The 67,630-nt window shown below is 34.7% G+C and overlaps 2 protein-coding genes and 7 long non-coding RNA genes across 10 annotated transcripts; 7 read left to right on the top strand and 2 right to left on the bottom strand.

Moving 5' to 3' along the window:
• Nucleotides 1-5,468: 5,468 nt before the first annotated feature.
• LOC126876236 (uncharacterized) lies at nucleotides 5,469-11,905 on the bottom strand. The gene is made up of 5 exons (XR_007694024.1): nucleotides 11,567-11,905; nucleotides 6,724-6,908; nucleotides 6,154-6,322; nucleotides 5,646-5,879; nucleotides 5,469-5,494 (listed from the first exon to the last, which is right to left on the bottom strand). It is a non-coding gene; the product is annotated as an uncharacterized LOC126876236 (long non-coding RNA).
• LOC126876206 (venom serine protease Bi-VSP-like) lies at nucleotides 9,590-11,187 on the top strand. Its single transcript, XM_050639076.1, has 5 exons — nucleotides 9,590-9,729; nucleotides 9,801-9,998; nucleotides 10,167-10,262; nucleotides 10,334-10,488; nucleotides 10,817-11,187. Exons 1-5 carry the CDS (start codon nucleotides 9,711-9,713, stop codon nucleotides 10,970-10,972), a joined length of 624 nt encoding a protein of 207 aa, XP_050495033.1. The 5' UTR covers nucleotides 9,590-9,710; the 3' UTR covers nucleotides 10,973-11,187.
• Nucleotides 11,906-12,085: 180 nt separating the features above from the next.
• On the top strand, nucleotides 12,086-13,291 carry LOC126876245 (uncharacterized). 2 transcript variants are annotated; one of them, XR_007694036.1, is made up of 4 exons: nucleotides 12,086-12,313; nucleotides 12,526-12,621; nucleotides 12,698-12,976; nucleotides 13,052-13,291. It is a non-coding gene; the product is annotated as an uncharacterized LOC126876245 (long non-coding RNA). The 2 variants fall into 2 exon arrangements; XR_007694035.1 differs by having other exon boundaries at nucleotides 12,086-12,621.
• An 83-nt stretch (nucleotides 13,292-13,374) lies between these two features.
• On the top strand, nucleotides 13,375-14,145 carry LOC126876251 (uncharacterized). The gene is made up of 2 exons (XR_007694043.1): nucleotides 13,375-13,504; nucleotides 13,667-14,145. It is a non-coding gene; the product is annotated as an uncharacterized LOC126876251 (long non-coding RNA).
• A 15,592-nt stretch (nucleotides 14,146-29,737) lies between these two features.
• LOC126876229 (uncharacterized) lies at nucleotides 29,738-37,112 on the bottom strand. Its single transcript, XR_007694017.1, has 5 exons — nucleotides 37,028-37,112; nucleotides 32,093-32,277; nucleotides 31,523-31,691; nucleotides 31,015-31,248; nucleotides 29,738-30,863 (listed from the first exon to the last, which is right to left on the bottom strand). It is a non-coding gene; the product is annotated as an uncharacterized LOC126876229 (long non-coding RNA).
• Nucleotides 34,959-36,648, top strand: LOC126876207 (venom serine protease Bi-VSP-like). Its single transcript, XM_050639077.1, has 5 exons — nucleotides 34,959-35,098; nucleotides 35,170-35,367; nucleotides 35,628-35,723; nucleotides 35,795-35,949; nucleotides 36,278-36,648. The coding sequence occupies exons 1-5, from the start codon at nucleotides 35,080-35,082 to the stop codon at nucleotides 36,431-36,433; spliced, it is 624 nt and encodes a 207-aa protein (XP_050495034.1). The 5' UTR covers nucleotides 34,959-35,079; the 3' UTR covers nucleotides 36,434-36,648.
• A 560-nt stretch (nucleotides 37,113-37,672) lies between the features above and the next one.
• LOC126876253 (uncharacterized) lies at nucleotides 37,673-38,752 on the top strand. The gene is made up of 4 exons (XR_007694045.1): nucleotides 37,673-37,774; nucleotides 37,987-38,082; nucleotides 38,159-38,437; nucleotides 38,513-38,752. It is a non-coding gene; the product is annotated as an uncharacterized LOC126876253 (long non-coding RNA).
• Nucleotides 38,753-38,835: 83 nt separating this feature from the next.
• On the top strand, nucleotides 38,836-39,606 carry LOC126876252 (uncharacterized). Its single transcript, XR_007694044.1, has 2 exons — nucleotides 38,836-38,965; nucleotides 39,128-39,606. It is a non-coding gene; the product is annotated as an uncharacterized LOC126876252 (long non-coding RNA).
• A 13,193-nt stretch (nucleotides 39,607-52,799) lies between these two features.
• Nucleotides 52,800-67,159, top strand: LOC126876237 (uncharacterized). The gene is made up of 3 exons (XR_007694025.1): nucleotides 52,800-54,065; nucleotides 66,304-66,435; nucleotides 67,031-67,159. It is a non-coding gene; the product is annotated as an uncharacterized LOC126876237 (long non-coding RNA).
• Nucleotides 67,160-67,630: the final 471 nt, after the last annotated feature.

The raw sequence follows: 67,630 nt of genomic DNA, 5'->3' as shown, positions 1-67,630 counted from the left end.
TGCTTCGACGTCTCGATCAACTCTGATTCTCGCAACACGCACACTTTTCGATTCGCCTTGGATAGCGAAACCGTCCTTCTTCTAACGCGTTTTTAATACGCGATGGCGCTATCACTTTCTAAAAGCGTCGTCTTTACATTTCCGATGGCCACGGGCACATCCGACTGCCAGATATACAATGTGTTATAAGAGTATCATTACCATACTTTTCATGAAAAGAGCAATTTTTCTTGATAACTATACTCTGTAACATAGATTGAAGTCGCTGATTTGATCCCTCTGATATCGTTGTCTTATGAGAGTCTCGTCTGGTCTTGATTGGTTCTGTTGACTCTTATCGTTGTGAAAAATCGATTCGTTGTGTACCTTTTTTGTATAGAGAATTATTTTGTGGTAGAATATAATGTTGTAATATTTGTGGTCTTTACTTTACTAATTTTGTCACTGAGCCGCTCTTTGGTTCGTTGAGCGATTCATATTCCGCATATATTCCGTACTTGCTTCGCTTGGTACTTTTATAATTTTCGCAGTTACAATAAAAAATTTAATTCTTAACAGATTAAAGATTTAACCTCTTGCTTTATAGTGTACAATAATTTTTTTTTTTTTTTTTTTTTTTGTATAGGTTATGTGATCCATAGTTTGAGTAAGTAGTACATATATATATATATATATATATATATATATATATATATATATATATATATATATATATTTAAGATTAATATTTTATCAGTTTCTGTTCGTAACAACATCGAAGTAGTCAATAAGTTTGAAGAGTATAATTAAGGAAGTTATGAAGCAAGAGGTTAAGAACAAATTCTGAAAGAGGTTATGTACAACTCAGTAGTACTGCTTTACATTACTTTGCGAATTACTTTTCAAGCATAAAAATAGTTTAACAGCCACTTATAGTTACTTCCTTACCATTACATTCATTAAATTCGTTTGATTTTGTAAACAAAATAACCACGCTGACCAGTCTCTTATTTAAAATAGAATTATTTTGTCATATATCCAACAGTTTACTTTCTCTTCGCTTTGTCTCGTATTACGACTTTATAACGGTGTTTCTTTAAACTTTAAACGATCGTAATAAATGTATTTACGGACGATGACTGATATCTGGTCTGTCTTAAAGTTGCAACTAATTAGTGCCCCGTTACTTTGGACGTTATGAAATGTTGTATAACCAAAGACTTATCTTCTCTTTTGGTAGTTGCATAAGAGAAGACTGAGCCGTTGAAACGCTCGAATAGATTAGCTGATTCGCTTAACGTATTTTTACTTCCGACGAGCTAAACACAAGAGCAGAAAGCACATAAGGAATAATACAGAAACGTCAAACGTATACAGAAATATATTTCGTAAAAGCATTAGTACGTAACATGTCTTTATAATTCTATTTATGTATAGTAAAATGGCTTGTATCCATTTTCATGAATTATAACTGACATTTCAAAGCATTCATGTAGATATGTAACTCTCGTTAATTAATAATTTAACAATGCGTCATGAAACGTATCATTTTCGTTTCTTCCTTTGTTTCGTTATACACAGGAACGAATTTGTAAATAAAGATGTATAATCAACGATAACATATGACAGCGAGTATAATAACTGTCAGCAAAGGAAGAGGTCGGTAAAATGATTGTGGTTGATTTCAGTGTATCGGTAAATAAGCTTTGACAGACGTTGCCGGGGGACTCGGTGTCGGTGAAACCGCGTCGATGAAATGATTGTCAGTAATTTAAAGATAACCCAATTTATTGATCTGTCTCCCCTTCATGGCGTTGTACGTCTCTCTATAAAACATATTCTACCTCGGAGGGCTGAAAAATTTAACTTGGTCTCACTGGACTGGACTGTAAGTAAGAAAATTGAAATGCAAAATCCACGTGTGAGCGCAACGGTTTAGATGGAAAGTTCGATAGGACAATTATGTATATTAGCCTGAAAGAAAGCTCGTGGCTTCGCACGCAACACGTAATTTCCCTCGCTGAAATAATCCTATTACAACGATACGATTTAAAATTTTCCTTAACAGACCTCGCAATGTAATTCTTCATCTACAATTTTTTATTCGGCCTGAAACAAGAGACTTTCGAAGCCTTATAGAGTCTCGCGAATCTAAAAGTCAGGTTTCAACGTATTTTCGCGTCTTATTCTATAATACTGAAGACATTAAAGGTGTTAACGATTATTGTCTCACTATGTACGTACATCAAACGAGTACTTACGTAAGAGACGAATGGAAATGGAAACAGCCGAGAATAATTGAAGATAATTTGAATACGTTCCAGGCTATAATACAATTTCTCGTGAACCGTAATTGATTCGCAGAAGGGAATTGCTGCTTCTCACGACTAGCAAAGTGTTTCGCAAAAAAAGAAAAAAAAGAAAAATGGTATCGGAAGGATAGAAAAAAAGCGGTGGCCTACATCAAGCAATCTTCATGCCGATAATGCATTTATTATTCAGTTCGTTCATTTTCTATCGCGTAACAGACACTGGGATAACTGACAGAACGAGCGTATAAATCTTGCATCTCTCAACCTGACTTCTCCCAATTCGCATACTTCCATCCTTCGTATAAGTGACAATGAATCAGAAGAGTTTCATAGCAATATTGAACAACATACAGTCAACTACAACACCATTAGATACATCCACCATACAGTCAACTACAACACCATTAGATAACAGCAATACAATAGATTATAATTTTCTACGTGTCATTGATTCATCATCATCATTTTCCATTTTTTTAGCATATGTAAAAACGTATCTGACGTAATCTTACCTCGCTCTTTGAGTAAAAAAATCCATTCAAATGAAACAAAGGGAAAAGAAATAAGAAAACAAACACTCACATATGAATCTTCATTACATAACTGTATGTACTCCTCGAGGTATAATTACTCAGACACGTTACAGCGTACCTTCTTCGTTCCCTGATGGCTGATGTTGATCGTTGACGTTTATAGTGAAAGAATTTCGTCAACGGCGCCATCTGGATCCTTGTTGAAAAATTAAAATAGCCGCAACAGCACCATTAAGCTCATCACCCAGAGTAGCTCTTGTTGCTGAGTCGTGGAGGAATTCTTATCATCAACGACATAAACTATACCAGTTCTGGTAACGTTCTTCAGATGGTCCAGGCACTCGAACTCGCAATATCGCTCTCCAACACGGAATTTCTTGCATGTCTGTAGTAAAAAGAAATCGATCAATTGTACAGATCAATCGTCACTCGACTGCTCGAGAATTCAGATCATCCAGAGGATAGAATAGAGACGTGGAAAAATGTAGTGCGATCATCGCAGTGGGAGGAAATAGGGGGATAGGGACCAAATGAATGAACGAGATGTTAAGGACAACTGACGATAAGTTCTTCTTTTGTCGGGAATTGCATGTTTGTGAATGGTTTGTGGGTGGTTAGGTGGAGAGAATTGAAGAGTTTGGAGGTGACTGGAAGAGTGTTTTGGGCAAGGTAGATTGCAGAATGGTTGCGGTAGCATTGTGTTAATTATGGGTTTGTACATGTAATCTTTGTATGTATCACTACATACAACCTAACGTATATTTTTAATAATACATCAGAGTTTTAGTTATTTCATAGCTATGAATTTTATACTCTATAATCTTGACGTTTTATTTCACAGAAGCGTTTGAATATCCATAAAAATTAAATGAACCAATGTATTCATTATCTTATAGAGAAGATATATTATTTTTAATTATGTTCCAATTATTTATCATGATCCTGATTTCCTTATTCTGAAAATTTGAAAGGAAGTTTTGTAGTTTGATACTTTCAGCGACAAAGGGTCAATATTGCTTTAGTATATTTCGTCACATATACATGTATATCTATATGTCGGAGATGAAAGGACACCGGAACCTTTGGATAGCCCCGCAACATTGCAATCTAAAGTCTACTATAACTGTAACTAAACTATTGTAGTTATTCAATCCGATTGTAATTGTTCGAGATTAGTGACGGTGAGCTTTGGCTCGAGGTGACAGTCTGTCGCCCAACGTAGCCGCGGTCAAGGGATGAACGCTTTGCCTAACAAAGGTATGGAGTAATTCTATAGCTCTCCTTAAAAGAAATATTCGTGGCGACACGCGACAGTAAACATTCCCACGGTTTCTGTCCCGTGGCTCGCCACACGCAGACCCTATTCTTCGAGTAAGATGATTGCCAGATGTCGATGCGTCTCCGCAGTACATGTTCGGCTAGCCCGAGGGCCCGTTATAAATCTTAAGGTTTAGTTAACTAAAGTCCTTCAAACAGACAAACAGTCTTTGTCCCAACTACGGGAAGATAGGGGAGACATATTTTTCAACGAGCGGCGTCTCCCACTAGCAACTTTCCCTCGAGGGCGGCTACCATCTTTTTCTAACCACCGATATGGAGATTGACCAATTAGCAGCAACGTCAATTTCCCTTACTTCCTAAACGAAGGCTTTCCTCGACGAATCCGATGATCTCGTGTCCTTAGACACACCCCATTATAGTTTTCCTCTGTGGCATCATCGGGACGGGACGGGCATTCTTTTACGCGCTCCCGTCGACCAAAGAGTAACGTCTTTACGCTCAGCAATTATTTTTACGAATCAGACTTAGATTCAGCGAGAACGCCCATCTGTCATCCCGTTGGCCGCGGATTCGTTATCGAACCGGAGACCATTGTCACTAGTGTCGCGGACGTCTCACCGCCGTGGTAGATTGTCAAACCTGTGTTATTCATACCTGTGTCAATAAATCGTATCTTCGTTACACCGCAACGATGGCTACCTTCAATGAAGACTCCTCAAACACCGACAACCCTATCCCCAATGTCATTCCGACATATATATCCACCGAAAATGCGCTCTTGTAGACAAACGCTCGATTCGCGTCATAGCTTTTAAAGCTTGTCGCATCTCAATCCGTTGGAAAAAGTTTTTCCTGTAGCATATTTTATTTTTACGAACCAACAAGGTCTTTGTTTATTTCCTTCTGCTTTTGCTCCAATTTCCCCATTGTTTTTTCAAGGATAGTATTTCAGAGCCACTAGTCAAGTTTATTGTAACAATAAACGTACGTTTCGGAAACATTTTGTGCTGTGAAACAGAATACACTAAAGTTTGAAGGTCACATCGATTTTCGAAAGTTTATAAATGGAGGTGTATGACAGTATCACCAGCTGTTGCTGTCCAAGTAACTCCAACATCGAAATACTACAACGATTCCAATCGAAAACGCTAAGAGCCTTAATAGACGCACCTTGGTATGTTACCAACGAAACCATCCATCGCGACCTCAAGATACCTACAGTCAAAGAGGAAATAGCAAAATATAGCGACAGATATAGCAAAAGAGTCAACAAACACCGAAACCCCCTAATCACTGGACTACTCGATACGACGGACCAGATTCGATTTCTTTTTACTACAGACATGCAAAAAATTTCGTCTTGTCTTACTTCCTCAACAACTTTTAGATCTGATAGAAAAAAGAAACATACGAAGTAATAAGTAATGCTTACTAATAAATTCAACAAATACAGAGGAAGATGGCTAAATCGATAAATTAACGAGACTAAAAATTAATTACATCATGGATCTCTCGCTTTTAATTTTAAGCTGTAAATTACCGATATCGGTGACTGCCATATTCTCTTGAGTTTCCAAATCGTAAAGAATCTTTCCCCAGGGATTGGTCAACTGTGTATGTCCCCATGCGACGTAACTTGCTTAAGGAACACGAGCCGGTGATATGCAGGCAACGTATAATTGATTATCATTCGCTCTGAAACGCTGAAGTAATGACCAGTGCAGTGGTCCAGTGGTCATATTGAATGCCGCTGGATATATCAGCATTTGGCAACCTAACCCAGAGAAGCAGGAAATATGAAGCCACCGAATACCAATTAACTTCGTAGTTGCACGGTTCACATTCCATCATTTCTGAATATGCGAGGACAGTCCTCTTATTGTGCTTTTAATTCTTTTATTTGTTTCATTTTCAGCAAATATACTGGTTTTTTAAATTAAGCTTCTTTTTATACAGAGTTACAGATTATATTAATTTTATATAGAATATATTTAAGAAAGATATTTAATTTTTTGCTAGTTAAGTATTGATCGATTAAGTTACTGTACCTTTGTTCCGATAAATGCGTGCCATTTCCTCGAATCTAATATCATAGCAAATGCCAATACCTATTTTGCAGCCCTTCACATCGAACGTCGTTAGGGAGTTACCAGGACTGAGTGAATCACTCTCTCGAAAAGTAATCTTATTAGGAATGTCGATGTCGAATAGATGTACCTAATAACATAAAAATGTGGTCGCTAATTCTATTGCTGCAACTTTTGTAATTTAATATCAAAGTTACCAACTCCTAAACTTTAATTATTTTTTATTTAATAACTGACAGCGTTTTTATCACTTTCTTTTATTAAAAAATCTTATCATTTAATAATGTTTAAAAAGGAGAAAAAATAAGTATAATAATATTTTAAGTATGTGAAAAATTTATACAACAACAAACACATTACAACAAAAATGGGCGTTTCCCGTATCATAACGTATTTTATAAACCGTAAATTATAGAATTGGTTATAGTATACGTATGTACATATGTATATTCCTAAATTATTCCTAGATAGAGTCACTTTCTTCACCCCAATATTTTCAAATTCAAAGCCATAAAGGAATATATTACTTACCTTTCGGTGTTTTGCTATCAAAGTTCCATCGGGACCCCAAATAGTACAGGTATTGTACAATTTAGCGCCCTCTATTTCAGGCATCGTACCACCAACTACATAGATGTTGTTTTCTTTAGCTGCGTTCGATGAAGCAACGCTCGTTTCACCATCAGGAATACTCTCGGCGTATTTTGGAAAGTACTCTGCATTGCAATATTTCAATTAATGAAGAATAACTGTCTTTTGTTCCAACCATAAATTAAATTGAAATGTTTGTCAGTTTTTTATTTTTTAAATTATTAAAATAACTAAGTTTTATATTTCGACTTAATTAAATATGCAATTACTTAGCTAATAGTATATATAATAAATTGTTTCTACAGGTTCAAAATGAAAAATGAATATTTAGAAATATTTAATTACGACAATGCTATTTGTGTTAGCATCAGTGGCTTGTTACTCAACGACTTTGCTAGTACTTTTTGAAACATAAAGTTAGTTTTCAATTAACACTTATACTAGAGGCGGAATTATAAATGCAAAATAATTGATAATACTAATTTATAAGTACCTAATTATTAGTATCTTAAAAAATATATTTATACAAAAATCACGATAATCATGAAAATGGGGAAATCCTATATTCTCGAATCAATTCACAATTTATTTTGTATATTAATTAGATTCCGCGCTCATCAGTACGTACTCACTGGCGACATCGAGAAAATGTATCGGCAATTCCTCGTACGACCAGAGGATCGGAAATATCAAAGGATATTATGGCGCAGCGCGAGTGGAGAAACAGAAACATATGAGCTTAACACCGTAATACTCTTATCATAGAAATAGAAGCAGTCCTCAATTCCCGCCCGCTAACTCCTATCTCCACCGATCCAAATGATCTCCTAGCCCTCACTCCCGGACATTTCCTCATTGGCGATTCATTAATGTGCTTACGTGATCGAGATTTCAGAGACATTCCATCGAACCGACTCTCCAAATGGCAGCATATCCAACAGCTTAAACAACATTTTTGGAACCGCTGGCATAAGGAGTATTTGAACGAGCTAACCAACCGCAATAAATGGAGCAAGGGTGGACACAGCATCCAAAAGGGCACAATCGTCATCCTCAGAGAGGACAACGTTCCCTCCATGCATTGGCCTCTGGGCCGAGTTATCAAGATTCATCCAGGCGCCGATGGTGTCATCCGGACAGCTACAGTTCAGACGGCAAAGAGCATTTTGGATCGGGGCGTCAAAAGGCTTGTCCCACTGCCAATTCAACCCGATCTCGAGAAACCCGAACAACTAGCCACCGAGACGAAATAAGATGGGAACTTCAACCACACCTCGCTAGTTTGATCGGTACCCTCTCAACGGGGGGAGAATGTTACGCCATGCGGCTTACAATAGGTCATATTCTTAACTATCGATCGCGGCACTATAATGTCGCAGACGGATCGTCGCGTCTGCCCGGCAAACAAACATTGTAGTGGCAAGCGCATGGTTCATTAAGCAGGGCGACTTCCAGAAACGTCGACTCGTGGCCCGTATTTTACCTCGCAGTAAAAGAATGTGGCGTGATCCGAACGTAGTGGGGGTCGCCTTCCAGAAAAAAGGAAAAAAATCGAAAGGCGTTCAGAACTTTTCGAGAAGTCGAACCGTCAACACATGTGGTATGTCGCGCATTACTTATCAACCAAAACGCAGTTACATTTTTTTTGTTCCATTTATATCTTTCTAGTTAATAAGTTGTTGAAATAAACATTAATTTATTTGTGTTAATTCTGTGGAATTTCGTTGAACTACCCTTATTATCATAATCGAAATAAGGGGATCGATCAGTTCGTGGCGTCGATTATTTAATCGTAACGGGAACTTACAACTCTCGTTGACGTGCTATCTCGCGATCGCGTCTCTCCGCGAACGGTCGAAACAAAATGATTCACTAAAAACTGTCCTGAATTCCTAAGAATTTATTTACCGCAAAACTGACAAAGTGTTTATTTAAAACATGAGGTTGAAGGTAGTCCTTTTCTTTCATTTCATTCATTTTCATTTTCTTTCTTAAGTATGGCTAACACAATATCTAATCAATTAAAATTTTATATTTTCACGTGAAAAGTTTCTTTAGATAATTATTATCAACATGATGACTAACTCTTACGGATTAATACGTGTCTGTAGGGCAATCCGGTGGACTTGATCGGCCTTTTACTTCGAAAGTTGAGTAATCGGTGTCGCTTTCTTACGCATCTTTGAACTGTATAAATGTTTTAAAATTGTTTGATCCAGAATGTACCACACCGGACAATCAAGAAGGCAGGTGCCTTGACTACAGAAAATGTAAACCTCTGCAAGAAATATGGCAGATACAGTACCGTACAGCCACCGATTTTTATAGACGATCAGTGTGCAGATACCAGGGCAATGTTACGATCGTTTGCTGTCCGAACGATCCAAACAAAGAGAAGAGAGAAATTTTAATAAAAACTGTGTATAAGTATAAGGCTTTGCGACCACCATACTGTGGTTTTAGCAACGTCTCTCATACCAGGGTGGTCGATGGTAAACCAGCTGAACTTGGTACGTTTTATGTCTTTCTTTCCGATTAATAATAAGCCATTTACTGCAAAGAATGAACTTTAAAGGCATTAAACAGCACATCAATGTACATTTCAATTAGACTAAATAATAATGCTATGATTTTATCGGTAGTAACTTTACTTATTAACTTGAATTATTTCTTTCTTTTACTTCATGTTAGGAAGAGTATCTTTTTGCTTGAAATAAAAAATTGATATAGGAGTAATAATATGGATAGAGATCAAAAACTGTTAGGGCAGAAATTACACGTTTGAACTTTATAGTTCAGTATAGTTCAAATAGAAATTATATAGAATTATTTAATAATTTGTATTCCACTGGAATAAAAATTTAATTTCTGTCTTTATCAAATCTCTATTTCAGAGTATTTGTACGTATGTACTTATCGTCTGCTGTATGATCGAATATCGAATAGGTAATAATCGTTGTTACCCGTTATGTGAGAAAAAATTATGTATATTCACAACTATGACTATTGCATTTTAGGCGCTTGGCCATGGATCGCTGCATTAGGTTTTCGTAATCCCCGAAACCCAGACAAACCACTATGGAAGTGCGGAGGTTCCCTGATATCGGCTAGGCATGTTTTGACCGCAGCACATTGTGCACATATGGATGGAATAGAAAACATACACAATCATAATATTGTCATTCTTAGATTGGTGGAGGAGGTGCCATTTTCGAGTAAGTCCTCAAATATATATATATATATATGCTATTGAGTATTACTGAAGTATCATATCCTGAAATTTCTTACTGTACACATATATTGTGTCATAAAGCGTGTATAATTCTTTCTCATACTTTTGGTCATTCGTTTCCTGCATTTTCATTTATTTTTTTATTTTTCAGGGTACGTATATCCCATTTGTACGAAAGAGCCCCTACGAAAGAGCAACTTCGTCGGCTATAACCCCCTTGTTGCTGGATGGGGAGCATTAAGATATAGTAAGTGATATCAATTTTATAATAAAATTAAATAGTTCCAGTCTTAAATATCTTTCTTATTTTCTTCGTAGGACGACCACGACGTAATGCATTAATGGAAGTACAAATGCCAGTGATTAAGAACGCCGAATGCAAAATAGCTTATTCCAAATTTCCTAATGCACCTGATATCACTGATGGTATAATATGCGCCGAACATGCTCAGGGTGGAGAGGATTCTTGTACGGTAATTAAGTTACAGAGTTACTACAAACTATACGGTATCTGAAGACACGTCGATTCGAATTAACATCAAATCGACGTCTTAAACATTAAAAATAATAGATAAACACAATTTAATAGTTTTGCCCACTTCTCACACCTCGTTATGGTATTTAATCTAATTTCCTTCTAATCTTAGTTTTGCTCAAAATACATATAACATGTACGTTATAAATTGGAGTATTTCAATACACAAATCAATAGAAGATTATTACTGTATATAAGTATAATTTCAATACAATTCGATCGATATATTTCAGTATCTTTGATTAAAAATTTAACGATCCTTTCAGGCTGACCGCGGCGGACCACTGCTGATACAACATGAATTAACCTCGTATTTAATAGGTATTGTGTCTTATGCTTATAAGTGCGGCACAGCTGGGTATCCCAGCGTTTACACTAGGGTCACATCGTACCTTGACTTCATTCTCCAAGCGATGCAATAATATGATATTACTGTTCCATAAATATCATTGTGTAAAAAACGTAAAGTTGGATTTTCTTATTGTGGAGATAAGAAACAGCTCAAATTTACATTGTTTTGTACGTTACAAATTATAGGCTTAAAATGTACGAAATGTAACTTTGAAACGACACTAATTTTTTACGCACGATAAACCTCCACGACTTAGGTATGTAAAGATGATAAACGTATATTAATTCTATAAATTTGGTAATAATAAACCAACTTTCTGAGAAGTTCTGTAAATTTCGTTTCTGTTGTATCAAGAGAATAATGGAATATTCCACTTAGATCGTATACTTCTTGTACGTACGTACAAAATTTTCCGGCTAATCTAAAACACTTCATAAGATAGAGAGCTTCTGGAAATTCGGACACAGAGAGTGCATAAAATACAAGATAAGTCTCGTGTCTTTCAAAATTATTTTTTATTCGCTAAAAACGTCCTGTGTACTCATGCAATCACATGCAACCTCGAAACTTCACTTATTTTTTATCACTTTCCAATTCAATACACAGTTTCAGCATTTTTGACTATATGTAAGAGAAATTTCCATTCAGCCAAAGGTGTACTTACAGATTATAGATTCCTATACGACTCTCAGTAAAAATTTATCCGCACTCCAGATAGTTAAAACTTCTGTCGACCGTATTGATCCATCTGCACTCTTCGTATGACGTCAATATCTGTTCAGTGCTGCTGCGCAGGTTTCTTTGTGTTACGTCAATTCGTTTGTGACCGTTGCGCGAGTAATGGCGCTTTGCAATGGTGATTTGCAGGAAAACAGTGCAGGATGCTGTGATTCGTTTCTTGTGGTCGGAGGTTATGTTTGATGCCTATATTTATCAAAGATTTAATGCACATTATGGAGAAAGTGTTTTGTCACGAAGTGTGTTTGAATGGGCACAAAAGTTCAAAGAAGATCGCACGAGTGTTATGAAAAAACAGCTGGACGCCCGTCCACATCCACGATGACAACATTGAACGTGCTCATGAACTTATGCTCTATGGAATAGACGAGTGACACTGGATAATGTGGCAAATCATTTGCAAATCAGCCACGGCTCTGCTTATGCAATAGTGCACGACAGATTTGGATTTTAAAAAGTTTGTGCGAGATGGATGCCGAAAAAGCTGATGAAAAGGTGAAGACGACGATGCATTCGTGGTTCGCAGCTCAGCCCAAAACATTTTTTAATGAGAAAATACAAAGGTCCTTCGGCAAATGGACAAAGTGTATACAGAAATCGAGTGATTATGTCAAAAAATGATGTATGTCTTTTTTGACAATTGCTTAAAATAAATTCTACACCGACAGAGCGGGTAACTTTTTACTCACCCTCGTAAGACACTTAAATTTCCAATCTATTATGATGAATAAAAGAGCTTATACTATTAAATCTAATTGTATTTTGTTGCATGAGAGTACACGTGTATGTGATGTACATTACCTTTATATCCCCTTGAACGCTTCAATATTGCGCATATATACTATATTTTGTACAGCTTCTATAAAATTTCGTATGTTTGTTTAGGCTGTTAATCTAGAGGCTGGAGTACAAAGAAGTGGCACAATGATGTGGGCTGATGACATTTATAATTATCAAGGAATCACCCCTACATTCGCTCAGGTATATATCGTTGACTATAACGTATTTAACATATATGATTGTTAGAATATTAATAATTAATTTTTAATTCTATCAGAATTTTAATGAAACTGTCCCTTGGGAAGGAAGAACTGATACCTTGATATCACGGTTTGTACATCCTATATATACGACAAATTTTAGAACATTATATAACGAAGAACCAGATCGTCGTGGCCATGTGATGTGAATAAAAGGACTTGAATTTGATGATATTTTTATAATGTTAGATAACATAACTAAGTATCTTCACAGTAAGATAGGATGACATGGTTTACATGATCTTAATGTTGTTCACTCGAGTGATGATATTATAAGGAAAAGCGTAATATCACAGGTAGGATGATTCATAATTTAGAACTACTAACTCATGTATGTATTAAAAATTAAAGAAATATATTAAATTTTATAGGATATTTATGTTTAGTAACCAGTAATTCAGAGATTGGTATTCATGGTTACTATAACGAGGCTGTAGAAACGCACCCTTTCTTCTTTGCAAATGGTCCTGTATTTATGTCTAAGCCGAAACTGGAACCTCTGAATAATTTAGATTTATTCTTGTTATTTTCTAAAATACTTATCTACAGTATACCATAAGGAATGATACCGTATCGCACCTAATCAAGTGCCTTAAGAAACATCAACAGGATATCACAGTAAGTAATCCCTTATCGACAGATATGTAAGTAAAAGTTATGTGTCATTGTTATACACAATTATGTGTTAGTGTTATACACAGTTATTTATCATTTTCTATTAATTCAGTTGTAGCCACTACAATATCTATGACACTGGTAGTAATTATAAGAACAATAATGATGTTCTATAAGAGGAAATGATGATTAGGAACAAAAACTTACAGGTAAGTCAAAGTATATGTTATTTGCCATTTGAAAAGAAAGTTACTAACTTGGAATTTTTTGATAAATAATAATTGTGCAAAATATATTGGATTTCAAATTTGTCAAAAATTGATATTTAAGAAGCATTGTAATAATATAACATTAATATTTTGATTTTTCAGAAGATATCATGCGGTGGATGGATAATATGCAAAAAATATTAAGCAGTATATGAATTTTCCTATTGCGTAGAGATAACAAAATGAATTTTAAAAAATGTCGACACGGTAATAAGAAATAGCATCATGACAAAGAATATATAAAGACAGTTTCATTTTTTATAAATAAAAATTTGTTGTTCCAGATTTTGAAATACAGTGAAACGTTTAATTAGTATCTTAATATCTTTAAATAATTATTATTTTAGAATCAATTGTAATTGTATCATACGTACTTTTGAATTCGTGCAAGAACATATGTAATTTTGAAGTAGTTATTATTAGGAAACTGTTAGACGCGAACAGTATGCGAAAAGTTAGTATGCAGTGTAATAATTATCAATCAAAACACAAGAATTAAATTCTTGAGGAAAAAATTTCCGGAATTTCTTATTTACATGATTATAAAGAAATCCATAATAAAAAGGAGCTGCTTTCTAATACTTCTCTTCCTTGTAATGCCTACGTTAACAATAACGAGGTTCGACTTTTTGTTTTTAGAGGGATACTGGAAAATTTGAAAGTACAGTACCATTGGGAAGAAAATCACGATATTGAAAACGATATTTGCAAGTAAATTTCCAAAAAATCTGTTTTCAAATTTTCGCTTTCTATTTCACATTAAAAGAAAGGGAGGGCTGCCTTCTTTTTCTGCAAGACAAAACAAACATTCTGAATCTCGTATCAATGAATGATGTCAATAAGTTATTTTTCTTTTCAGATTGAACAATATTCCAGATTTATTCATAATTTCATACTACGCGAAGAATAGACTTTCATAGGTATATAAAGGAAATATTAAGTATAGGAAAACTCTTTTTCGTTGTAGGTGACATATGCTTCACGGTTGAACACATGTATTTTTGAACACATATAAATGAAAAAGTACTCTTATGGAGAAAAAGAATTGATACCTTCGATTGACATTAGATAATGTATATAAACTTATGAACAATCACTATCACTATCAGTTTGTATTTTAGGTGCACACGCAGATTTGTTGGAGTTCTTATAAAATGTACTTCCTGTACGAACGTTTTATTCTTCCAAATTTTACGATACTATGTCTCATATGATAACTATATGGATTAAACGTAATATAAATGATCCGAAAATAGACTCGAACGACATTAATTGTCTTTCTATTTATATCAATATCGAAAATACAAGTAAAGCTGGAGCAATAGTATGCAAGAATGGACTATTTATTATTTTAAACCAAATCATAGCATATTCAGAATGCACAGTATTATCATGAAATGTAAATGAATCAGTTGTAAACGAACGATTTTACTGTAAAATCATTGCCTCCTTTTTTTCATCTGAAATATAGCAGCAATGAGTACATTCTTTTAATATATAATAAAACGAGATATCTTTATAAAGTTACATATGTCATCACTGGTAACTGTTATCTCGTATGACGCCAAATATACCGTTAGTATGGAATGATATTTTTATGAAGATATACTTTAATGATAGATTTTATGAATGAAACGTTATATAAGAAAAATTATCTCTTGTTATTCTATGAAGTGTAGTAGCTAATGAAGATTAATTTTACGAAGTGTTAGAGTAAAAGAGAATTAAAAAATTAAAAAGATCTAAATAAGATTGTTCGTGTGGCTTAATTATCTCAATTCTGGTACACCACTTGTTACATTCTAACTAATTAGCGCTAAACAATAACTTGCAAATATTAAAGATATTAACACCTAAAGGTTTTCAGGAAATTTTATAATATTTGATTATTGTATATCTAGTCATTGATTGATAAAATTTCTTGTATAAGCATAGATCGAGGTTGACGTCATACGCAGATTGCATATCATTGACAGGTATCGTTTTAATTTATTTTATGGCTAGAATCGTTTGAATATTATACGAATAATTATTTCCATTCGAACGATTAATAAATCACGTACCTATAAAAGATATATTACGAAAAAGACGTGACGAAACAAAAAAATATTGGAAATTCCGTTGTCATTAGATCAATTATTTTTGCAATGATTTTTATTTCCATGTAATTACATATGAAATGGCTAATTCATTAACATCTCCTCGAATCGAATATAATTCGTTACACTTCACAACGATTCAAATAATGGACGGGAAATATATAATAACTTTCCTGTCCTTGCGTTAAAACAGTACTGTACAAATCAAATGATACAACCTAACCCCAACCTAACCCCAAAAAACCCAATTACATCCACATTGCATGACAGCACACTTGCAATGGATTTTTGTGATTTCAATGTCACAGACAATGACACAACTAATCAGAACACGTTCGAGGCTATAGACATTGAAATTACCGCGTGTTTAATACGTTTAAAGCATAAATCTAAATTTCACGCGATTATTTCTTTGTACATTGTGAAACTCTTAAATTATCTTAATCGAATAAATAATCCTAATGTAATAAAACATCTTGAAATAGACCTAGATATCTGAAACAGAAACTCGAAGGATAAGAAATCCTAAAAGGTACTAATCCTAAAATAACAAACTCCTAAATAATAAACAAGTGATAAAACCTGTTATAAATAATAAACCTTACCTGGAATAATCAAATCCTAACTAATCGAAAATAAAATAAGGCAAGCAATTCTTAATCTTTCAAGTAATTTTTCCGAAAACACAGAAAGATAGAGAAATTAAAAAGACGCAGCACAAATTGCAGCACAATGAAAGTTTCGGAGCGATGAATACGATCGTATTAAACTAAATAATTTTCAAAAGTGAAATTACACTGAAACGTATATCGATGATATTTGTCATTTCTACGATCTGTTTCGCTTGATCGTGCTTCTTTTCTGATGTAAATTCAATTTATAATACGAACTAAGTTTCCTTTATTATTATTAGTCCTGCGTCTTTTTAATTCGTCACTTCTTTTATTTCAGAACAATGACGGGCTCCAAGATGCTGTTCGGATGTTTGGCGTTAATTGCTTTTCTGCATCCATTAGTTCACGTTTGTACTTCGAGTAGTACAGCTCAAGGTTTGTACTTCGAGTTGTCTTTTTCCATGCACTTCAAATTCCAATACGATCTGGTCACGTGGCCTTCGTACAATTTCGAAATTTTACCTGTTTGGTAATCGTCAATGAAAAAAGAAGTTATGCGTGACCTCAACACATTGAAACAATTTTTATGATTTTTTATTTGCCGGTTGGTCAGCAAGTTAATGGAAAAATTTCACTTAACTATTCGCGTTAATCTCTTCGGTTTAACTTTTGGGAAATGCTTCGTTAGCTTCGGGAATATTCCAACGATTCGTTTTACGTACAAAATAAGCATGATAAATATTACATCACGGTAATGTAATATCGGAATATATTAAAGGTGTAATTTTGTTCGATTAATTATAATTTATTAATAATGGATTGAAAATACAGATATTAGTTAGACAGAGAAACGATGTTTGATTAACAGGAAAACTAAATGCAACGCTCGTATTTACAACAAATAACTTGACAACTATTTGCTAACTCTCTCTCTCTCTCTCTCTCTCTCTCACTAGCAACTCTAACACTCGACAACACTCGCAACTCAATTCTAACGACTCTATGCTTCGACGTCTCGATCAACTCTGATTCTCGCAACACGCACACTTTTCGATTCGCCTTGAATAGCGAAACCGTCCTTCTTCTAACGTTGTCTATTGTTTCCCTCATACCTATGTAAGAACTACCAACTACGTGCCTTTAGTCACGTAGGCACTCTTAAATGTAAACGAACCACAGAAACACGACGTACACGGTTTTTCTATTTTCAGCCGATCTCCAATCAAAGCTATTCTACGATATTACAATCGGCCTTTCCTGACAATCACATCTGCCCTCAGATGTGCTCATCATCGCCGCTCGCACTTACATCACTATCGTCAGCATTCCACCATTTCATGTGATCGGCTGCCGTGGAAGTTGTACGTGGCCCTTCGTGCTCCCCCTCTCGCTGCACTATGCATCGGTCATTTCGCAGGACTTTTATCACCCGATACGGTCCAAGAAACTTCGGATGCAGCTTTAGCCCGGGACCCCTCTGCATCCTCTCGATTGCCACTAGATCTCCCGTCCTGTATGCTGTCGCCTTCTTGCGTCTCCTGTTATACGCCCGCTTGTTTCGGATTTGGATCTCCTCAATCCGTCTCTTTGCGTCCGCACGCAGCTGATCTCGTTCCTCTTGGAACACCGCGGCCTGTTCGTCCTCGATGCTACTGCTCCTCTTTCGCTCTTCCTCTATCTTCCTCTCCGTTGTTTGTTTACCCATTTCACTCTTGTCAGGGGCTTTGATCGTCGTGGCAGCATCGTGACATTTTCGTAGGCTCGGTTCGTACATGGAAGACGTTAACAACTTACCATCTACCGAGACTATGATCTCTTCTTTTTCGAAGGTCTTCACGTTCATCGTGTCCTCGACAATCCCATCGTCGTCCTCGTCATCCACATCCTCTGTATATCGATATTATTGGAGGGATTCCGCACGTGCGACTTCCCTTGTCTTTTCGTTCGCCTTGCATTCACTCTCTTCGAGTCTATCCGAAAACTTGAAACAACCCTCACATCCGCAACGCTATCCTTCTCAGTAAATTCGCAAATATCATCAACAACATCCTGTTGCTGTTGTTTAGCCAGATTCTTCCTCCTCGTGATGTTCGCTAAGTCCTCCTGCTGGCCGCAAGAATCCGACGAGGACACCATCTCGTGGTCCACTTTACCAATCACCACGTGTCTTGCCACTATTCTCCGTTCCTCCGACACTTGCTGCACAGCTGCCCGATACTTCTTCAAAACTTCTGCTAACTCTTCTTTATTTTCTTCCAATTGCGACAGTAGCTCAGTTCGTTCGCGACTAGCTACATTAACACGATCTTCTGCTTCGGAACGTTGCCGCAGTACTTCCTGCAACGAAGCCTGCGTCTCATTCGGTTCTTGCTCCAGTGCCTGTTTCGCTTTAACTGCAACTGCTCTAGCGCATTCTGCATCTTCTAACTGGTTCTTCAGCTGTCGTAAAGCTGCTTTACCCGTCGAGTCACCTTTCGATCTCTCCAGCATCGTTTGAGCGTCTCTTAGCAATGCTTTGGTTCTCTTCAAATCTCTTTTTAGCCTATGTTGCATGTCCTTAACGTGTGACAAATCTATCTCACTCGCCTGTGTCTCTACATCTATCTTGAGGACTTCCGGACACTCATCGGGATTTTCGTCCTTTATTCTACTAATAAAAGATTCTCCCCCTTTTATACTTATTTCAACAGTGTCCAAAAAGTCTGCGCCAATAATAAGCGAATGTTGCATCACTGTGTCTGGAACTACGTGTATGGTTATACAGTACGACTCATTGTCTATAATAATGTTCGTGGAAAATTTCCCGAGCGTAAAATTCCTTCCGGAACCGACACCGCCAAATCCAACGATTTCCCGACTTAATCTGGGCGCTCCGATTTTCACATGCTGATCTGCTCGCATTAGAGTCAGCTCACTACCGGTGTCTATCAACGCGCTCAATTTGAAATTTTCCATCTTAACATCCTTACCACGCCTTGTTTGTAACGACCGAAACACGCTGTAAACTTTTTTTGAGGGCTCACCCAAATTGTCGCAACTTGATGCGATGTGTCCGTACTCCCTACATTTGAAGCAATTGTAGCATCGCGTCTTCCTCGCATCTCCAGATCGACCGGGTTCCTTGTTCCTCTCGGTTTCGGACAGCTTCGCCACCGGCTTTACCCTGTTACTCTTCGGCTCCTCAAATTTCGTCCTCATCTCCATATCTCTTTTTATCGCTTCGTAGCGCCTGAAACGCTCTTTTAATTGCTCGATATTCCTGGCTCCGTATAGCACAGTCTTGTTCGCGACCTCGTCGGGAATGCCTTGAATAATGTAGTCTATCAAGGATTGCGTATCAACCCTTCCTTGTTTTGCAATCCCGCACATGTGATACATATATTGTTGCAGACTCTCATCTGCTTTCTTCTTTCTATGGGATAACTCGCCATGTATCTGTTGGTCGCTTACTACATTTTCAAACTCATTCCTCAACGCCTTTTTTAGCTTTGCCCAGGACTTCGCGCATCGTTTTTGTCGTACGAAGGCCTGAGCGGAGCCTGCGAGTAATTTCTTAGCATAGGCCACCATGTGGGCGTCTGACCAACCCCACACTTCTGCCATTTCCTCGAAGTCTTCCACCCACTGATTTACCCTCAGCAGATCATCCCCGCTGAATTTCTCTAATGAGTCTTCCACGTCTTTAAGACTCAACATCGAACCGACGCATACCTTCTGCTGCTACTCATCGCGGTCCTGATACACCGCTCGCGTGCCTCTCCTGTATTCTCGCGCGCCTTGTTTATCGTCCTCGCCTTCACTTTCGTCGGAGCTCTCTTCTTCCGACGATACATCGTCTCCTTCTAGGGCCGCCTGTAGCCGCGCGCGTAGTTCGGATTTTCTTCCCGTTACCTTCAACCCCAAGCTAACGAGACGCGCTCTCAGCTCTTTCGTCCTCAGCTTCTCGAGGTCTTCCTCTCCCTCTTGACTGCGTTCGGCTCTCTGCTTGCTTCTTAGATCTCGCTGGTTTGTTGGTTCTTCGCCACGCTTCGAATCCTTAGGAGTAGATCGACCAGGTTTGCACGCTCTGTTCAACCTGGCAACCAGCACTGATCTCGCACCGGATATAGGCAGATTCATCTGTGCGAGCTTACTCCTCAGCTCCTCCAGCGTCAAATCCTCTTCACCCGACAATCGTTCGTCTTCAACGTTTGCCATTTTATTCTATTCTTTTCTACTCCCGCAGAAATAGCTCCGTTAAATCGTATCGTTTCTCTGTCTTATTCAATCCCGGACGAGCCCCCACTTGTAATATCGGAATATATTAATAATGGATTGAAAATACAGATATTAGTTAGACAGAGAAACGATGTTTGATTAACAGGAAAACTAAATGCAACGCTCGTATTTACAACAAATAACTTGACAACTATTTGGTAACTCTCTCTCTCTCTCTCTCTCTCTCTCTCTCTCTCACTAGCAACTCTAACACTCGACAACACTCGCAACTCAATTCTAACGACTCTATGCTTCGACGTCTCGATCAACTCTGATTCTCGCAACACGCACACTTTTCGATTCGCCTTGGATAGCGAAACCGTCCTTCTTCTAACGCGTTTTTAATACGCGATGGCGCTATCACTTTCTAAAAGCGTCGTCTTTACATTTCCGATGGCCACGGGCACATCCGACTGCCAGATATACAATGTGTTATAAGAGTATCATTACCATACTTTTCATGAAAAGAGCAATTTTTCTTGATAACTATACTCTGTAACATAGATTGAAGTCGCTGATTTGATCCCTCTGATATCGTTGTCTTATGAGAGTCTCGTCTGGTCTTGATTGGTTCTGTTGACTCTTATCGTTGTGAAAAATCGATTCGTTGTGTACCTTTTTTGTATAGAGAATTATTTTGTGGTAGAATATAATGTTGTAATATTTGTGGTCTTTACTTTACTAATTTTGTCACTGAGCCGCTCTTTGGTTCGTTGAGCGATTCATATTCCGCATATATTCCGTACTTGCTTCGCTTGGTACTTTTATAATTTTCGCAGTTACAATAAAAAATTTAATTCTTAACAGATTAAAGATTTAACCTCTTGCTTTATAGTGTACAATAATTTTTTTTTTTTTTTTTTTTTTTGTATAGGTTATGTGATCCATAGTTTGAGTAAGTAGTACATATATATATATATATATATATATATATATATATATATATATATATATATATATTTAAGATTAATATTTTATCAGTTTCTGTTCGTAACAACATCGAAGTAGTCAATAAGTTTGAAGAGTATAATTAAGGAAGTTATGAAGCAAGAGGTTAAGAACAAATTCTGAAAGAGGTTATGTACAACTCAGTAGTACTGCTTTACATTACTTTGCGAATTACTTTTCAAGCATAAAAATAGTTTAACAGCCACTTATAGTTACTTCCTTACCATTACATTCATTAAATTCGTTTGATTTTGTAAACAAAATAACCACGCTGACCAGTCTCTTATTTAAAATAGAATTATTTTGTCATATATCCAACAGTTTACTTTCTCTTCGCTTTGTCTCGTATTACGACTTTATAACGGTGTTTCTTTAAACTTTAAACGATCGTAATAAATGTATTTACGGACGATGACTGATATCTGGTCTGTCTTAAAGTTGCAACTAATTAGTGCCCCGTTACTTTGGACGTTATGAAATGTTGTATAACCAAAGACTTATCTTCTCTTTTGGTAGTTGCATAAGAGAAGACTGAGCCGTTGAAACGCTCGAATAGATTAGCTGATTCGCTTAACGTATTTTTACTTCCGACGAGCTAAACACAAGAGCAGAAAGCACATAAGGAATAATACAGAAACGTCAAACGTATACAGAAATATATTTCGTAAAAGCATTAGTACGTAACATGTCTTTATAATTCTATTTATGTATAGTAAAATGGCTTGTATCCATTTTCATGAATTATAACTGACATTTCAAAGCATTCATGTAGATATGTAACTCTCGTTAATTAATAATTTAACAATGCGTCATGAAACGTATCATTTTCGTTTCTTCCTTTGTTTCGTTATACACAGGAACGAATTTGTAAATAAAGATGTATAATCAACGATAACATATGACAGCGAGTATAATAACTGTCAGCAAAGGAAGAGGTCGGTAAAATGATTGTGGTTGATTTCAGTGTATCGGTAAATAAGCTTTGACAGACGTTGCCGGGGGACTCGGTGTCGGTGAAACCGCGTCGATGAAATGATTGTCAGTAATTTAAAGATAACCCAATTTATTGATCTGTCTCCCCTTCATGGCGTTGTACGTCTCTCTATAAAACATATTCTACCTCGGAGGGCTGAAAAATTTAACTTGGTCTCACTGGACTGGACTGTAAGTAAGAAAATTGAAATGCAAAATCCACGTGTGAGCGCAACGGTTTAGATGGAAAGTTCGATAGGACAATTATGTATATTAGCCTGAAAGAAAGCTCGTGGCTTCGCACGCAACACGTAATTTCCCTCTCTGAAATAATCCTATTACAACGATACGATTTAAAATTTTCCTTAACAGACCTCGCAATGTAATTCTTCATCTACAATTTTTTATTCGGCCTGAAACAAGAGACTTTCGAAGCCTTATAGAGTCTCGCGAATCTAAAAGTCAGGTTTCAACGTATTTTCGCGTCTTATTCTATAATACTGAAGACATTAAAGGTGTTAACGATTATTGTCTCACTATGTACGTACATCAAACGAGTACTTACGTAAGAGACGAATGGAAATGGAAACAGCCGAGAATAATTGAAGATAATTTGAATACGTTCCAGGCTATAATACAATTTCTCGTGAACCGTAATTGATTCGCAGAAGGGAATTGCTGCTTCTCACGACTAGCAAAGTGTTTCGCAAAAAAAGAAAAAAAAGAAAAATGGTATCGGAAGGATAGAAAAAAAGCGGTGGCCTACATCAAGCAATCTTCATGCCGATAATGCATTTATTATTCAGTTCGTTCATTTTCTATCGCGTAACAGACACTGGGATAACTGACAGAACGAGCGTATAAATCTTGCATCTCTCAACCTGACTTCTCCCAATTCGCATACTTCCATCCTTCGTATAAGTGACAATGAATCAGAAGAGTTTCATAGCAATATTGAACAACATACAGTCAACTACAACACCATTAGATACATCCACCATACAGTCAACTACAACACCATTAGATAACAGCAATACAATAGATTATAATTTTCTACGTGTCATTGATTCATCATCATCATTTTCCATTTTTTTAGCATATGTAAAAACGTATCTGACGTAATCTTACCTCGCTCTTTGAGTAAAAAAATCCATTCAAATGAAACAAAGGGAAAAGAAATAAGAAAACAAACACTCACATATGAATCTTCATTACATAACTGTATGTACTCCTCGAGGTATAATTACTCAGACACGTTACAGCGTACCTTCTTCGTTCCCTGATGGCTGATGTTGATCGTTGACGTTTATAATGAAAGAATTTCGTCAACGGCGCCATCTGGATCCTTGTTGAAAAATTAAAATAGCCGCAACAGCACCATTAAGCTCATCACCCAGAGTAGCTTTTGTTGCTGAGTCGTGGAGGAATTATTATCATCAACGACATAAACTTTACCAGTTCCGGTAATGTTCTTCATGTGGTCCAGGCATTCGAACTCGCAACATCGCTCTCCAACACGGAATTTCTTGCATGTCTGTAGTAAAAAGAAATCGATCAATTGTACAGATCAATCGTCACTCGACTGCTCGAGAATTCAGATCATCCAGAGAATAGAATAGAGACGTGGAAAAATGTAGTGCGATCATCGCAGTGGGAGGAAATAGGGGGATAGGGACCAAATGAATGAACGAGATGTTAAGGACAACTGACGATAAGTTCTTCTTTTGTCGGGAATTGCATGTTTGTGAATGGTTTGTGGGTGGTTAGGTGGAGAGAATTGAAGAGTTTGGAGGTGACTGGAAGAGTGTTTTGGGCAAGGTAGATTGCAGAATGGTTGCGGTAGCATTGTGTTAATTATGGGTTTGTACATGTAATCTTTGTATGTATCACTACATACAACCTAACGTATATTTTTAATAATACATCAGAGTTTTAGTTATTTCATAGCTATGAATTTTATACTCTATAATCTTGACGTTTTATTTCACAGAAGCGTTTGAATATCCATAAAAATTAAATGAACCAATGTATTCATTATCTTATAGAGAAGATATATTATTTTTAATTATGTTCCAATTATTTATCATGATCCTGATTTCCTTATTCTGAAAATTTGAAAGGAAGTTTTGTAGTTTGATACTTTCAGCGACAAAGGGTCAATATTGCTTTAGTATATTTCGTCACATATACATGTATATCTATATGTCGGAGATGAAAGGACACCGGAACCTTTGGATAGCCCCGCAACATTGCAATCTAAAGTCTACTATAACTGTAACTAAACTATTGTAGTTATTCAATCCGATTGTAATTGTTCGAGATTAGTGACGGTGAGCTTTGGCTCGAGGTGACAGTCTGTCGCCCAACGTAGCCGCGGTCAAGGGATGAACGCTTTGCCTAACAAAGGTATGGAGTAATTCTATAGTTCTCCTTAAAAGAAATATTCGTGGCGACACGCGACAGTAAACATTCCCACGGTTTCTGTCCCGTGGCTCGCCACACGCAGACCCTATTCTTCGAGTAAGATGATTGCCAGATGTCGATGCGTCTCCGCAGTACATGTTCGGCTAGCCCGAGGGCCCGTTATAAATCTTAAGGTTTAGTTAACTAAAGTCCTTCAAACAGACAAACAGTCTTTGTCCCAACTACGGGAAGATAGGGGAGACATATTTTTCAACGAGCGGCGTCTCCCACTAGCAACTTTCCCTCGAGGGCGGCTACCATCTTTTTCTAACCACCGATATGGAGATTGACCAATTAGCAGCAACGTCAATTTCCCTTACTTCCTAAACGAAGGCTTTCCTCGACGAATCCGATGATCTCGTGTCCTTAGACACACCCCATTATAGTTTTCCTCTGTGGCATCATCGGGACGGGACGGGCATTCTTTTACGCGCTCCCGTCGACCAAAGAGTAACGTCTTTACGCTCAGCAATTATTTTTACGAATCAGACTTAGATTCAGCGAGAACGCCCATCTGTCATCCCGTTGGCCGCGGATTCGTTATCGAACCGGAGACCATTGTCACTAGTGTCGCGGACGTCTCACCGCCGTGGTAGATTGTCAAACCTGTGTTATTCATACCTGTGTCAATAAATCGTATCTTCGTTACACCGCAACGATGGCTACCTTCAATGAAGACTCCTCAAACACCGACAACCCTATCCCCAATGTCATTCCGACATATATATCCACCGAAAATGCGCTCTTGTAGACAAACGCTCGATTCGCGTCATAGCTTTTAAAGCTTGTCGCATCTCAATCCGTTGGAAAAAGTTTTTCCTGTAGCATATTTTATTTTTACGAACCAACAAGGTCTTTGTTTATTTCCTTCTGCTTTTGCTCCAATTTCCCCATTGTTTTTTCAAGGATAGTATTTCAGAGCCACTAGTCAAGTTTATTGTAACAATAAACGTACGTTTCGGAAACATTTTGTGCTGTGAAACAGAATACACTAAAGTTTGAAGGTCACATCGATTTTCGAAAGTTTATAAATGGAGGTGTATGACAGTATCACCAGCTGTTGCTGTCCAAGTAACTCCAACATCGAAATACTACAACGATTCCAATCGAAAACGCTAAGAGCCTTAATAGACGCACCTTGGTATGTTACCAACGAAACCATCCATCGCGACCTCAAGATACCTACAGTCAAAGAGGAAATAGCAAAATATAGCGACAGATATAGCAAAAGAGTCAACAAACACCGAAACCCCCTAATCACTGGACTACTCGATACGACGGACCAGATTCGATTTCTTTTTACTACAGACATGCAAAAAATTTCGTCTTGGAAAGCGATGTTGCGAGTTCGAATGCCTGGATCACATGAAGAACATTACCGGAACTGGTAAAGTTTATGTCGTTGATGATAATAATTCCTCCACGACTCAGCAACAAAAGCTACTCTGGGTGATGAGCTTAATGGTGCTGTTGCGGCTAGTTTAATTTTTCAACAGGGATCCAGATGGCGCCGTTGACGAAATTCTTTCACTATAAACGTCAACGATCAACATCAGCCATCAGGGAACGAAGAAGGTACGCTGTAACGTGTCTGAGTAATTATACCTCGAGGAGTACATACAGTTATGTAATGAAGATTCGTATGTGAGTGTTTGTTTTCTTATTTCTTTTCCCTTTGTTTCATTTGAATGGATTTTTGTACTCAAAGAGCGAGGTAAGATTACGTCAGATACGTTTTTACATATGCTAAAAAAATGGAAAATGATGATGATGAATCAATGACACGTAGAAAATTATAATCTATTGTATTGCTGTTATCTAATGGTGTTGTAGTTGACTGTATGGTGGATGTATCTAATGGTGTTGTAGTTGACTGTATGTTGTTCAATATTGCTATGAAGCTCTTCTGATTTATTGTCACTTATACGAAGGATGGAAGTATACGAAATTGATAAAATTATTAATAATATTTACGAAGAGAAAGTAAACTGTTGGATATATGACAAAATAATTCTATTTTAAATAAGAGACTGGTCAGCGTGGTTATTTAGTTTACAAAATCAAACGAATTTAATGAATGTAATGGTAAGGAAGTAACTATAAGTGGCTGTTAAACTATTTTTATGCTTGAAAAGTAATTCGCAAAGTAATGTAAAGCAGTACTACTGAGTTGTACATAACCTCTTTCAGAATTTGTTCTTAACCTCTTGCTTCATAGCTTCCTTAATTATACTCTTCAAACTTATTGACTACTTCGATGTTGTTACGAACAGAAACTGATAAAATATTAATCTTAAATATAGATTGAAATGAAAGCTTGTCACGTAAATGTGTGTGTGTGTGTGTGTGTGTGTGTGTGTGTGTGTGTGTGTGTGTGTGTGTGTGTGTGTGTGTGTGTGTGTGTGTGTGTGTGTGTGTGTGTGTGTGTGTGTGTGTGTGTGTGTGTGTGTGTGTGTGTGTGTGTGTGTGTGTGTGTGTGTGTGTGTGTGTGTGTGTGTGTGTGTGTGTGTGTGTGTGTGTGTGTGTGTGTACTGCTTACTCAAACTATGGATCACATAACCTATACAAAAAAAAAAAAAAAAAAATAATTGTACACTATAAAGCAAGAGGTTAAATCTTTAATCTGTTAAGAATTAAATTTTTTATTGAAACTGCGAAAATTATAAAAGTACCAAGCGAAGCAAGTACGGAATATAGGGATATAGGAAGCGATGGGGAACAGCAAGTAACTCCAACATCGAAATACTACAACGATTCCTATCGAAAACGCTAAGAGCCTTAATAGACGCACCTTGGTATGTTACCAACGAAACCATCCATCGCGACCTCAAGATACCTACAGTCAAAGAGGAAATAGCAAAATATAGCGACAGATATAGCAAAAGAGTCAAGAAACACCGAAACCCCCTAATCACTGGACTACTCGATACGACGGACCAGATTCGCAGGCTGAAGAGGCACTACCCGCTAGACCTAAACGTTAGATTCATTTAATTATCCAAATTAAGCTAATGCACTTACTTATAATACTTATAAATTATACCTATCTATAATAAGTATTAACTTATTGTAAATAAACAGCCATGTCACTGCGCCACGCCAGAAAAATTACTGAAAATTCTCAACGCGAGAATTGATTGTAATTCCAACAAATAAATAAAAAAAAAAAAAAAGCTGTTGCTGTCCCCAAGCGCCAAAATACGTTCTGACTACTATTTTATGTATCTCACAGAAGTATGTCTTCATTCATCATCTCCCATGCCATCCACCAACGTGTTCTTAACATGTTATCTCCTAGTAAAATATTGATATTGAGTCAGATATCCAACTGAATAATCTTTTCGGTGTCTACTATAAGACATTTAAAACCAAGGCTCGTACACACGTGTGCTTATACGTCAGATGTAATACTTAACACGAAACCTGCTTATATTAATATTAAATTTATGCATAGTAGGATGTTCGACCTTTGTAAAAATGAAATTATAATACATACAGTTTCACCGTGGAAAAGTGAATCTTTCTAGCATGTCCACGCAAATGCAGCGGAGGGGAGGACTGTGCATGCACCAAACAACTTTACGTTCGTAATTTTTCACACAAATGTACAACTGTAGGGAAATAATTATCTCTGATTTTTCGGATGTTAGGAATCGACAATATCGCATAACGGAATGCTGTGTTCTACGTATTCTATTTTTGTTACGAAAGTGGTACAAACGAAGTCCACGTAAGAATAGTACAACAAAATCGGTTGAGGTTAGGTTATCGTGCAGATATCGCGGCTTTTGCATTGGAAATCACGCAACTGCCAGTCTCGTCGTTCCTTGTAAACGAAAGAAAGGTATTGTAATCGGTCGGAATTAACATAAAACTCGTCGCATGCGACCATATGGCCTGAATGTTGAATAAACGAGAGTAGAGCGCGAGCTATGTGATTCTAACCGTTTAGGCGGAAACTAATGATTGTAACCAGAGCCGAGATATATGCCAATATTACTTTGCTCGACAAAGCGTATAAGATGAGGAGAGAATCGCGATAAGGTAGAACAAGAGACAGATATTCTCTACGTAAAGCAAGTCTGTCAACTAGATTGAAATCCTATAGCTATAACTACAGTGAATCCATATTCTGGCGAATTGTCTTTTCACAAATGAAGCTTCTGAAGAACGGAATTGATACAATAACTACTGTTCATTCATAACTACTGTTGTAAGAATCTATATATTTGTCTATCTATATCTATATATATCGATCTATATATATTTGTCAGAATGTCATTTTATCAAAAAACCCATCCTCTGTAATCATAGTTTAACGAAGCATAATTAATAGAAGAGGTAGAGCGTTAAGTGGAGATGATTTAATCACAGTTAAGTAGATAAATCTCTATATTAGTCTCTTTAATTAAAATGTCCTACGTTTTATTTGCGTCATTTTTTTTCTTCATCCAATTTAAAATGTTTAAATAACAATAGCCTATACAATATAATTTTATGTAAAAAAATTGATTATACCATGTTTATTACAGATATTTAACATTTTTGTGTACATACAAAATTTAGATTATACCTCGCTTGAGAACAAAAATTCTATTTGTTTTCCTAACATGTACTAATAATTATTGATCAAACTAGAAAAAGCTGGAGGAGATTACTTAGGAAGATTACTTAGCATCTTATATTCCTGGCAAGAGAAAATGAAAAATTCGTTTCTTCTCTTTGCTTCCCTGTTCCTTCTTTCCTCCTTTTTCCCTTTTTACATCGCGTTGTTTTACATCGCAATTTACATTTATTTGTAAAGTTTGAATCTTCTCGATATTGAAGATGTTGAAGCTGCAAGTATGTATTTCATTTTAATCCATTCGAGACCGAGATTTAATTGTAAGACGATACCTAGGTGTCGGTACGATCTGAATGTTTAGTTAGAATGATTCTGTGTTTTACTCTCTCCAGGGTATCCTTTTCATACTTTGATTTTAAATCGATGACAATCTTAAATAGTATGCCTCATATTTTTAAAATATAAAATTATATACTATGTTATTCTATAATGTATTATGTACAGTCATATATATATATATATATATATATAATAATTCTATATTGAAAAAAATATGAAATTAACATGATATATACATTACTACGTAAGTTATATATAAAATATGTATATTATACCCTTGCCTACTGACTGATATGAATTTCTTTCGGTCTCGAATGCGTTAAAAGAGAGCGCAAAGAAGGCGAAATTACTTATTGTAATTAGTAAATCGACCTGAGAGGCAGACAGATACAAGAAAGAAGGAATATTATATTAGCGGCATTATCATGTTTTTGCTCTCTTTAAGTCTTTCATCGAGACAGACAATCTACAGGTATTAATCGACCAATTTCTCCAAGCTGATAACTTCGAATTGATGTTTATATATAAGAAGTGTTATGTGTTAATCTGTCTAAATGTTTAAAAGGTGTTATAAATTAAATGTTGTTAAACGATACGTAATTGCCTTTTGATCGTAAATTTTACTATCAAGGGGTCTTTTATGTATGCGTAATCATTGTGAATTATAACAATTTATGTGATCGATATTAAAGGTGTTTAAAAGCATGTAGTTTTTTTCTATATTACTATTCTCCTATATTATTATCCTATATTATTATAGCATTCCTATATTATTATAATATCCAATTACATGTTGATACACAAGATATACAGATTATTATTTATAACGTTTTGGTTTTCTTAATTGAGTCATTCATTTAGTACAAATGATAAGAAATTAGTAATAATTCACAAAAAAAGGATATCGTAGTAGAAATATTATAAAAAAACATTTTCTGTTTTAGTGTAGAGTTACTCCTTCTTACAGACAGTGTCGTACAAATCTGTACGTCTCTGAGAAAATGTAGGTATCTGAGCCCTTACTTCCTCAACAACTTTTAGATCTGATAGAAAAAAGAAACATACGAAGTAATAAGTAATGCTTACTAATAAATTCAACAAATACAGAGGAAGATGGCTAAATCGATAAATTAACGAGACTAAAAATTAATTACATCATGGATCTCTCGCTTTTAATTTTAAGCTGTAAATTACCGATATCGGTGACTGCCATATTCTCTTGAGTTTCCAAATCGTAAAGAATCTTTCCCCAGGGATTGGTCAACTGTGTATGTCCCCATGCGACGTAACTTGCTTAAGGAACACGAGCCGGTGATATGCAGGCAACGTATAATTGATTATCATTCGCTCTGAAACGCTGAAGTAATGACCAGTGCAGTGGTCCAGTGGTCATATTGAATGCCGCTGGATATATCAGCATTTGGCAACCTAACCCAGAGAAGCAGGAAATATGAAGCCACCGAATACCAATTAACTTCGTAGTTGCACGGTTCACATTCCATCATTTCTGAATATGCGAGGACAGTCCTCTTATTGTGCTTTTAATTCTTTTATTTGTTTCATTTTCAGCAAATATACTGGTTTTTTAAATTAAGCTTCTTTTTATACAGAGTTACAGATTATATTAATTTTATATAGAATATATTTAAGAAAGATATTTAATTTTTTGCTAGTTAAGTATTGATCGATTAAGTTACTGTACCTTTGTTCCGATAAATGCGTGCCATTTCCTCGAATCTAATATCATAGCAAATGCCAATACCTATTTTGCAGCCCTTCACATCGAACGTCGTTAGGGAGTTACCAGGACTGAGTGAATCACTCTCTCGAAAAGTAATCTTATTAGGAATGTCGATGTCGAATAGATGTACCTAATAACATAAAAATGTGGTCGCTAATTCTATTGCTGCAACTTTTGTAATTTAATATCAAAGTTACCAACTCCTAAACTTTAATTATTTTTTATTTAATAACTGACAGCGTTTTTATCACTTTCTTTTATTAAAAAATCTTATCATTTAATAATGTTTAAAAAGGAGAAAAAATAAGTATAATAATATTTTAAGTATGTGAAAAATTTATACAACAACAAACACATTACAACAAAAATGGGCGTTTCCCGTATCATAACGTATTTTATAAACCGTAAATTATAGAATTGGTTATAGTATACGTATGTACATATGTATATTCCTAAATTATTCCTAGATAGAGTCACTTTCTTCACCCCAATATTTTCAAATTCAAAGCCATAAAGGAATATATTACTTACCTTTCGGTGTTTTGCTATCAAAGTTCCATCGGGACCCCAAATAGTACAGGTATTGTACAATTTAGCGCCCTCTATTTCAGGCATCGTACCACCAACTACATAGATGTTGTTTTCTTTAGCTGCGTTCGATGAAGCAACGCTCGTTTCACCATCAGGAATACTCTCGGCGTATTTTGGAAAGTACTCTGCATTGCAATATTTCAATTAATGAAGAATAACTGTCTTTTGTTCCAACCATAAATTAAATTGAAATGTTTGTCAGTTTTTTATTTTTTAAATTATTAAAATAACTAAGTTTTATATTTCGACTTAATTAAATATGCAATTACTTAGCTAATAGTATATATAATAAATTGTTTCTACAGGTTCAAAATGAAAAATGAATATTTAGAAATATTTAATTACGACAATGCTATTTGTGTTAGCATCAGTGGCTTGTTACTCAACGACTTTGCTAGTACTTTTTGAAACATAAAGTTAGTTTTCAATTAACACTTATACTAGAGGCGGAATTATAAATGCAAAATAATTGATAATACTAATTTATAAGTACCTAATTATTAGTATCTTAAAAAATATATTTATACAAAAATCACGATAATCATGAAAATGGGGAAATCCTATATTCTCGAATCAATTCACAATTTATTTTGTATATTAATTAGATTCCGCGCTCATCAGTACGTACTCACTGGCGACATCGAGAAAATGTATCGGCAATTCCTCGTACGACCAGAGGATCGGAAATATCAAAGGATATTATGGCGCAGCGCGAGTGGAGAAACAGAAACATATGAGCTTAACACCGTAATACTCTTATCATAGAAATAGAAGCAGTCCTCAATTCCCGCCCGCTAACTCCTATCTCCACCGATCCAAATGATCTCCTAGCCCTCACTCCCGGACATTTCCTCATTGGCGATTCATTAATGTGCTTACGTGATCGAGATTTCAGAGACATTCCATCGAACCGACTCTCCAAATGGCAGCATATCCAACAGCTTAAACAACATTTTTGGAACCGCTGGCATAAGGAGTATTTGAACGAGCTAACCAACCGCAATAAATGGAGCAAGGGTGGACACAGCATCCAAAAGGGCACAATCGTCATCCTCAGAGAGGACAACGTTCCCTCCATGCATTGGCCTCTGGGCCGAGTTATCAAGATTCATCCAGGCGCCGATGGTGTCATCCGGACAGCTACAGTTCAGACGGCAAAGAGCATTTTGGATCGGGGCGTCAAAAGGCTTGTCCCACTGCCAATTCAACCCGATCTCGAGAAACCCGAACAACTAGCCACCGAGACGAAATAAGATGGGAACTTCAACCACACCTCGCTAGTTTGATCGGTACCCTCTCAACGGGGGGAGAATGTTACGCCATGCGGCTTACAATAGGTCATATTCTTAACTATCGATCGCGGCACTATAATGTCGCAGACGGATCGTCGCGTCTGCCCGGCAAACAAACATTGTAGTGGCAAGCGCATGGTTCATTAAGCAGGGCGACTTCCAGAAACGTCGACTCGTGGCCCGTATTTTACCTCGCAGTAAAAGAATGTGGCGTGATCCGAACGTAGTGGGGGTCGCCTTCCAGAAAAAAGGAAAAAAATCGAAAGGCGTTCAGAACTTTTCGAGAAGTCGAACCGTCAACACATGTGGTATGTCGCGCATTACTTATCAACCAAAACGCAGTTACATTTTTTTTGTTCCATTTATATCTTTCTAGTTAATAAGTTGTTGAAATAAACATTAATTTATTTGTGTTAATTCTGTGGAATTTCGTTGAACTACCCTTATTATCATAATCGAAATAAGGGGATCGATCAGTTCGTGGCGTCGATTATTTAATCGTAACGGGAACTTACAACTCTCGTTGACGTGCTATCTCGCGATCGCGTCTCTCCGCGAACGGTCGAAACAAAATGATTCACTAAAAACTGTCCTGAATTCCTAAGAATTTATTTACCGCAAAACTGACAAAGTGTTTATTTAAAACATGAGGTTGAAGGTAGTCCTTTTCTTTCATTTCATTCATTTTCATTTTCTTTCTTAAGTATGGCTAACACAATATCTAATCAATTAAAATTTTATATTTTCACGTGAAAAGTTTCTTTAGATAATTATTATCAACATGATGACTAACTCTTACGGATTAATACGTGTCTGTAGGGCAATCCGGTGGACTTGATCGGCCTTTTACTTCGAAAGTTGAGTAATCGGTGTCGCTTTCTTACGCATCTTTGAACTGTATAAATGTTTTAAAATTGTTTGATCCAGAATGTACCACACCGGACAATCAAGAAGGCAGGTGCCTTGACTACAGAAAATGTAAACCTCTGCAAGAAATATGGCAGATACAGTACCGTACAGCCACCGATTTTTATAGACGATCAGTGTGCAGATACCAGGGCAATGTTACGATCGTTTGCTGTCCGAACGATCCAAACAAAGAGAAGAGAGAAATTTTAATAAAAACTGTGTATAAGTATAAGGCTTTGCGACCACCATACTGTGGTTTTAGCAACGTCTCTCATACCAGGGTGGTCGATGGTAAACCAGCTGAACTTGGTACGTTTTATGTCTTTCTTTCCGATTAATAATAAGCCATTTACTGCAAAGAATGAACTTTAAAGGCATTAAACAGCACATCAATGTACATTTCAATTAGACTAAATAATAATGCTATGATTTTATCGGTAGTAACTTTACTTATTAACTTGAATTATTTCTTTCTTTTACTTCATGTTAGGAAGAGTATCTTTTTGCTTGAAATAAAAAATTGATATAGGAGTAATAATATGGATAGAGATCAAAAACTGTTAGGGCAGAAATTACACGTTTGAACTTTATAGTTCAGTATAGTTCAAATAGAAATTATATAGAATTATTTAATAATTTGTATTCCACTGGAATAAAAATTTAATTTCTGTCTTTATCAAATCTCTATTTCAGAGTATTTGTACGTATGTACTTATCGTCTGCTGTATGATCGAATATCGAATAGGTAATAATCGTTGTTACCCGTTATGTGAGAAAAAATTATGTATATTCACAACTATGACTATTGCATTTTAGGCGCTTGGCCATGGATCGCTGCATTAGGTTTTCGTAATCCCCGAAACCCAGACAAACCACTATGGAAGTGCGGAGGTTCCCTGATATCGGCTAGGCATGTTTTGACCGCAGCACATTGTGCACATATGGATGGAATAGAAAACATACACAATCATAATATTGTCATTCTTAGATTGGTGGAGGAGGTGCCATTTTCGAGTAAGTCCTCAAATATATATATATATATATATATATATATATATATATATATATATATATATATATATATATATATATATATATATATATATATATATATATATATATATATATATATATATGCTATTGAGTATTACTGAAGTATCATATCCTGAAATTTCTTACTGTACACATATATTGTGTCATAAAGCGTGTATAATTCTTTCTCATACTTTTGGTCATTCGTTTCCTGCATTTTCATTTATTTTTTTATTTTTCAGGGTACGTATATCCCATTTGTACGAAAGAGCCCCTACGAAAGAGCAACTTCGTCGGCTATAACCCCCTTGTTGCTGGATGGGGAGCATTAAGATATAGTAAGTGATATCAATTTTATAATAAAATTAAATAGTTCCAGTCTTAAATATCTTTCTTATTTTCTTCGTAGGACGACCACGACGTAATGCATTAATGGAAGTACAAATGCCAGTGATTAAGAACGCCGAATGCAAAATAGCTTATTCCAAATTTCCTAATGCACCTGATATCACTGATGGTATAATATGCGCCGAACATGCTCAGGGTGGAGAGGATTCTTGTACGGTAATTAAGTTACAGAGTTACTACAAACTATACGGTATCTGAAGACACGTCGATTCGAATTAACATCAAATCGACGTCTTAAACATTAAAAATAATAGATAAACACAATTTAATAGTTTTGCCCACTTCTCACACCTCGTTATGGTATTTAATCTAATTTCCTTCTAATCTTAGTTTTGCTCAAAATACATATAACATGTACGTTATAAATTGGAGTATTTCAATACACAAATCAATAGAAGATTATTACTGTATATAAGTATAATTTCAATACAATTCGATCGATATATTTCAGTATCTTTGATTAAAAATTTAACGATCCTTTCAGGCTGACCGCGGCGGACCACTGCTGATACAACATGAATTAACCTCGTATTTAATAGGTATTGTGTCTTATGCTTATAAGTGCGGCACAGCTGGGTATCCCAGCGTTTACACTAGGGTCACATCGTACCTTGACTTCATTCTCCAAGCGATGCAATAATATGATATTACTGTTCCATAAATATCATTGTGTAAAAAACGTAAAGTTGGATTTTCTTATTGTGGAGATAAGAAACAGCTCAAATTTACATTGTTTTGTACGTTACAAATTATAGGCTTAAAATGTACGAAATGTAACTTTGAAACGACACTAATTTTTTACGCACGATAAACCTCCACGACTTAGGTATGTAAAGATGATAAACGTATATTAATTCTATAAATTTGGTAATAATAAACCAACTTTCTGAGAAGTTCTGTAAATTTCGTTTCTGTTGTATCAAGAGAATAATGGAATATTCCACTTAGATCGTATACTTCTTGTACGTACGTACAAAATTTTCCGGCTAATCTAAAACACTTCATAAGATAGAGAGCTTCTGGAAATTCGGACACAGAGAGTGCATAAAATACAAGATAAGTCTCGTGTCTTTCAAAATTATTTTTTATTCGCTAAAAACGTCCTGTGTACTCATGCAATCACATGCAACCTCGAAACTTCACTTATTTTTTATCACTTTCCAATTCAATACACAGTTTCAGCATTTTTGACTATATGTAAGAGAAATTTCCATTCAGCCAAAGGTGTACTTACAGATTATAGATTCCTATACGACTCTCAGTAAAAATTTATCCGCACTCCAGATAGTTAAAACTTCTGTCGACCGTATTGATCCATCTGCACTCTTCGTATGACGTCAATATCTGTTCAGTGCTGCTGCGCAGGTTTCTTTGTGTTACGTCAATTCGTTTGTGACCGTTGCGCGAGTAATGGCGCTTTGCAATGGTGATTTGCAGGAAAACAGTGCAGGATGCTGTGATTCGTTTCTTGTGGTCGGAGGTTATGTTTGATGCCTATATTTATCAAAGATTTAATGCACATTATGGAGAAAGTGTTTTGTCACGAAGTGTGTTTGAATGGGCACAAAAGTTCAAAGAAGATCGCACAAGTGTTATGAAAAAACAGCTGGACGCCCGTCCACATCCACGATGACAACATTGAACGTGCTCATGAACTTATGCTCTATGGAATAGACGAGTGACACTGGATAATGTGGCAAATCATTTGCAAATCAGCCACGGCTCTGCTTATGCAATAGTGCACGACAGATTTGGATTTTAAAAAGTTTGTGCGAGATGGATGCCGAAAAAGCTGATGAAAAGGTGAAGACGACGATGCATTCGTGGTTCGCAGCTCAGCCCAAAACATTTTTTAATGAGAAAATACAAAGGTCCTTCGGCAAATGGACAAAGTGTATACAGAAATCGAGTGATTATGTCAAAAAATGATGTATGTCTTTTTTGACAATTGCTTAAAATAAATTCTACACCGACAGAGCGGGTAACTTTTTACTCACCCTCGTAAGACACTTAAATTTCCAATCTATTATGATGAATAAAAGAGCTTATACTATTAAATCTAATTGTATTTTGTTGCATGAGAGTACACGTGTATGTGATGTACATTACCTTTATATCCCCTTGAACGCTTCAATATTGCGCATATATACTATATTTTGTACAGCTTCTATAAAATTTCGTATGTTTGTTTAGGCTGTTAATCTAGAGGCTGGAGTACAAAGAAGTGGCACAATGATGTGGGCTGATGACATTTATAATTATCAAGGAATCACCCCTACATTCGCTCAGGTATATATCGTTGACTATAATGTATTTAACATATATGATTGTTAGAATATTAATAATTAATTTTTAATTCTATCAGAATTTTAATGAAACTGTCCCTTGGGAAGGAAGAACTGATACCTTGATATCACGGTTTGTACATCCTATATATACGACAAATTTTAGAACATTATATAACGAAGAACCAGATCGTCGTGGCCATGTGATGTGAATAAAAGGACTTGAATTTGATGATATTTTTATAATGTTAGATAACATAACTAAGTATCTTCACAGTAAGATAGGATGACATGGTTTACATGATCTTAATGTTGTTCACTCGAGTGATGATATTATAAGGAAAAGCGTAATATCACAGGTAGGATGATTCATAATTTAGAACTACTAACTCATGTATGTATTAAAAATTAAAGAAATATATTAAATTTTATAGGATATTTATGTTTAGTAACCAGTAATTCAGAGATTGGTATTCATGGTTACTATAACGAGGCTGTAGAAACGCACCCTTTCTTCTTTGCAAATGGTCCTGTATTTATGTCTAAGCCGAAACTGGAACCTCTGAATAATTTAGATTTATTCTTGTTATTTTCTAAAATACTTATCTACAGTATACCATAAGGAATGATACCGTATCGCACCTAATCAAGTGCCTTAAGAAACATCAACAGGATATCACAGTAAGTAATCCCTTATCGACAGATATGTAAGTAAAAGTTATGTGTCATTGTTATACACAATTATGTGTTAGTGTTATACACAGTTATTTATCATTTTCTATTAATTCAGTTGTAGCCACTACAATATCTATGACACTGGTAGTAATTATAAGAACAATAATGATGTTCTATAAGAGGAAATGATGATTAGGAACAAAAACTTACAGGTAAGTCAAAGTATATGTTATTTGCCATTTGAAAAGAAAGTTACTAACTTGGAATTTTTTGATAAATAATAATTGTGCAAAATATATTGGATTTCAAATTTGTCAAAAATTGATATTTAAGAAGCATTGTAATAATATAACATTAATATTTTGATTTTTCAGAAGATATCATGCGGTGGATGGATAATATGCAAAAAATATTAAGCAGTATATGAATTTTCCTATTGCGTAGAGATAACAAAATGAATTTTAAAAAATGTCGACACGGTAATAAGAAATAGCATCATGACAAAGAATATATAAAGACAGTTTCATTTTTTATAAATAAAAATTTGTTGTTCCAGATTTTGAAATACAGTGAAACGTTTAATTAGTATCTTAATATCTTTAAATAATTATTATTTTAGAATCAATTGTAATTGTATCATACGTACTTTTGAATTCGTGCAAGAACATATGTAATTTTGAAGTAGTTATTATTAGGAAACTGTTAGACGCGAACAGTATGCGAAAAGTTAGTATGCAGTGTAATAATTATCAATCAAAACACAAGAATTAAATTCTTGAGGAAAAAATTTCCGGAATTTCTTATTTACATGATTATAAAGAAATCCATAATAAAAAGGAGCTGCTTTCTAATACTTCTCTTCCTTGTAATGCCTACGTTAACAATAACGAGGTTCGACTTTTTGTTTTTAGAGGGATACTGGAAAATTTGAAAGTACAGTACCATTGGGAAGAAAATCACGATATTGAAAACGATATTTGCAAGTAAATTTCCAAAAAATCTGTTTTCAAATTTTCGCTTTCTATTTCACATTAAAAGAAAGGGAGGGCTGCCTTCTTTTTCTGCAAGACAAAACAAACATTCTGAATCTCGTATCAATGAATGATGTCAATAAGTTATTTTTCTTTTCAGATTGAACAATATTCCAGATTTATTCATAATTTCATACTACGCGAAGAATAGACTTTCATAGGTATATAAAGGAAATATTAAGTATAGGAAAACTCTTTTTCGTTGTAGGTGACATATGCTTCACGGTTGAACACATGTATTTTTGAACACATATAAATGAAAAAGTACTCTTATGGAGAAAAAGAATTGATACCTTCGATTGACATTAGATAATGTATATAAACTTATGAACAATCACTATCACTATCAGTTTGTATTTTAGGTGCACACGCAGATTTGTTGGAGTTCTTATAAAATGTACTTCCTGTACGAACGTTTTATTCTTCCAAATTTTACGATACTATGTCTCATATGATAACTATATGGATTAAACGTAATATAAATGATCCGAAAATAGACTCGAACGACATTAATTGTCTTTCTATTTATACCAATATCGAAAATACAAGTAAAGCTGGAGCAATAGTATGCAAGAATGGACTATTTATTATTTTAAACCAAATCATAGCATATTCAGAATGCACAGTATTATCATGAAATGTAAATGAATCAGTTGTAAACGAACGATTTTACTGTAAAATCATTGCCTCCTTTTTTTCATCTGAAATATAGCAGCAATGAGTACATTCTTTTAATATATAATAAAACGAGATATCTTTATAAAGTTACATATGTCATCACTGGTAACTGTTATCTCGTATGACGCCAAATATACCGTTAGTATGGAATGATATTTTTATGAAGATATACTTTAATGATAGATTTTATGAATGAAACGTTATATAAGAAAAATTATCTCTTGTTATTCTATGAAGTGTAGTAGCTAATGAAGATTAATTTTACGAAGTATTAGAGCAAAAGAGAATTAAAAAATTAAAAAGATCTAAATAAGATTGTTCGTGTGGCTTAATTATCTCAATTCTGGTACACCACTTGTTACATTCTAACTAATTAGCGCTAAACAATAACTTGCAAATATTAAAGATATTAACACTTAAAGGTTTTCAGGAAATTTTATAATATTTGATTATTGTATATCTAGTCATTGATTGATAAAATTTCTTGTATAAGCATAGATCGAGGTTGACGTCATACGCAGATTGCATATCATTGACAGGTATCGTTTTAATTTATTTTATGGCTAGAATCGTTTGAATATTATACGAATAATTATTTCCATTCGAACGATTAATAAATCACGTACCTATAAAAGATATATTACGAAAAAGACGTGACGAAACAAAAAAATATTGGAAATTCCGTTGTCATTAGATCAATTATTTTTGCAATGATTTTTATTTCCACGTAATTACATATGAAATGGGTAATTCATTAACATCTCCTCGAATCGAATATAATTCGTTACACTTCACAACGATTCAAATAATGGACGGGAAATATATAATAACTTTCCTGTCCTTGCGTTAAAATAGTACTGTACAAATCAGATGATACAACCTAACCCCAACCTAACCCCAAAAAACCCAATTACATCCACATTGCATGACAGCACACTTGCAATGGATTTTTGTGATTTCAATGTCACAGACAATGACACAACTAATCAGAACACGTTCGAGGCTATAGACATTGAAATTACCGCGTGTTTAATACGTTTAAAGCATAAATCTAAATTTCACGCGATTATTTCTTTGTACATTGTGAAACTCTTAAATTATCTTAATCGAATAAATAATCCTAATGTAATAAAACATCTTGAAATAGACCTAGATATCTGAAACAGAAACTCGAAGGATAAGAAATCCTAAAAGGTACTAATCCTAAAATAACAAACTCCTAAATAATAAACAAGTGATAAAACCTGTTATAAATAATAAACCTTACCTGGAATAATCAAATCCTAACTAATCGAAAATAAAATAAGGCAAGCAATTCTTAATCTTTCAAGTAATTTTTCCGAAAACACAGAAAGATAGAGAAATTAAAAAGACGCAGCACAAATTGCAGCACAATGAAAGTTTCGGAGCGATGAATACGATCGTATTAAACTAAATAATTTTCAAAAGTGAAATTACACTGAAACGTATATCGATGATATTTGTCATTTCTACGATCTGTTTCGCTTGATCGTGCTTCTTTTCTGATGTAAATTCAATTTATAATACGAACTAAGTTTCCTTTATTATTATTAGTCCTGCGTCTTTTTAATTCGTCACTTCTTTTATTTCAGAACAATGACGGGCTCCAAGATGCTGTTCGGATGTTTGGCGTTAATTGCTTTTCTGCATCCATTAGTTCACGTTTGTACTTCGAGTAGTACAGCTCAAGGTTTGTACTTCGAGTTGTCTTTTTCCATGCACTTCAAATTCCAATACGATCTGGTCACGTGGCCTTCGTACAATTTCGAAATTTTACCTGTTTGGTAATCGTCAATGAAAAAAGAAGTTATGCGTGACCTCAACACATTGAAACAATTTTTATGATTTTTTATTTGCCGGTTGGTCAGCAAGTTAATGGAAAAATTTCACTTAACTATTCGCGTTAATTTCTTCGGTTTAACTTTTGGGAAATGCTTCGTTAGCTGCGGGAATATTCCAACGATTCGTTTTACGTACAAAATAAGCATGATAAATATTACATCACGGTAATGAAAACTATTGGCGTAATACCTAAGATAAAGATGCAGAGACAGTCTTAGAATTTCTAATGACACCTTTATAGATTTCTCGTTTAAAATCGCTACTACATTTGAATCACTTTTACCTAACGGTGTTACATAGTCTTATTGGAAATTTGTCAAATTCCTTAAAATGATCACTGAAAATTTTCCTAAATTTCCAAGAATTTATTTATCACGAGGTAAAGAAAATGTGTATTAGAAAGATGAGATCGAAGGTTTACCATTTTTTCAATTATGGCGAACGCAATATGTAATCAATGAAAATTTTATATTTTCACGTTGAAAGTTTCTTCAGATAATTATTATCCAGATGATGACTAACTCTTACGAATTAATGCGTGTCTGTAGGATAATCCGGTAGACTTGATCCGCTTTTTATATCGAAAGTTGAGCAATCGGTGACGCGTTCTTATACACCGAACCGCGAAAAGCAAAATTTCATATGATCTCACCAATTTCGGATGTCAGTCAAATCAGTCAAATCAGTCAAATAATAAGTTCGCGTTAATATACACGTTCGATTTTTGAAAAGCTTGTTCAATTTAATAAGAGTCTTGGTAACAGGCTTATGTTTTTAGACCTAATTGGTTGTTTTCATTTACAAGTACCTCGTGTTAAAGTACTCATAAAATGACATTAAAATCAGAAAACTAATAACTGAAAGATTATCATTTTTCCTCTGTGGTAGTTTACATATAACATAATGCAACTAACATGTCACGATTAATGCAAAATAAATAAATTACTAATATAGACATTTTTTTAGTAATTTGTATAATCGTGAAACGAATTGGACTTTCTAAAGGCAAATATCAAAGGAAACATGGAATTGATGCCAAATCTATCACAAATATTATTTATACTACTTATTTGCGCAGTTTGAAGCGAATCAAATTGATGAAGGTTTCTTTGTTACATGTTAATTTACATTTTAAAAAACATAACAGGCACGCTAATTAGTTTGCTTAAGATACTTTCGAGATACCAAGTTAGACGCGTTTCCATGAAATCATATCAATTTTACGATGATATTTTTCTATCAAGCATGCAATTATAACCGTATCGTTGATTAGTGCATACAATTATCCATGTACATTCGTCTTTCCGAGTACCGCGCTTCAATATTGCTAATTTCAAATTCGTACATTAATGTTCGTAAATGCTTGAAAATGCTATATAACTGTATCAGCTTCTGTTAAAAGCATTTTATAGTAAAATCTCTATAAATTTGTAATATTTTTTAGACAATTTGAATTCATTATATTATACATCGTACATTCTAGTCATTTCTAATTAAGTTACTTTTGCGATGTTTAATTATATTTTATGTATATTCTTATAACTCTCTATGTTACGGCGCGTACGATGGTCCGTGCGCCGTCTGAAGCTTTATACTATATACTGATCTACTACATACTATATACTATAAACTGAATCCTTTGACGTAATCTTAATAGCTTGAAGGAATCTCTAACCCTGTAAGTGTTTTCGGTTTATGGATGGTCCTTAGAACAATACTTAGGTTTATTGCGCACTCTTACAAATAACGGAGAAAGCGGGTAGTTATTTTTCCAATAAACAATGTCACCCACGAGCCACGTTGGTAGGAGGCTTCCTCCTCCTATCTTCGTTCATTAACGTTGGCTATAATCAATGGGCACCCTCACTTTCCTAACGAAAAGTGTGAACAACGAATCCGCGTTCTTTGTTCAGAAAGCACACCCACACTGAGATTTCCTCTCGTGGCGGCACACGAGAACGCAAATCCCACCACTCGAAACCAACTAGTGTCGGACGACGGCAGCGCAGTGGTTAGCGCCATAGAGTACAAACGTTCGGATCCCGGGTTCAAATCCCGGCGCCTCGTACTTTTCCAAAGTCCGATGTTTCTTCCACGACATCTAAATAAGAAGGAAATACAGCAGTACTACACCCCGGCAAGCGACATCTACAGCCAGCAGCCTACAATTATCACGGATATATGAAGGAAGACGGAGAAAAAGAAGAAAAAAAGTGTGTTTCGTCCAGAGCCTGCTAGTGGACTCATCAGTAAGGCTTACCTAGCAGGCTCATACCTTAGACACAATGGAAGGAGGGGGAAACAAAGCTATGTACATGGCAGAGACATTGAAGACGGATTCCTCCCTCCCACGGCCGGACACTGTATCCAAGGCCGGTCGGATCTCCTACCCTCTCTTGCGACGTATCCCAGTGGAGCGGCCCCACTCTTAATCTAGTTTGGTGGGAAAGGTTCGCGTACACACCGTGTGTAAGAACTATTAAAAACCACATAGTGTATCGCGACTACCTTTCTACTACTTAACCCAAGTCCTATATTATCAGTCTTAGGTCCGAGGCGGCTCCTGTCACGTAAAGTTGGTACTTGGGTGGTAGTAAGAAGGCTGAGTCGTAACCCAACTACTTATTTTCCTTTATAAAATTTTATTATAAACACTTACAAAATAACACCGAACCGGAGAATAGGGGTTGTATGAGTACAGCAACTAGAAGAGGAACAAGAACTGCCCGAGCTGGGTGAAGTCTCGGTTTATATACGTTTTGGTTTTAGGATGTTGAGGGGCTAGGTGTAGGTTATGATGTAGAAAAGTGTCCGAAGGTCGGGGGTCCATATCCTATCTCTGATGTGGACGGAGGTGCGTCACAGCCTTGGTGTATTCTATGATAATAAGGTGGTGATGTGTCCAAAAGTGTCCGAAGGTCGGGTGTCGATGTATTATCACTGATGTAGGTTGAGATGTGATTGATGTCACATACCCCCCTCTTTAGATTGATTTTGGTCCTCCAAAATCTTGGTGTTTCCTCAGTATGGAGCGATGGAATTGGACTCTGACTGGTTCGACTTGTACTTGTTCTTCTTCGTCGTGGTATATGCTTTTGCTATTTCAACCTGTGAAGGTTGTTGGCTGGTTAAATTTCGACTACGATTAATAGGGATAGTTTGCTAAGTTTGACGAAATGCCGCAGTATCACGTGTTGAATCTTTTGTAGACTTTCTAACAGCCTGTGATATAGAATGAGTTAGTGGTCTTTGAGTAATGGTTTTATACTATCTTGTTGTTTCTTTATAGTTTGATTGTTATCCAGTTGTTCCTTTGATACTTGCATTTCTTTGTTTTGTTTAGCAACTTCTAAAGCCTTTTCAGCATCTACAACTGGTTCTTTTTCCATGCATGTAATTTCTTCTTCAACCAGTACAACTGTGCTTTCCTCTATAGTTCGTGTTTTTGTGTCATTTAGTAAACTTTTCAATTCAATTTCCACAGTATCTGGAGCTTTAGATACCGACTGACTGTCATCTTCTGCATTTTCAATGCCCCAATCATCAAAGATATCCTGAATGACACTTCTTTTGTTAGTTATGCGCACTTTATCTGCTTCACTTATAGATTTATTCCTTCCTTCTGTATTAGCAACATGTATAAGTACGACAATTTTATTATGAATAATTTTCTTTTCTACATTAATTTTATGTGAACTATCAAAAGATCAATCTTGCCATTTCCATTTGTTGTTTCTTGTTATTCTTTTCTTTAATATCAATGTCATCTGCAGTTTCTAGATCACTAATTACTCCTGAGGTAATAGGAGTTATAGAATCGTTTCTTGTCTTTGTATGATTTAATATGTCATAATTGTATTTCTGGCTACAATTTTCAGAAACTTCTTGAGCCACAATTTCTGTTGAAATTACTTCTATAATTGTTCCATCACTTTCTCGTGCTTAACCTATCGAATTAAATTCTTCATTTACAATTTCAGCGTTCTTCATTCCTTTTTGTTCTGCAGAAACATTTTTTTTTCTTCATTGGAATTTACAACAGTATCCTTTTCATGTACAGTTAAAACAATATTTTTTTCCGTACTTTCATTCATATCATTAATATATAGTAGTTTCTACAGTCAGTACCATTACTTCTGAACTACTATCAACTAGTTTAGACAAATCTGTGTCTGTATCCGTGAGATGCAATGTTTGGGCTTTATCATCAAAAGTTTCACCAAGTGTTTTAATTAATGCTTGACACTGAGCATTAGTAACACTAACTGTATCTATATTTAACACTGTACAAACGTTGTGTTTCTCAATGTTTTGTTCACCCTCATTTGTATTAAATATTTCAACATCGTTCGTACTTTCTTTATCTAAAGATGTGTCACCTGCATATCTTGAATGATCTCCAATCTCAGTTGTATTCTCTGCTTGCTCTTCTTGAAATTTCTCATCTTTTTTTTTTTTTTTTATATTGATCATCAATTTGTGGGTCCTTATTTATTATTTCTTGTTCTACTTCATTAATCGCAGCGTTCTTTATGCTCTCTGTCTCACTACTTTCCTTACTTTAAAAATTTTTTTTTGTTTTTATTTAAATCTGTTACATCACATTTATTTACTACTAAACCATCTTGAATTGTATTATCTGTACATTCCTGTGACTTATTTTTTTTTTTTTTTGATTTTCTGGAATATCATGCACATTCATTATAATATCAGTCGTTGATTCTGATATTAATGAAGAAGATACATCTACTTTTATCGATGATTCTACTTTATTAATGTCACTGTGCACTTCATGTAGTTGTTCCATAGTAAAACATCAAGATTGTTACAATTACTTAAGAAGTCATGGATTGTTATTTAAATATTTACTGCACTTTTCCATCAATGTAACCCTTTATGGCAGTTTGACATTCTACAGAACACCAATGCTGTATCAGTTTATATTTTTCTTCATCATGAAGTTTTATTATATCACCTAATTCTTCCTGATGTTTTTTTTTCTTTTTTTTCAATTTTCAAATAAGAGTGTGTTTTCTATGTGAATCTTTTAATTCTTGGTTCGCCTCTAGTAAGCGATTATTAACATCTTTGGAAAGTTTTTGAACGTTTTCCAGTTCTTTTCTAAGAAAATTATTTTGTTCGTTCATATCTTTTACTTTACTAAAATCCAGTTTCAATTTATTAGTTTCTTCTTCATATTTATATCCAAAATCACCCACTTTTTCATATTCACCCTTTAGTTCGTCTAGTTCACATTGAAGGGCAGATTATTTGTCCTTGTGGTTCAAGAACTACATTTTATCTCTTTTGCATCTTTAGCTCCAGCTTCACGTTCCTCCATTGAATTACTAACACATGAATTAAGTTTGGCCTTTTTTTTTTGTTCCAGCAAGTCAACTTCATATTTGTGACTTATGTTATTTCTTCTAATTTTATTGTTAGTTCTTCAATTTGTATTCCAAAAGATTGAACTCTTTTTACGTGCGTGTGTGTGTTTTTTTTTTGTAACTCGTCGAATTGCAATTCTAATTTTTGCACTTCCTCCTTCATGTCCTCTATATGCTTCTCGAACTCTTGTGTCGTCCTGTCTTTGTCGGAACATTCTACTTGAAAATCAGCGAGTTGATGCTCGGGATCGTAATTCAATTTTTGGTCGTTAGCAGTAATAAGCTCGCGTAACTTCACTTTTGAACTTGATCTTGTTTGGTCTTGATTGTGTTTTCGTGGTGCTTGTGGTGTTCTAAAAGTAATCGTCACGTTGCTTGCATTTTTAGTGCACATTGATACACTGCACTCTGCACAGGCAATGCTTTTGTTGTCATGAAATCTCTCTAACTTTTCAGTAACAAAACCTTTTATTTTATTATTTAATTTTGGATCATGCGCCCCTGGTGGAGATACATTATGTGTTCTCTTTACCTTTATTATGCACACGTTTTCCTTTTGCTCTCAATTTTTCGATCATCTTGTGCTGTTCTATATATTGTGTTCTTATGTTCTTCGCATATAAATCCTGTCGATTGACTTTATCTTTCAGTTGAGGTACATGTTTAATTCTTTACCTGTGATTATGATGAACAACCTCAGCGTATTTCCTTTCTCTCTCTCTTTTTTTTTTTTTTTTTTTTTTTTATGGATTTCTTGATAATCTTTTAGAAGTTGCTCGTTATATTTGGAAAGCTTTCTCACTTCGTCTTCAGCTGTTTCCTAACGGGATTTTTCTTCTTCAAGTTTTTCTGTAATCATTTTTTCTAAACTTCTCCATTTATTCTGTTCTTCTTCGAGTAATTCATTACTTTTCGGTATCTGGCTATCTTTTCCTTTAAAACATTTAATTTTATCAGAGAGTTCTCCTATTTTCAAACTTGCTTCATTTAAGGTAACTTTATGAATTTCCGATTGATGCTTTAACATTTGATGTAAGTCTTCTATTGCTGTTTCACGTTCTTTCAACTGTTCATTAAATTCGTTGTTTAGCATATCCACTCGAGAAATTTCGAGTTCTTGAGCATCGTTTCTTCTTTTAGAAATTTGGCTTATTTTCTCTCGCCTGCTGCTACATGTTGCTGTCATTTTATCAACTTCTTTCTTCTTTTTTTTTCTTTTTTTTTTTTTTTTGAACTTAAAATCTTGATTTAAGGTTTGTGTTTCACTATATGATTTATTATTATTAACTAGTTCAACATTATTTTCAGTAGATTTTTTTTCGCGTGATTTTTATACTTATTTAAATAGTTTAACATGAGCAAATGCATCGTACGTCAGATATACCATTTTTAATAAATTGTCGCCTTTACAACTCGAGTTACCTCTGAACGAGTCGCATGATTGATCAATAAGCCATGAGTAATTATGCAAATTCAGTTTTTTTTTCATCTATTTATTTGAATATTATAACAAAGACTTTACATTGAATATTTTATTAAAATTGTAAGTTTTTCATAAACGCTTCAAAAGCCACAGTCTATTGATCAACTCCTCTATCCTTTCTCTTTCTCCTCACTAAAATAGATAAATTCCTAATGTAGTTTGTGGATAATATTTTTTTTTTTTTTTTCTAAAGCAAATCACATTTATCATCTGATATATTTTTTGAAATAATTTCTGTCTGTACATTTTCTTCTTTTCCCTTACTCCTCTTTCTCTTTCTAATGAATTCTTTTTATTCCGTAAAATAGTTTTTGTATATTCAATTTTGTTAAGTGCAATCCTTATTTCTGATAACTTACTTTTATTAGATAATTCTTGTGAATCTTCTACTACATCTTCCATATCATTTCGAGTGCGGCTTCTACCTTCAGTAAATTTAATATCTTGAACCGTATCATTAATTTCAATAGCTCTTTCGGTATCAAGTAAATCGCACTTATTATTGAATATACCTTTTGAATTGACTTCTGTCTCTGTAGTTTCTTCTTTTGTATCTTCTTCGAGTTTTCTTTGTTCTTCTAATCCACCCTTCTCATTTTGTAGGATCTTCCTTGTATCTTCATCTTTTTTAACTTCGACTTTATCCGATCTCCTAGGTCTGCCTCTATGTTTCGCTTCATCAGTTGCTATTACACCCGTTACTGCATTATCATTTTCTACAGATTTATACCTATTGCTATCACTAGCTGTGTTCGTTAAAAGAACTTCCCTTCGTTGACGAGTATCAGTTGTTTCGTTTTCACTATCTGAAATTGATTTTTGTTTAACACCTCTTTTTTCTTCTTTGGCAAATTTATTTTCTACATTTTCCGATGCCTTTTGTTTATTAATTATTTCAGACTTGTCTTCGATTAATTTCGTCTTTAAAGCGCTTCGCAAAATTTTATTTGTGTTTGATTGTCTGGTTTGATTATAAACAATTTCTTCAAATTTTGGCGAAGTAGCAGGCTTTGCAGCGACATTATAACGACTGCTCCGTTTACTACTATCTAACATAGATGGAGATGGATTCTTGTCATCTTTATTCTCTAAAGACTTCTCTTGTGTATTAGCATCTAAATTTCTCGACATAAGATCTGCTGAAGTTTTTGATTCTGTAGTGTCACACGCATTTTTCGCTGTCATCATTTGGTCTTCTTCTATAAGCAAATGTTCATTATTGTAAGCATTATCTCTTGCTTTTTGTATGGATTCTAATGATATATTTTGTTCAACGTTGTCTATTGATTTTGTATCATTTTCAGCAGTTGATTTACTAACTGCTTCTAATTCCTTCGTTTCAATTTGGTTTTCTTTATTTGTATCGCCGTCCAAAATATTTCTCATTGAAATATTATCCTTCTTGTTATGATCTTTTTCTGCTTCTCCTAAACTTTTACTTTTTTTGTCAAACCATTCTTGTAAATTTTGAGTATCTTGTGACGAAGATGGTGACAAATCATTATACAATACTGCAATATCTTCTTTCCTTCGTTTCACAGACTCTTTCTGGTATTCTGTTGAGCTATTGACATCAAACATTAAGTCTGTTTTAATGAAAATATAATCCTGTGAAGCGGTGTCAATTGATACTTTCTTTTCATAAGAATTTTCTACATTAGACTGCAATTCTTTTGAAAATTCTTTCAAAACCATTTCTTCATTTCCTACAGTAACGTCTGTTTTCTCCAAGCTTTTGTTCAAATTATTAGAAACTAAACTACCCTGATAACTCCGACTAGTCGCTGCTTTAATAGTCTCCTTTAACAGTTTTCTTAACTTGATTTCGTTCTACTTCTGCATAGCGTCTAGTATGGCCCGAATACTTGGATCCACACCAGTAGCCATAGGGCTAACAGAAGATGTGTCTTCTGATTTTTTGCTCATAGTGGTTATTGTACTGTTGTTGGAGTCTGTACTAGCGAAGCTACTGCGACGAGTACGATAATATTTAAAAGAATCCAGTTCTTTACCTGAATATTCTTCTTTTCGTGACCAGTTTCAGTTTTGGTGATGACCGTAGTCCGCTTTTCGTAGAAGTCGTTTTCACGTAAAGTGAGCTGATCTGCAGAAGTCCGCTGATCCCTCAATCGTCAATGATGCACGTATGCCGAAATGCGTAATTTCGTTTTCTTGAAGTTGATGGATCCTGGCACGGATCGCCAAAATGTCACGTAAAGTTGGTACTTGGGTTGCGAGAGAAAAGAAAGCTGAGTCGTAGCCCAACTATTAATTTTCTTTTATCGAACTTTATTATGACTTTGGCACTTACAGTAGAATAACGTTGAACAGAGAAAGGGGTGTTGTACAAGAACAGCAACTAGAACGAGAACTCCCCGGGCTGGGTGAAGTCTCGGCTTATATACACCCTGGCTTGGGGATGTTGGGGGGTTTGGTGTGGATTCCAAGGAGTCCGAAAGTCGGGGTTGGGGCCTTATCTCTGATGGGGACTAAGATGCGTCGCGGCGTTGGCGTCCGACAGTCGGGAGTCGATGTCTTTTCTCTGAGAGGTAATTGGTGTCACAGGGTCAACGGGACGAACTCTCCATCTAACAAAGGCATTAAGTAATCCTATAGCTCTCCTTAAAAGAAAGATTTGTAGCGGCACATGGCAGTAAACATTCCAACGGTTTCTGTCCCGTAGCTCGCCACACGCAGATCCTATTCTCCGGGCAGGATGTTTACCAGATGTCGACGCGTCTCCACAGTACGCGATCGGCTAGCCCGAGGACCGTCATAAACACTAATATCTAGTTACCTAAAATCCTTCAACAGATACACAGTCTTTGTCCCAGTTACGGGAAGACAGGAGAGACCTATTTTTCCACAAACGACGTCTCCCACTAGCAACCCTCCCTCAAGGGCGGCTAGCATCCTTTTCTAACTACCGATATGGAGATTGGCCAATTAGCAGCAACGTCAATTTCCCTTACTTTCCGAACGTAGGATGTCCCCGACGAATCCGATGATTTCGTGTCCTTAGACATACCCCTTCATATTTTTCCTCTGGGGTATCACCGGGTCGGAAAGTCTCTCTCTCTCTTGCGGTCTCATCGACAAAAAAGGATTAACTCCTTACGGTCAGCGAATATTAACACAGAATCCGACTTAGATTTTTTGCGAGTGCGTACGACTACCGTCCCGTTGTCCGCGGATTCGTTATTGAACCTAGGATCATTGTCATTAGTCTCTCGAATATCTAATAACCACGGTTACTTGTCCGGTTCTATGGTAATCGTATTTGCACTAGTCAATGTCTTCTCTATTGCATAACGACAACGTGTAACCCAAACGAAGATTCGTTTCACGCCCCTAACCCTAATTCTAATGTAAACCCGACGTATATATATATATAAATAAATAAGTAATTATAAATTAATATTACCTATTATTAATAATAATTTAATTATATATCTCAAGATAATAAAATATTTATAATTTATATTAATTTTTATATATAAATAATTAATTATATATAATACATTTTTTTCAATTTAAAGTTAAAATATTTATATTTATATTTTAATTTTTTTATAAAATTAAATGTATGTATAAAGATTTTAAAATTAATATATTTAAAATTAATAATTATATATTAATATATACTTATATACAAGATAATTCAATTTTTATCAATTTTATTAAAAAATTTTATTTTATTACGTTAAATATTTATAAATTATTTTAATTTAATTATCTAATTAAATTATTATTAATTAATTATAATAGCAATATTTATAATAGTATTGTTAATTTTTTATTTTTATATTTTAAAATATATATATAATGTACGTATCCATTATGTATTTCCAATGTACGTACAGCAGATACTCACAGGAAAAACCAACGAGACTAATAATAAAATCAATGAATTAGAAAAAAAGAGCTATAGACAAATATCTTATAATATACCGTGGCATAATCTGCAATTTATTATAAAATAATTGATCCGAGCAGTATCAATTATAAAAGAAGATGGCTGAATATGATAGACACTGTCGAATACTAATCAAATATAATCATTTAGTTAATCTTTAAGATTTAAGTTAAGATACATCTTTGAGGAATCAATAAGTGTTTCGCTAATAGCCTAATAGATCTTTTGATAGATCAAACGAAGAAATACCTAACCGCGATTACAGCCAATTGGTACATATTATTCGATACATAATTAATATTTGTATCACGTACAGCGATGCAAGTGGTATTGAAGAAAATAGCCATTTTATGTTACAACTATAACGAGTAAATTTACTCGTTTACCTTGAGAGGAATTAAAAAGGTACCTGACTTTTAAATAAGCATTAAATAAGAAATTTAAATATCGCAGACGGTGATGTAGGTGTTATTCAAGAAAAGAGAACATTTTATTTTGTAATTAGCACGAGTAAATGAACGAATATCGATAATATAATATAATGATTAATATGAATTTTATCTGGCTGATTATTTAAATACCATAACATATTTCACAGTAACGTCATCGACTGCCGTTAGGCTCTTTTCCCTTTTTGTTCAAACTAATTGATAGTCGAAAACTAGTATCAAGGAGGTGTGAATTTAGTCTTAGTTTGTAGAAACTATTAAAATGATAAAAATGGATACCGTATTAAATCGTCGAAGGCGCCAATTTACGATAAAAATTAAGAAATTGTTCAATTTGATTTTGTTATAATGGAAAACCCGTCCTTTGCTATGTCAAGAGATCGTTAACGTTTGATTGACATCTCGACACCTTGTCAAGATATATAAGGAACGCGGAAGTCGCGCGCGAGCTCTTTCGTGTCTGAAATTCCGGACAGTGAACATCCAAGAAGAATTTAAATATAAGGTAAATAAAAAAAAATATCAAATAACAACATTGTAACTAGTAATTTATAACGTCTAAGCCATTAATTTACAATACTTGAGAAATTAATTTATAATATTTAAGCTATTAATTTATAACATTTAAGTTATTAATTTACAACATCTAAGCCATTAATTTACAACATTTGAACTGTTATTTTATACATTTAAGTTATTAATTTATAACATTTAGGCTATTAATTTACAACATCTTAGCCATTAATTTACAATATTTGAACTATTATTTTATACATTTAAGCCATTAATTTATAACATTTAAACTATTAATTTATAACATTTAAGCCATTAATTTATAACATTTAAGCTATTAACTTTCAACATCTAAGCCAATAATGTACAACATTTAAACTGTTATTTTATACATTTAAACTATTAATTTATAACATTTAAGCTATTCATTTATACCTTCTAAGCCATTAATATATAACATTTAAGCCATTAATCTAAAACAATTACATCATTAATTCTTAACAGTTATACCAATAATTTATAACAACATTTTCCCATTAATTCAATGTAATTATGCTCTTAATTTATAACAGTTGTACCCTTAATCGTAAGTAACTCTACATTCATTGATTTTAATCAATGCCATAAATTCGTAGTGAGTGAATTAAAGATTTATTTTGCTTTATTTTATTAACGAAATCTATCAAGTCTTTGAAGTGCTATTTCATTTCCATATAGCATTATATTTTAACTCTGAATACAGTATTCGATTTCCAATTTCACTATTTCGTATAAAATCTGTGGTAACACAGAGTGTCGATGTATGTGTCACGTAAAATAACAGAATAAAAAAGGAATTTGAGGTAAAAAATAAAAAAAGAAAACTTTATTTTTTTTCTAACATCAATACACTTTACAATCTACTTCCGAACTCTAGGCGTGACTTTCTAAGACTGACTCTTATGATTTTACTTTCGATCGGATCCGATTACTTTCTTTTGTCATTCCTCAACATCCCCACCGTCCATGCATTTGCTAGGCGTCCGCGATCGTTGCCACGTGCTCTTTCTTCTAGAACCTTCGGTGGAAGGACCGTTGGGATGTTGATGGTTCATTAGGCACTTCAGCGATATACATTGTCGCCGAGTGCTTTATCTCTATCGTCAGTCCGTCGGATTTGAAGTATGCTGGTCGTGACATATGTAACGATATATGGTATAACGTTATAACGTATTACTTTACATGATATAACTTTATAACGTATTACGTTATATGTTATAACGTTATAACGTTATAACGTTATAACGTAATACGTTATATGGTATGACGGTATAACGTATTATGTTATATGGTATGACGTTATAACTTATTACGTTATATGGGATGACGTTATAACGTATTACGTTATATGGGACGACCTGTTTCTGTCTGGAGATTGATTCCTAATACAACGTGTGTCCCATTATATCAGCATCTCTAAAGTACAATTCTATGTGATTTCTAGGGAGAACAATACAACCGATCCACACCTTCGTCAGGCAAAACGTTTATCCCGTGACCGTGGCTACGTTCGGCGACCAGTTGTCACCTCGAACCCACTTTCGCTTTCACAAATGTCAAACAATTACAAATGACAATTGCTTAATTACAGTTATGATAAAATCTAGGCTAAAGCATTAGAAGGCTTCCTCAAAATTGCAAAGGGAAGGCTCCGGTTTTCCTTTCATCTCCGACATATATAATAACCTGTTAATAGCAGCGTTCTCTTCAAGTTAACTACCCTTATTATCCCAAAAGAAATAAGGGATTGAACGATTCGTGGCGTCGATTAGTCAATCGTAACGGGAATTTACGACTCCCGTTGGCGCACTTCCTCGAGATCGCGTCTCCCCACGAACGTGCGAATTTACATATTTAACAATATATATATGGCGGGTTAATGTTGAAATTTTGGGTGTTTGGGCGTTAATTTTAGTTTCTTTACATTTTTCCCCTTTAGAAATACCTGCACTTTATCATTTATGGAAGTTTTGTTAACAGAAACGAAAAATTTAGAAAAGATATGTATAATCAAGGAATCTCAGGATAGCACACTTAGACTGCAGATTTTTCTGTATGCAAAAGTAAGTCAAAGGAAGAGGATGAAGTTTTCTTGTATAAGGCTTTGTTTCTGCTTGAGCTAGCTTACAATGAAATACGTTCAGTGTGACAGAGTATCTACAACTATTTCAAACTTTAGTTTTAAATACAAAAAGTTTACGCGCAAAAATAAGCTGAAGAAAAGAAAAATGTTTTTTTTCTTGTTTAACGTCTTATCCTGTCTGGCGGTATGGAATTATTCTGGAAAAGCCTGTATATGTACAGAGTATATAAAAAATACATTTATTTGACCGGACCACCCTAATTCTACAACTCTGGATGATACAGTTTTACAAACGTCTACTCATCGCGAGGACCAACTTGACAACTTTTCAAAATAAGCTATGAGTCGCAATTGAACCGTTTTTTGGAGAAATGACGTTGAAATTTCATTGGGTCTTACATCGAGATTATTCGCAACAAGTTTATATTTCGCAGTCAGGTAGAAAGTAAGCAATGTGACATCAACGAGAAAACAAGTTTTCGTTAGCAGGTGGGATAGCCCGTGATAAACATAATGGAGCAATCAGCGTGATTTCACATTATTACAGAATTATCTACTGCGTGAAAAAAGACTTTCAAACAAAGATTCTGATTTTATTAGCTTTCTTTTAGAATAAATAGAAAATAAAATTTGTAAATAACAATTAACCTCATTATTTTAAATAATATATGTAAACTTGTTGAAATTGCAAATAATTTATTTCTGTCTTTTAACATTTAAACAATTATTTAAATGAAAATTTATTTAATAGTGCCCAGTATTGCGCGCAACACATTTTTGGAACAACGAACAATTCGATAGTCGGTAATAGAGATAGATGGCAAAATAATTGGATTTATTGATAAAATGAGGATTAAATTGATTAAAAAAAGTAAATTGATTAAAATGTATACAAATCCTACATATACAAGAATAATATCTTGCACATCATGGTATCCAAATATACTTTCCCAGTAAAGTTTCATTTGATCCTCGTGCTAAGTAGCATACGGTGCCAGCAAACGTCAATTTTTACAAAATTTTGCATGAATCAATCGATCCAGAGGCTCCGATCCTCCGAAATCACGCTAGTGGACACTTATACGCCCTGACACTTTTTATACATGCTGTACATAAAAATATACGTATCGAAACTGTTGTTATTTCTATACTCAGAGGTAAGATCAGAGTAGTTATTATTTTATTGAATGGATAAATCTATTACACCGTTCTGAGCCAAAAAAAAGCCTTTATTGCACACGCTTACAAAAACTAGGGATAAAAACAAAAAAGCATCTTAAGCCTATCGATTAAATCTATCGATTGTAACTAGCATCATCCTCTAGTTACTATTTCTTATCACTAACGCATCTGCATATGGATGGCGAGCACGAACTCACGTTGTCATTTTCAACAGAAACTTTGATACAAAGTACGCAGATTTGTGTATAAATACATTACGGTTGAAAAATTGTTGAATATTTACTACTGTGTATCTGTTATACTTGATCGTTAACACCTGTTTTTTTCGCCTGCCTAACTTACTATCCTCAAAACATTATCAGATTATACATTTTGTTCGGCTGATAAAATGGAATTTCTTGGAATTTAGAGCTCCCTTTACATTCACTTGTTATTGTACGAGTATTTTGCTCGTTCACCAGCCGTTCACTCATTTTATTTTGCAATCGTGACAATTTGATGCTGCTTCTCCACTCTGTATAACGTGTTACCTACAAACACCAATATGTATATAATCTGATGCATTAATTACTATACGATACACCATGAGGACGTTAAAACACGCAAAACGAAACAGATAAACAGTATCTGCTAAAATTATAGCTATAATATATAATATAATATATAATATAATATAATATAATATATTTTTGTTACAGTCGACTTCTCCAAAAGTCAAAAGCTTGTCTTGTTATTGGCACGTACCGTAAACACTCGACTAATTGCGTATTTCTTAAAGCTATATTTTCCCCCTTTACAACTTTTTTACGAGATTAGTTTGAAATCAGCCCAATTGATAAACCATTTCAATTTTCAATCTCTATATTCAAAATTTATTATAATCAATTCTATTTTAGTTTTTGCTATCAAAGGAACATAAATTGGAAGTTGAAACAAAAAACATGGGTTCTAATTAAATATTACTATCTGCTTCTATTCTTAATCGTTACGAATTATTTATACATTATTACCAATTATCAATTGTTTATTATACATTGCTCGTTGCATTCACCCTATTACCCCTACACTTCCGTATCATCAACCATATTGCTATCTTCGAATAATTTTCCTCAAACGCAAAATCTCCCACATACCTAACCTTTTAATTTCAAAGCTAATTAATTCAGGGACATCTTCGATCTTTAACAAGCGTGTATCCTACCAATGATTAGCAGCTACTCTTCATTAATTCATTAATTCATTGATTCAATCTGTAACGTTTCGAGTATGTACATCGCATGTCGTATCATTGTATCGGTATTGTATCTGTTGATTCGAAAGATAGCTGGTTACTCAGGTGGCTAAATTGATCTCGCCATAGACGAAACTTATTTGTGTATCCATCTATGTATATATAAAAGATATACACAAGCAAACAGATAAGGCAATCGAGAATCAATGGATTCAATAGCCGGTAAATATTTACAAAAAAAGGAGATACCGCCGATTTTGACATTTTTTAAATATTTTGTTAATGTTATCAGTTTGAGTAAGATCTTATTCGAGGATTGCCGTTCATTAAAAAGTTAATATCAAAAAAGTTCAATGAGTCATTTGCATTTAAGAGAGTGTACTTAGTCAGATTCTTAGTAAACACTTATCCAACAGCCGATCGTTTAGTAATTTTCGATTCGATTATTCGTGTTCGTTTTTTCGTGTTCGATAACGTTTTGTAGAAGAAAATTCGATTCAATGTTTGTAATATGTCGTGTATACAATTTTAATAATTACATTCGATAATTGCACAAAAATCGGGACTGAAACGTTACAATTATGGAGACTCTATTCCTCAAAATTGACAACGCGAATGAAAGAGAAAGAGAGCCTCGTTAAAGGCTGGCGATAAGTTGAAAGATTCTTATTTGCGATTTTTGATCAATGAAATTTTTGCTAATATGTTTCTTGCGTTTTACTGGTTAAAATGACACCAAACACGATAAAATTTGGAACATATTTGCTTACTTAATAATTGATAATTAAATATTATTCATATTATATCATGTTTGATCTTATTTTAGTCGGGGAAATCCTACAAATGCGTTAGTGGAAATTTAATTTTAAAAAGCCTAAAATAAGGCAATTTTCAGTTTTGAATGATTACTCGGATACATTGTCTCAACGATAACTGATAATATTGGATCATGTTACACTGCTTGATCGCAATGGACCGCCAAATTTCCGCGATACCTCAGGGAAATCTGTCCTTCTCAAAGTGGACACGACGGCTGTGTAACTACGTAGAGGACTTTTTCGTGCAATTATCGAATGTTTGTACTAATCGTTTAATTTCTTGTTCCAAAATTCTTATTCTTTATATTAGACGAATAATTCAAATATCTCACTGTGAAGTACCTGTGTTATTATTGATTGGTGTTTTATAATTATATTAAACAACGAATACTGAATAACGAAGTATTTTTCGGTTAAGGATTTCTTTCGTTATTCATAATTAATAATTATTATACATAGCAATTTCGACAAAGTAACGAAGATGTAGAGTCGAATTCGAGTACGATAAGTAGTCACAGAAAATTTATCTTTTCTCCAATTGATTGCGTCTCCTAGTTTAATGGTGTTTTATAAACGGGCCGCTTATCTTGAAAATGGTAAATCCATTTTCCTTTGTTTCGGAATATTGAAACATTACGTTCTGGACACACATTACGATTGGACTATTTTACTACGTTTTATGACCTTGAGTGACCTTAAATGACCGCGATATTTAAATCCGTCTTCAAAAGAGCAACAATGGGACAAATAGGTATTCAAAACTACACGGCTACACTTAAAAAAAAACGAAGCCTATTAAAGTGTTCTTTAAAACTCGTAAACGCGTCCATCTGAGAAAAACTTTTTCCATCGCGCAATAGCCTCCTCGAAACCAAACAACTTTTGTTTCAAACATTTCCCTGCGTCTCAAAAAATTGAAAGAATTATTCAGGTGGTTTGCTGTTGAAGACTCAGCCTGTATATCACCAAAATTCCATGTAGTTCTGATTGTTAGGCAAACTGATATTGTAATCTAACACGAGTCAACCTTATCAAGGGGCGAGAGGGAGGGGGTGTCAATAGACTAAACACAGAAGTATTCGCCTCTATATGTACCTCTATTCGCTATTTTGAACATGAACAGAAAGATAACAGTACGGAGTGGGTGAGAAAAGCATTAAGAATTTTGATCCAGCATTTTTTAATCTCTTTATTGCGACATGAAAACTACGGAAAAAGTAATTTAAAAAAGCGACCAGATATCAATGACCTACGAAAAAGATAAAATTCATCCGGACAGAAAGAAGGAAGAAAACTATTTAACGTTTCATCAGAGAAAAAGAATCGAGGAAAAGGCTTGGTTATTGATCTTGTGAGACAGGAACGTCATAAATGCTAGTATAGGTAATCTTGCAGAAATTGTTAAGAATCTTTATCGTAGTTTGGTATGAAAAATATCGAATAATTTGGATTTCGAATCACATACAAAATAAGATGCAGGGGAGAGTCGCACAGTACCTTGTGCTAGAGTTGGTAAAAATGAAAATTTACAAAGTGACTTTATAGCACAAATGGAACTTGATAAAAGTAGGAAAATTAATTTTATGAAATTCAATAATACGAATTGACGAATTGACAATGTGCAAGAATAGTAATGTCGGAATTTGTAGGAAACGAAAAATTGTCGTCCAGTACCGATCAATTATTTAATTATTTGATCTTTTGCTCTAAATGGTTAATAATGTTTTAAAAAGTCCTCTAGATGTCAGTATACATATTCTTATTCAAATTTGATTTTTATGTATATCGTATGGAAAACACTTAATATTTTCTTGATCTGCGCATTCGACGTGTGCCCAGACTTCACATTCGTCGTTTTTGAAACATTGAAAGCTTCAGTGACCTGTCTTTGGGCCATTTTATTTTTGAAGAGTAGCTTCGAAGCCCCATTCATGTTCTCTTCTGACCATTTCTCTCTTTTCTGTTTTGGTCTTTCAGACATTTTTCTATGGAAAAGGTAGAAGAAAAATTAAACGGACACCTTCTAAGTTAGTCTCAGTTGCCAAAATATTGAACTTACAGGTAAAAGAAATTCGGTCTATGACTAAATCATCGGTATTGGACGACAAATACGTTGAACAAATACGTTTTAGATTATAATGTATATAATATACAAAGGAAATTATAAAAGTGGGGCAAATAACTGGTAATTACACTTAATAAATTAGATATAGTATACATTAAAAAACATTTTACTTACCTGAAAAACAACATGTCAACTCTAGAAAATAATTTTTAATTTTCGAGATATCAATGTATATGTTTGACATATCAGATCAATATGGCTCCGAAATATGTTACACGGAATTGTTCATTTTCATTTGTTTGTTCCAATAAAAGCGTGAAATCTGGTGAAAAATCCTATGTATTTAGAAATTAACAGAAATGTTAAGTGAGCTGTTATTTTGCCCGCATTGTATTTCTTACATGTAATGCCTGTTACACGTTTTATCTTTAAAATAGTAAACTCATTATTTACTCGAGATTTATTCCTAGCGCACAAATATTTTTCAATAGAGCGATGCAAAGTTTTACTGTATCTCGGATCATCACAAGTTAATCAAAATCTTGAGGATTCGATTTCACCTGCTCAAAGTGACTTTTGCAGGCAAAAGAAATTGTTCCTCGGATACTTTAATATTTTTTACTAAATTTCATCAAAAATAGAATTTTATTTGCTAATAGAAGATAACTATGTTTTGGTACTCCTACAGAACAATATCACGACATTCGCTAAAATTACAAATATTGTACAGTATATTCACTACAAGGCTAATTGAAATAGCTTGTAATCCAACATATAAGAATGCTACTTGCAAAGTATCTTTGCTAGTAACTGTTTAAAGTAGAGAGATATTCCTAAAAAATCATATATTTTATACATATATGTACGTAGTATATACAGTGGATATAACTATCTTTCTGAATTTATAAAATAACAGTATATAATAATAAATAATAATAATAATAAAAAATAATATAATAATAAATAAAAATAACATAATAATAATAAATTTATAGAATAACAATATTCTAATATTTATATTTTTCCTTGTTGCAATTTTGTAAACCGTCAAAGCGTTTACAACAGAAATTCCCAGAAGGAATTGAATGCCAAGTTTTCTGTACCATTTGATTCCTTTTCTAATTGTGGTGGCATAAGAAACCATTTGATCGGAATAATCTATACCACACTTTCCTTCGTTATATTCGACAACAGCTAGCGGTTTTAATGTAGCGAACAAGCGAAACGAAAGATCATTCTTGAGACCATCACTTGAGCGATTCGCATTACTAAAATATCGATAGGAGCACCTAGCAGAGAACGCTTAGTACTGCTGTACGCGTGGCCTGACGCAGATTTTTTTGAAAACACGCGTGGCAGTCAATGTGTTAATAAACTATTAAACTACATGTCGTGAAGAAGTATCCCCTTTATGAACATTTATTAATAGCTCTAGAGTTGATAATATTAGCTTGAGGAAGTTCTGTATGTACGTGTAATTGATAGTACTCGCGTACACCTGTGCGTGTAAAACGTTTCAAGTTAATAAAGAGAACATGATACACGTGGAATAGGTATGAATAAAAATTACAAGAAGCCGGAGAATATTCTAAAACATATGCCATGATAAAATATAAATTGTAAAGAGTTATAGATCATGTTATTATATATTAAAATTATGCTTAACAAGCAGATATTAGCGTAAATATGACGCTGCGTTAATTAAATCCAACAATATTTAGAAAAGAACAAATTGAACAATACCTAGAAATAATTTAGAAAAACACTGTTAGATCAATTTCAAATTGGGTTTTCTTTACTCGATGTCAAACTTAACTCTTATTCGTCTTTTGCATAAACTCTTTTCGTGATATGAAACTTTAGAGTTGACATGCTGCTGATATTAATTGCACACGCAGAATAAGATTTTCCAAATTGAACCGAAACGATTTAGACAGAAAAATGTAATACTTTCAATACTCATAACAATTATTTATGCATTCCGCATATAAACCTACCGAATATTTATTACTTACTTTTAGCTCAAAAATATTTGATATACTACTACCAAGCAAATATTAGATTGAAGAGGAAATCATACATGAAAGATGTCACTTTTTTTTAATAAAAAGTTCGTTCTCATCAAAGTTTCTGGCAATTTATTACATACCTGTGTACAAAGTGGATTACTTTGTAACACAACTGGAAAGTAACTTTCTTTAGTAATGATTTACGTAATAAATTACGCAAAAAGTAGAAAGAAGATTATATTTTAAATCATATTCTAAGAATAACTGTATTTTAAATGTGATTTCAAAAGAATTTTGAATTTAAAAATTCGTCAAAAGTACATACGTACTTACTACTTCGACACGATCTAGGCTAATTATGTGTACTAATGTTTATACATCTTGATAGTAGCTGTATTCAAAGAGCGCGTCGAATCTTTTTATAGTATTTGCCTTTTGATGTATTAAAAGTATTGTAGTAACTGATGGTTTCTTAGAGTAAGGACAAGTGATGATGGTAGAGTTCAAAGTTTAGTGTATTTTAATAAGTGATATTCAATAACAAAAGGACCGACTACAATATCGTCGCACGCCGACTCACACTCCGTATCCGCTCAACTCGCACTCTGCTTCTCGACTGACTCTCTGGCCGTTGTAGCACTCTATTGTCTTTTGCTAGGCCCACCGCACACGTGTTCTGCAGACGCTCGTAGCCAGGGTCACGTAGGTCTTTTCGGCAAGGCTATTTACTTGAAGGACCCGGTAATGCATTGATGGAGCCGACAGCGCCTCGGCTCTCGCGACATTGTCTGTAGTTAGCTCGACGTTTCTTGGGCCCTTCTCCCCGATACTACAGTATCATTAGAGATATTCTTCTTATTATCGCAAATATGTATTGTTCTGCTCATTGCATCGACAAGTGAACGGATTTTAAGCTTCCTATTCTTTTACATTTTCAATATTTCCAGTTATTTGTTTTCAGTAGAAAAAATATTAATTCCTGCCACTTTTGAGAGGAATTGTTTAGAAGTGTATCCTGTTTATCTCGAATCGCTCAAATATATCGGGGAAAAAATGAATGACACAAAAATCGAATGACATCGAAAGGGATATACTATTATATTCGTGTGTATTTACTTTGCGTGTATTGTCTTAACATGAAATCTCTTGCGTGTTAAAATATTTCAATGGATATCTCCATTTTTTGTTACATAATCACGCAGCTGACGTTCAGACATCTCTAAAATACTAGAAACTTGCGTCTTTCGCACCATCCGCTATCGTAATAGAAACTTTCAAATTCGACAGAGCAATACAAAGCACGTGTCACGTAAAATAACAAAATAAAAAAGGAATTTGAGGTAAAAAAATAAAAAAAGAAAACTTTATTTTTTTTCTAACATCAATACACTTTACAATCTACTTCCGAACTCTAGGCGTGACTTTCTAAGACTGACTCTTATGATTTTACTTTCGATCGGATCCGATTACTTTCTTTTGTCATCCCTCAACATCCCCACCGTCCATGCATTTGCTAGGCGTCCGCGATCGTTGCCACGTGCTCTTTCTTCTAGAACCTTCGGTGGAAGGACCGTTGGGATGTTGATGGTTCATTAGGCACATCAGCGATATACATTGTCGCCGAGTGCCGCCACATCTTTATCTCTATCGTCAGTCCGTCGGATTTGAAGTATGCCGGTCGTGACACACGCGAAAAGTGACTGACCAAAAAAGAACTGAATGTTTTGACGACATTAAGAAACTGCAGCCTTGTATTTCAGCAATATCATACCAGCAATAACAAATTTTGAGAAATATCTTTATGTTCTATTCCTGTGGCATACTTTGGATAACGCTAATCCCGGCGACACACTAAATTTTGAAATCCATACGACTGATTCTACAGAAGCGGGGATTCTACAGCAGCGATTTCGCTTGCACAGTTGTTCATTTAATTTGTGAATTGTAAGAAACCTCAAGTATGTCAGAGGACATAGTGATATTGCTACAAAAGCGACTAGACAAATAGAGAGCTACATGTGATTTTATCGTATATTTTTAACCCTTTCGCTTCGGCAATCCAGTCCGCCGAAGTACTGTCACTGAACGGAAACGCGCGCCAGAAATACGCACAGTGTGCGTGGCTACTGTATATACGTTTTCCTAAGTCTTAAATAATAATAATTCTTGTAAGAACCGTATACGAAATATCGTTTCACTGTCAATGGATTTAGTAGATTTTTTAGCATGAAACAATATACGATTTTGATGTTGTTTCAACAAGGAGTAACTTAAAGAAGTGATTAATCCAATATGTCAATAAAATCAAGGGAAAATGTTCTGTCGATAACGAAAAAATATATTAATGACCACAGATAGCATTTGTATATGCATCATTTTTGTCAAATTTTGTCTTCAAAACACAACTTTTTAATATTCCTATTTTATCTACTTTTGATAAAATACATTAAACACATTTCAATACTAAACTAAAGATCTTTAAACTTAAAAATGACTTTTGCTTATTTCCATGTCACAAACAATTGGCTTTAATAATTATCGATCAATACTCTCTTATTCGTAAGCACATCAGCATATTCGATCCATGCAAATTCACGTAAAATGTTACTACTTCCTGCCTTTCGTTACATGTATCTTAATAAATTGTATCTTATTAAATCTTAATAAATATGAGTCTTAATAAAAAGAAGTTACTTTTTACGTAGACCAAACCTAGTTCTATTATTAAGCGCGTAAGCAGATAAGATGAAGATCAAATAGAGGCAAAGCTAAAAAATAACGACTATATATTTTCATGTTTCAGCGTTGAAAACTTATGTGGGTGAAACGCTAGAATTGACTGGAGTTCTTCGACAAGAAATGGGCACTTGTCTTTGCATAGACAGCAACAATGTGCCTCCGACAGTCAGCAAACGTTACTCTGTACAAGTTCACTGTATGTATTATTAAGCGCTTATCATAGAGTTATTATATTATACAAGGTGAATCAGAACAGGTGGAAAATATGGCAGAGGTTGATTCTGAATACTGAAATAAGAAAAAAATTTTATATAACATAATATGCCTAATATGACCATACGTTCCGCTTATAGCTTATTTTGCGATGCTAAACATTACACAGATGAACGATTTCTTGGAAAATAGATAAATCGTGCTGGCCTTATTTCCGGACCAATACGCTCTTCGGATCCGAATCCGTTCGATTATTAAATACGGGGACGTTTAAAATCTCTTACTTATAAAACGTTAGTTGACGTGACGATCAAAATTTTCGACAAATTCGTGTAAGCTGTTCGAACAAGATGGACGATCTATGACGCGACGCATTCGCGTTTCCGTAGAAACTGGAACTGGTCGATTCGAGTAATTTCTCTAAAGATAGGTAAGAAAGTACTGCGACACAAAGCAAGCGTCTACTCGAAAACGTTTATACGAAATTTTCTTCTCATTTTAATGCGCTGAATCAGCCCCTGCTTGCCTGGAAGCCGTACTTTCCACATGTCTCGAACTCTATCATACCGATCCACTAGGTAAACAAAATAAAAACCTGCCAAGCACTGTGGCGGCACGGGCCACGGAACTTTTCAACGGCTCCGGATGCAAAGCGCGACGCCGCCAAAGCGCAACACCGACGTGCCCAATGTACCATCGATATCTTCACACTCCTTCCGCCGAATTCTCGGAAGAGCATACACGTGCCAGCACATCTAATGAATGCACGCTAGTGGGGGATATCGATGGGCTACGAAGGGAAGAATCTGCGCGATCCGAAACAAAAGCACAGGCAGTCTGTCTTACGCCATTAAATGTGAAACTCCTCGGTACTATTTGCATAGCAACGCGTCGAATGATCTCTCGGTGTCTATCGTTATTTGTTAGTTGTTACCAGTTGTCTGTTAAATGTAATTGTTAATTGTTAATTGTTAACTCTGATTGTTGATTAGTTCTAAATAAACTATTGTTCGTTAAAAACACCAAGAGTAGTTCCTTACGCACCTATCACCATACCACCTCAGCACGAACGCCGTATAGATTGTTTTCACCTGTTCGATTCGTGCTAGATTTGACTAAAATACTCATGCGAAGTTATTGAAAATATAAAATCCGAATTAACATCCAGTTTTCAACAA

This window comes from Bombus huntii, unplaced genomic scaffold (assembly GCF_024542735.1).
Source record: "Bombus huntii isolate Logan2020A unplaced genomic scaffold, iyBomHunt1.1 ctg00000067.1, whole genome shotgun sequence".
In the NCBI taxonomy this organism is placed as follows: Eukaryota; Metazoa; Arthropoda; class Insecta; order Hymenoptera; family Apidae; genus Bombus; species Bombus huntii.
This window is presented reverse-complemented; position numbering and strand designations above follow the sequence as displayed.

Excerpts from the sequence above, each read along its gene's own strand:
- LOC126876206 (XM_050639076.1), top strand. Across the intron at positions 10,263-10,333 it reads ATGGGGAGCATTAAGATATA|GACGACCACGACGTAATGCA; the intron begins GTAAGTGATATC and ends TTTTCTTCGTAG. Across the intron at positions 10,489-10,816 it reads GTGGAGAGGATTCTTGTACG|GCTGACCGCGGCGGACCACT; the intron begins GTAATTAAGTTA and ends CGATCCTTTCAG.
- LOC126876207 (XM_050639077.1), top strand. Across the intron at positions 35,368-35,627 it reads GGAGGAGGTGCCATTTTCGA|GGTACGTATATCCCATTTGT; the intron begins GTAAGTCCTCAA and ends TTTATTTTTCAG. Across the intron at positions 35,950-36,277 it reads GTGGAGAGGATTCTTGTACG|GCTGACCGCGGCGGACCACT; the intron begins GTAATTAAGTTA and ends CGATCCTTTCAG.